The following is a 72,089-nucleotide window of genomic DNA, read 5'->3' as shown; positions in this document are numbered from 1 at the left end:
TGGGACTGGACTTGCTGGCTGGCCAACAGCCGTGCAAAGGACTTTCAGTGTATCTTTTTATCTCTTCTTCATCTCAGGATGTGGAAAGCATACCTGGAAGAATTTTAAGAAGCATAAATCATATATTACGGTGTATGTAATCATTTGTTGTCTAGCATCAAGATTACTGGCGGCTATTTCAAATATTTTTTCTTAATTTTGTCTCTGAATAGCATCTAAATATTGAAATATGAACCTATTCTCAGGTGCAGGCTTATTGGCAAAGTGATAAGTTAGTGTATTTTAGAATCCAAGGCGGTGCAAAGAGAACACTCCTTCGAGAGATCTGGCTCTAGTGTTGTCACCAGGTGGCTCCTGTGGCCCCAGATTGTTTAGATTGTAAAATTAATGCAAAACCACGTGGCCTTAGTACCACTCCTATACTTGCGCGAGAATTAAAAAACAAAACAAAACAAAACAAAAGAGTGGCTGTGAGTGCAATTTGCAAAGACAGAGCGCCAGACAGGGGAAGGGATTGTTACAAATAGCATTTCTGATGTCTTGAGTCCCTCTCAGGGTCTCCCCAAATTCACCCCTCCGCTGACTGTAGTTCCTCCAAAGCATTCTCTGTGCAACATCCTCACCAGGGTCCTTTGCATTGTCTCCATTCTATTGCTCTGCGTAGGAAACTAAAAATACATATCTCGCAGATTTGTGTTATGCTAAATGATCATTTAAATGTTCAGATCGGAACCCCTGGAATTTTCCATCTGCCTTTCGTCTGCTGGGCTGGTGCTGGAAGGGCACTGCTGAGAGTTTCCATGCGGGTTGGCTTTGCCGGTGGGTGTGATTGAAAATCTGTAGCTAACACTTGGAGAAACAGAGTATAGGGAGAGTTAATAAAGGACAAAAATAGAGATCGAAAAGATATAAACACACATCGCAGTTTGATCTCAATATCATTTTTTAAATAATACATTTGCACATTTTCAAGATCAGCCTCTCTGGGGTTTCTGGCAGGGGACAGAATATTCTTGCCAGTTGCAGGGAAGTTGATCTAGTTTTCAAGGAAAGGGTAGAGGTGGCAAATTGCCAATTAGATTGCAGGTGGTGATGGGGATGGGAGGCCGGAGATGGATGGTCTTGATGTCAAGAAATTCATGCTGATGGCAGAGAGAGGGTGAAGATGCATTTGGCGCCTGGGAAAAGGCAGGCAAGCCAAATGGAGGAGGTGAAGTTAAATCACACGCTTGCTTTTTGTTTTTGCTTGCAAAAGAGCCCCCCAAACATGGAGATCATTATACAGAATGTCCAAGGCAAATTAAGGAAAATAATTATTGTAGCTGACGAAGCAGAACTCCTATTAAAGCTAAATGCTACTTCACAGAGCTCAGCGGCGGAAGCTTCGAACTAAATGCATTTTTCAGCATCTTTAGTGCAGTATATTAAATTAAGTTTTTAACCACTTTTCTCCTCCCCTTTTATTTTCCTTCCTGCCTCCTCCTCCTTCTTCAGTCTCTCAGGCAGGTGGTATAGGGGTGGAAGTCTGGAGAAAGTGTTACAAGAAAGGACTGCTGAACAAGACATTCCTTAGCTCCCAACTCCCTTTTCTCTAAGATGAAAAGTAAGTAAAAACCTAGAGGGGCAATTACTGGTGGTGGGCTGGGGCTTCAAGAGACAAGGAGTGACCTGTCTCTGCAGAAAATGGGGCAGAAAAGAAACGATGGAGAAACAGAGGGAATTCTTCAGGTTGTCTGGCTTTTTTATCCTGTTTTTACTTAAGCAAATTCCGGCATCTTGCAAAAAAAAAAAAAAAAAAAAATTCTTTTCACTCCGTGTTCACCTCCTCTCCGAAAAAAGCAAGACTGAGATGGGGGAAATTTTCCGTTGGTTTGGGCTGTATGTGTTCCTCTTACTTCTTAGCTAAGATAGTTCTGTTTTTCGTTGTTTGTGTGTTTTAATTGACGGTGCTTGTGAGGGGCACTTTTCCATATTATACTGGAGTCTTGAAATCCATAAGTTCTCAAGTTAGACAACACGCTGTCAAGTACAGACCACTGAGTTTTTCATTCCTTTCACGTCCCATGACGCTCCAGTAATATTCACCACGTTTGGCCACATGACTGATACGTATTATAGGCAGAAAAGATCAAATTACTTTGAATTTTTTTCTCCTAGGAAAGTATCTGGCCCGTAGTTCTGCCCCATGGATGCTCTGTGACCACCCACTCTCAGATCCATGATGATCAAAGCCAGGGGTCCTCTGCACTGTTCTGGCCTCACGGTGTCCAGTCATCTATTAGTTTAAATGCAGCGTTTCTGATTACACTTCATCCGAGGAAAGACGTGGGTTGCACGAAGGTCCTCTCTCCATCCCTGCAGGACCCTCATGCTCTCTGGCACCCGCTGCCTGCGCCATCTGTTCAAACACGGAACTGTTGATAGTGGACAGGAGCCACGTTGTAACACTTCCATTTCTTCTTTCAGAGCCTTTATCAAAGCTTTCTACATGGCGGGTACTCAGTAAGTCTTTGATTATAATTTTGATGATCACAAAAGTGTTTCAGATTGGATAATCCAAAAATGATGGAACGGTGTATTTGCTAATAAGCCTCCAATCCTGTCATCACCCCAAAAAGATCTTTGCATCAACTGCAGTGAAGGTTCACCACCCAACACTTCAGGGGAATATGGGATACCTTCCCATTCGCAGACCTCAATGCCTAGTCCCTCTGCCGCTTAGCTGTGAGATCATGGGAAAATCAGAGTCCAGCTTCAATCATCACTTGGATCCGATGAGAGGAACCCTCACTCTCCTGAATTCTAACAATGTCTACGGTTGAGGTTTCCTCACTGCCAGGCACGTCCCTAAGTGCTTTACATGTAGTATGTGTTTCTTACCAGATTCCTGTGTGGTAGAAACTACGATTTGCCCATTTTCCAGATAAGATAAATGCAGTGTAGGATGTTAAATAACTTGGCCCAGATCACAAAGCTCAGAGATAAACCACTGAGCTGGAATTTACTGAGGGAGTGTGGCTCTGGTGCCCAGGATTGTAATCCACACACAGCACAGCCTCTTGCTAATTGCTTGTTGCAAGGATCAAAGCCAGGATGATATGAAAAGTTGCTGTATTACACTTTGTTTTGAAAAATAATATGCAGATTATTGAGAGTACTTTAAGAAGATGAAAGCTCTCGACCCTACTTGGCCGCTAGCTGAGAAAGATCTTCCCCTCACCATTAGCAGAAAAAGTTGGTGACAGCCACGCATGCCTCGTTCAGCCCATTACCTCCTGAGGATAGGATGTGGCTGTTTTCAGGGCTGACATATTTCTCTCTGTTCTCTGGAGCGAGCCAGGAGGACTCACTCCGGGAAGGCATTCCAAGCTCTTTGTGCAGTGGTGTTTAAAATGCAGGATCCCTGTCTGGGAGAGAAATGACTTGAAGAGCCTTAATGCAAACCCCCGTCCTGCTCTCCAAGCAGCTGTGAGGCTGGCAGACGAGGCAGGGAAGGGACTTGCATGGGCCATCATGTTACATATTCAGTAGTGAGAAGACTTGATTCTGCACCTTGCTGGTTACAGCTGCCAGATAGAGAGCGATCGATAGCGAACTCTGTTAATGATGTGAAATTCACTTCCAGCTCACTCCGCACAAACACATATGCAATCTATTATTAGCGCCTTCAACCACAGGCCTGTCCAGATGTGATTTAATTCAAAGTCTGATGATCTTTTCCTTTGTTTTACCTTTATAAATCGAACGTAGTTGATCCACTTCTGCCTTTAATAAAAATGGCAAACCACGCAGCCTTGCTCTGAAACAATGTATTTGACAGCGAACATCAGAAACTCACAAGGCAGAGGTAATGAAATGACTGGATGTTACGGTGGCCCAGAGGAAAGTAACTCACAGAGTTCGGGAGTCCACATTTTTTAAGAAACACGAAGTGTGTGGATTATCTTTGGAAATTATTGGAGAAGATGTATTTATATAGATTCCTTTCCAAAAGATGAATCCAATCATCATCGCATAGATAAATGTGGAGTCTTAATGGCAAATGTTGATTTAATATTCGAGTCGGAGTCTTGCAGTAAAAAGACTGAATTGCATTAGGAGAGCGAGGCTAGGACTGGGTAGACACGAAAACTTAATACCACAGCAAATAAATCTGGCAGCACAATTTAAAGCTGAAAAGAAATAGAAAGATAAATGATGTCATAAAAGATTCACAGGGGCGTTTTTAACTGAACTGCTAAATATTTTAAAACAGAATAGCCAAGGCCATTTCATATGAGAAACCCACGTGAGTGACTCTCTCGATTTATTAAATGCAGTTCCCTCAGTGTTTATCAGGCCTGTTCTATCTGAAAGGTACTGTACTTCTAGGCATTGGAGTATTGGAATATTACCCAAGAGATTATTTATTATATAACAATGTAATTGTTATTGTTATTATTATGTAAAGGAGATAAGGCAAGTAGCCCTGCAATCTACATAAACACAATCATAATTTTAAGAAAGGGATGTCCTGGTAAAAAAATCATATTTTCATTCCCTCAAGCCTGTTTTAAGGAATAGGTCTGGAGCTATTGCCTACTACTGAGTTCCTGTGATTTTTGTTAAATGATGTGAGTTTCCTTTCAGCAACCAGGGACAAGGCTTCAGGCAAAGACACACGCATCGGCCACCATGAAAAGGCCGGTGAGTCCTGAAGTCGCCTTTCCAGATTGGATGAGAACTGTTCCATCCTCTCAGATCATCTTTTTAGGTGGAGTGTTGAGTTCAAGAGAAAGGACGGGACCAATGGGGCAGCAACAGAGGCCCCTGTGAGGGGTGGAATCATTTCTCAGACACTGACGCCTTGCAATGGGCCAGCATCGGGATCTGGATGCGGTCGAGTCCCAGCTTACGAGCCACCCGTGAGAAAGTGCGCACTGCCTTTGGATCTAGCCGAGAGAACTTGAGAAAGGCCTGGGATGGTAATAAGCAGAGGCATTTTTAACTTTGAAGGGAATAGCAGTGGGGAAAATAGATTTCTAAAGCCCCCTACAGAATTTGCTGACTGAGGCGTTGGTTGATATGCTCAAGGCCACTGTTAATGAAAAGGGAAAAAAAGAAAAACACACACACACACACACCCCCACATGCAGAGGGCTCTTCTAATTGAACGTTTACAAACTTTTAAAAAACTGGAAGACTGTTTTAATGAAACTGGATCGAACTTTTAACAGGCAAAGTTTAAGCCAAGCAAATCACGGATGAATATGCCCACATTCCAGCCTCCACCTCCACTGGCTAATATTTTGCCCTATTTTATGGTTTTGGATGCGTGGCCACCAGTGGAGTTTGAGTCTAGTTGAAAGAAATGGCCACGGAAGTACTGGGGGTGCTCTGGGGGGGTGACAGGGATGCCCTACCTACCGAAAGCAAGCACGGCCCTGTCTTATTGCTGGAGATAGGAGTTTACGTGTCAATGGAAACATCCTTGGGAAGGAGTTTTTATTCTGTTTTGTTTCCTATTTGGTGTGGATTTTGTTATTAGATCCATTCACCCTATCGTCCAGCTAAGCACGTAAGTGGATGGGAGTGGAGGATCCTTGATGGTGGGGGAGACCAGGCTGGTGGCGGAGAGAGAGGGGCACCCCCTGGGCGAAGTGTGATTGCCTGGGAGGCTTGTGTGTCTGGAATTTCCTGGTAAGAGAAAGATGCTTGTAGACGTAGAAGGAGGTGGAACACAAGTGTCACTCATTTTTCTGATGAGGCTCAGGGCTGCCCATGCTACGGATTTTCATACATGCATACGTGAAGTAAGACACATCTCTCTCCTTAACCACGATACTCTCTTCTCCAGCCTTGCTCAGACTTTGAAAACTTGTGTCTTCATATTTCCTTTCCGATTTTGAAAGACCTGCAATCAGGAAAGAATGCTTATAAGGTACTTAATATTTAAATGTAAACTATTTATGGCTTAACCTGTGTTCCTTTGGGGGCACATTTTTAATTAAAAGGGCACAAATTCGAGGATAAAGGAGTCCTTTTCTAATCATGGAATCTTGTCAAGAGAGGGGCTTTGAAAGTGAGAATGTCTTTCTTTACCAAGTCCAAAACCATACTGCTCACCGAAAGACACGCCAATAATTTGAGAGATGAGGTGTTAGGGCAAGGGGTAGCGACTTTATCCAGAAAGCCAGCAGACAGAGAAGACGGCAGAATAATGTCTTGGAGAACCATCTTAACCCAAGACAGAACTCAGGCTCTTTTTATACTAAAAAGGGGAAGGGGTGTGGTTGGCTGTTGCAAACTTCTTAGCGCTGGAATGCTTTGTTCTTGCAGGTGTCCAGGTAGGTCAGGCCACAATGTTCCTGTAAACCTCAAACAAGACAAATGTTACTCTCTGTTCCGCAACCTTTTATCTCTATATGAATGGAAAAGTGTTACACCCTTAAAGGTCAGAGCTTGAGAAGGGGCTCTCCTGTATATTTCAGGCTACAGGCAACATCCTTTTACAAAAGGTGCAGAGCCAGCAGGACTCAGCACAGGAAACAGGGCACAGGGTTAGAGCTAAAGGGACAGATCTCACATGGAGTCAGATTTGTTCTCCCCGTTTACAGTCCCAGCAAACCTCAAATCACCCCATAAGTGCTGGGTTACTTCGAGTGTGGCCATCCTGGTCTGGTCTGAGGCAGAAACCCCTTCTCTTTCCCTCTCTTCAGGTGCCACCTTTTTGACTGTCAGAGGCAGACGGACTGGGACTGGAGAATTTGGCTTACGTCTTAATGTATTGTATGCCTAAAATCATGTGGACAAAAAACAAAAACGAAAACAAAAAACTCTAGTTCATAAGTGTATTTTGTAATAAAATCTTAACCATTTGAAACACTTGATTAAAACCACCAATTGATTACATTTATTTTTATTTTGGATTTGAATTTTGATGAATAAAGAAAAGAAAAAGTAAAAAAAATCAGAGGGATAAGGAGACGAAGTGAGGAGTGGTGACTACTGAACTCAGGCTTAAAAAGAAAAGTGATGTCTAGGCTGTGTCTCAGAATAAGGCCCCACTGAGTCACCTTTTACATATTCTTCTGAGCTTCTTGTAAAATCTGATTCAGAGTTGTGCATAGAGATCCTACAAAGTCTTATATAGGCTGAATAATAAAAGAAAAGGAAGAAGTAAAGATGGAAAGAAAGAGAGGGAAGGAGGGAGGGAAGAAGAAAAGAAAAGAGACAATAAATCATATTTACAGGACTCTCCACCTTGAAATGTGGAAGTAAATTCACACATCATAGTTGAGATTTTCAACACCAGATTCTGAAATTGAAAAAATGTGATCCTCAGTGACATAAAGAATTTAATTCATTGGATTTCCTATAATCTTATAAAAAAGCATAGATGGTTACCCTTGGATTTTCTGGGCTATATTGACAATGAAAAGGCTCAATGTCCTACAAAATATATGGTTAGTAAAGTAATCACTGTGATCTCTCCAGAGACTCTCCAGAAGCAATGATTCCCTTGGGCTGACAGCTTTCAAGTCACGTTGAAAAATCATGTATATGAATTATGAAAAATAACACTGTGATTGCAATCATTTATCGTAGATTGTCTTTTCAAAGCTGCTTAATATATGAGAGATGGTGGTTAATCTTTGTTCCATTCCTATGGTTACATTTTTGCATCTTAAAAATAATTATAAAAGATTACAAAAAAAAAATAAGAAAAATAGAGAAAATGTTAAACTACCTGCTATCCTATTATTCTACTACATTAAATTCTTCCATCAAAAAAAAAAAACCAATTAGTGGGCTGGACTTATGTTTGTCTGTTTTTCACACACAATGCTAAGAAAGTCATGCATAAACCTGTTTCTGCGCCATTAAGGAAGGTGTGGGTCATGACTGTCTCACGGACTTTGATGTCTTGAATGTGAGATAAAGGACAAAAGAGTATTTCTCTTCCTGAAGCCATGAAATGTAAGACGGTGGAAGGGCTTACACCAGTGTGATGTCCAGGTGACTAGTTCTGGAAGAACTCAGCTCACTTGACCAGAGTCAGGGACTTCTGTGTTCTCAGCCTTCAGTTGAAGCCATGGTATCTTAGTAACGGTGAGAACGCCACATTCAAATTAGGCTCTTAAGTCTGACCAGGCCAGAAGTTAATGATTCTAAGTAACTTAAAGTTTCTCTGGGTTGTGACCTCTCTCTAAATCAGAATTTGGCAAACGCCAGATGCACCGACTGTTCCTGCATCCGTCCCCAACAGAGACCGGGTCTGTGTCGGCATCATCCATGGAAAACCCAATGTGGCTCAAGGCGGTTACCCCTGAGCCACTCACCTGCCTGTTCTACTAATTAAGGTTTTCTTCTTTCTGAGATTGTCCGCCTGAAAGGCTCAGAGAATCCAGAGGCACAAAGTAGAGGTAGGAGTTGCTGTTTGTTTTTGTTTTTGTTTCTAAACTCCTCTGGGTAACCAAGGGCGTTGTCCCTAAAGCAGAAACCAAAGTGCAAGAAAAGACAGCAGGTGGTGAGGTGATTCTCCTTCCAGACTCACCCACCCTGTGCTACTTAAGTGACTCTCAAAGCGTTGGTCATGGTGCCTGTAATAACTTGCTGACCCATATTTAAGGATGATCAGGGCCACAACATCACAGAATTCCGGGAAGATCCACTCCCACTGTGATCCCAGTGGCCAATGCTGTCCGGCATGATGCAGCCCACAGATCAGATGCTGGGGCTGGATGGGTTCTCTCCCCTACATGTTTTAGGAATTTCATGTCCTCAGTAATTCACTACCAAAAGCCATCACATTTTTTTTTTTTTCTTTTTAACTTCGTAGGCTGTTATAAATGGCGCAATGTTTGGGAGCAAAAGAGGGACTATTTTTATACAAAATAAACAATTTTAAGAAAAACAAGGATGATACTGAAAAAAAATAAGATGTAATTATTTAGCATCTGAAGTCCATGGTTCATAACTAAACAGATATAATATGACAGTCTTCATCAAAACTGTCAAGAACCTTAAGGAGCAAATAAGTAACTAGAGAAAAATTATTTATCATCTAAACACAAAGATAGATGTCTTTCTCTTCCTCAGAAGGATAATTATCCTCCTCTGCAATATCCTTGATTCTCTACTCAAGAAGGTGTTACGTCCTGTAATAGCTCTACCCCCCAACCTCCTCCTGTCTACACTGAAATATTTCTTCCAAATCCACACGTGACTCCCATGGGCTCAGGTTAAAATTTTGCACAAATGAAAAGCACTTCGGTAGAATTCCAAGTATATGGAACTTTTTACCAAATATTTTCCAATTAGTGGTGTGTCCGTATTTGACCCACATCCTCCAGAGAGATAGGCTTCTGGTGGTATTTGCCAGGAATCACTGCTTTAACAAATAAAATCTGTTCACGGAGGAACACAAACAACATAAGGCTTTGATCTCAAAGGACTCTATCTTTTTCACACATTTCTTCTAACACAGAAGTTTGCGGTTTTTTCAACTTTCAGACCACAAGGGAAATACATTCTTTTTTTTTTTTTTTTTTTGCCACATAGTTTATTGGAGATCGCAGTGGACTTTGGATTAAGTGGCAGGGGGGTGGTATGTATTTGGTTTTGCATTAAAACTCTAGAATGGTTTATTTAAATGCATATAATTCCATGACAACAAAAATGTATTCCTTGACTTGCCCACCATTCTTCTCAAAATGAAAGTACCACCCAGAGTGCTTCTGAAGAACATAAACATCATTTTTTAAAAATTAAATCATAGTGTTAAGCATGCAGGTAGCTAGATATGAAGAGAGAAATGGGGACATGGGCTAAATGGCAGAGAACCACACATCCCATGAACGAGGTCCTTGGATAAATCAAGAAATGCAGCAACCTCTGGACTGATACGTACATTTGGGGATGACAACTGTCCTGAAGGCTGTCAAAGAAAGTTGGGGCAAGACAGGAATCTCTACCATCCGAATGTAACATTTCACTCATTATACCATCACCTGACTTCCTGATCAAGGCTAATAAATAAGGACAAAAAAAATCCCTCCTGCCCTCGGGAAGGTGAAGCTGGGATGAAGATCAGGAAAGACGACCCCAAACCCCCCTCCCTGCTGATGAATATTCTGCCCGTTCATTTTTACACTCATATAACGAGCTTGCCAAAGAAACGTGGGGCAGCTACCCACCTGAGTCCGCCCGCTCTCCCCTTGAGAGCATACTATCTATCACTTAATAAATCCTTGCTTTGCTTTCTTGACCTCTGTGTCTCTTTTCTGAACTCTTTCTGTGACAAGACAAGAACCTGCTCTCCAATAACAATCAGATCCAACTTGGAAAAGAGTGGAGAGAGACAGAGACAGAGGGACAGAGAGAGGGAGAAAGAGAGAGAGAGAGAGCTAAATTAACCAAAAGATATTTGGTTTGCCTATGAATATTGGGAACTACTGGGTATCTTATAAGGGATCTGAGTTTAACTGTGAATTTTCCTATTTCTTTGAAACAGGACCCCATAAGCTATGCATTGCTTTTCAAGGGTAATAGACATTTCACTAGCAAAGTCTGCATTTGTTCTGCTTTCCTCATTGTCCAGGCCATGGCACTGTGAACAATGAGCGGTTTCACGAACTTAGTAAAGTGCACCCACCCTCAGCAAGTTGGCCTTGCCTGAATCTTGGTTCAGGGAAACAGGAGCTCAGTGCACAAACCGTCCCATGACACCCCCCCCCCCGCCATGCCCACAGCCTCCCCACACACCCAGGTGGGCTTGTGGGGACGAGGGGCTGTTCCTTTCTCTATCTGTGTACACAGTTTTTGTTGTATATCTATTTCTGGGATCTTCAATGCCAAGTCCTGGTGCTCTGCAGGTCACTAGGCTGCATCCATGGATGTGGAAATGTGGTAATTCAGCTGAGTATCGGGTCACTTCCCCCAGCTGTCACTTCCGTCTTGACCAGAGGCTGAAATCTCACCAGATGGGGCCCTCACTCAGATTTGGAAGGACTTAAATTACTTGGATCCAGACAGTATGTTTTTATGCTTTGAGTAAATGCAATTCCTTAAACTAGCTTGGTCAGGTACAAACTGAGATGGTGAAAAATCTATATTTTTTTCCTTATCTTTTTTTGTTTTTTGTTTCTTTTCATCACACTGGAGGATGTAAAGGAGTAGAAGGTAGGTGTCAAAGAAAAAGGTAAAGATTTTTTGCTTAGTTTTCACATATTTTCTGGGTAAGTATTTAGCCCAGTATTTGTAATTGTCACCCAGAGGCTGCCTTCAGCTTTATGCAGAGAATACACCATTAAATGAATTCCTTCTGCCCTCCAGGCCCACGGCCTTTTATGATTATGTCGATGGGGTTTCCTGGGATGACTGTCACTTTAAGGAGTGACAAAATTTCTTCTCTCCCTGCAGGAGAAGTTTGGATATGAACATATGCTGTGGTTGTGGTTTGCTCCCCCAGAATTCCACACCATACAAAGCCAACACTGTGGCAAGCCATCATGTTATGCCGCTTTAAACATTTTCTGTCCCCAAAGTGCTCCTGTGGCAGGACATGGTGACTGTGGACAGGACCTGGGACAGCTGAAATGGAGTTTGTCTTTTAAACTAAAGCCAGACTAAGAGGAGGCGGCATGAATAAGCACAGCCAGAGGGCAGGAAAAAAGGAGAGCTGATAATCAATTGACATAAAACCTCACTCTTGCTAGATGCATAAGCTCCAGAAATGCACTGCAAACAGAGCCTAGAGTTAGCAATATTGTATTGGACATAAACAATGTGTTGAGGATAGAGTTCATATTAAGTGTCTTACCACAATTTAAAAGAAGAAAAGTCAAAGGCAAAGGCAAAGGAAAGGAAAGGAAAGGAAAGGAAAGGAGAGGAAAAGGGAAGAGAAGAGAAGAGAAGAGAAGAGAAGAGAAGAGAAGAGAAGAGAAGAGAAAGAAAAGAAAAGAAAAGGAAAGGAAAGGAAAGAAAAGAAAAGAAAAGAAAAGAAAAGAAAAGAAAAGAAAAGAAAAGAAAAAAGAAAGGAAAAGAAAAGAAAGGAAAAGAAAGGAAAAGAAAAGAAAACAAATAAATTAAAAAAGAAGAAGAACAGAAAGAAAGACATGGCATGTCAGTGTGACCGGGAATATTTTCTATCCCAAACACCTTTTTTACAAGCTGGCTAAGGACCCATGTCCTACATTTAGTGAGTCTTTCTTTTGATTTGAAGATAGTGAGTCTTTCTTTTGACTTGAAGAAGTGATACCGAAGCCACATCACTGTGAAGGAGGGCAGGAGGCAGGGAAGCCTTACACCTTTGGGGAGGTCACCCGGTCCGGGAACTAGGCACCTGCAAGCTGAGAAGGGCGCTGCTACAATGCGGGTGGGAAGCGTGGCGGGCACTGTCTTCTCTTCACTGACCTTGGCGATCACCTTCCAGTCTAGACTGTCTAGATGGTCGCAGTTGTCACCCAAAGATGAGGATGTGCCTGAAGATCATTTTATTTTCAAGTAACTCACATTTCACGATCTTTTAGGTGTCATCCCAACAGACTGGTAGGGACACTAACCATTGTCTTTTGGGACCCACTTCCCATGACCCTCACTTCCTGGGATTGAACCGGGTTTCAGTGGATCTTTGCACTGAAGAACATTTTAGGGGGATTGGTTCTTAAATATTAACCTCCAGAGGTCACGGCTGGGATGTTCCTTTTTCTTGCCTGCGTGGCCACTCCCTGTGTTTCCCAGCTCTCATTTGGGGGTGAGGAATCTCCATTGTTACTGAACCAGCCAGGGCGTGATGTGTCTGAGAGGCTATGAACACCTTTGCTACTCCAGTCGCTGCCATTCTTTGGTGTCTTTTTGTCTTCCTAGACATCTTCCCAGGAAGCCGAGAGACCTTCTCGCTGAAGCCCAACCTCACCCTTCCTTGGGCCCCTTCCCCTTGTCTTGTTGCACCGTATTTCGCATAAGGAGATCCTTCCTCAAGCCTTAGGGTGGGTGGTGCGGGCATGAAAACCCACCTTCCTTTATTTTAGCAGTTGTTGGGGAGACACATTTTTCCTCTACCCTTCTAGCTTCTTCTGGCTGGCCCTAATAAATAAATTGACGGAAGACGGATTAACAGGTGAACATCAAAATTTAATTATATATTAAAGAGCAGGGGCTCTGTAAGAATATTGAGACCCAAAGGCTTCTATGATATTCTGAGCTAAGGAGAAGAGGCAAGGGTCTGGGGCTTCAAAGAGGAGGAAGGCAAGTCGCGGAAAGATGAAAAGAGTAAATGTTTGGTAAACAAATATTGCTGGGCCCATACAGAAACAGTGGGACACAGAAAGAAATTTTAGTAGACTTTGCTGGGTTCCCCATCTGTCTACACACCTAGTTTATATTATACTGTGGTTATCTATGGTGATGCTTCCCTTTTTGGAGCAGGCCCTCTGTCTAGATTCTTTTAGATATTCAAGGGAAAGTAAAAGGAAAAACTTCCTGAGTCTTCAGTTTCTTACACACAATCAGCTTAAAATAATCCTCATGCCAAAGACACCCATTTGGGGCTGACAAATTTTACTCCCATACACAGTTCTCTGTGCTTTCTTCCCTGAATACAAAAACAGCTAACTCTTTGGATGGGGGGTGGGGGGGGAAGGAAAAGGGGAAATATTAAAAAGTCATAAAGAAGATAGAAAAATTGAAAAATATATGATTTCATCACTAGGGTCACCATGTATATTTCTATAGGTTTGGTATCTATAAACTGTCACTGGCCAAGAGGACGAATGTGGTCTAAAATCTAGCCAGACTCTCTTTGGCCCAAGCTATACTCTGCACACCAAGAAGAAGGATATTTTGTTAATTCATATGAAGTCCTTATGAGCAAGCAGCAGCCGTGCTAAGCACACTTCCGTCTGAATGATCAGGACTATTTGAAAGCTGAGAGGAACTGTCCATTCCTGGCAACTTTGTCAACACACAGCAGACTCCCTTGGTCCTTGATCCATTCTCCCCTCTAACTGAGCCTCGGGATCATGTATAAAAGATGGTAACTTTATACCTTGCCTAGTGTACGTGGTCCGGTCCTAGAATTTTTGACTTTCGGAGAGCTCCACTTGTGGAAAATGTGCTGTGATGTTTCAGGAAAAAGGAAGATCAGGAGAAAAGGCAAAGACCACATTTTCTTAAGAAATGCTTTTCTATCCAGTGAAACAGCAAACTATAAACTGGACTTGGAAGAGGAATGTACTCCAGAAATGACAATGACAGCCCGGGCTTTAATTCACTCCTCTGACTCTGACAATAAAGTGACAAATGAAATCAGTGACTGTCCTGGAATAGCTATGGCTTCAGTGGTTAAGCACGTGGCCCCGCATATGGAGAAACATGCATCACTGGAGAAGGTGGTTCTTCTTGACCAATTACTTATTTACATATTGAACTTTGTATTTAGATATGAAACACATAATCTGAGGAATCTACCAAGTGTTAACACCTCCAAGGGGTAGGTAGGTAAGACAACTGAGGCAGGAAGGAAGGGGGCAGGGCACAGCCATGAAAGGAATGACACAGCAGTTAGCACCAAGATGGCAGAAAATTCAATTCCCAGTGGACCTTGAGGCCCCAGATGGCGGGAGATTTGGCTTCCAGTAGACCTTGAGCTTCATTACACACTCATTGCAATATATTGGCATGGTAAATGGCCCTCCTATAGGCGCCATGACAGTTCTGAGGCTGACCATAAGAGGTCAGAAAGAGAGTGGTTACCCGATTCCTGGGAACCCACACCCCTTCCCCAAAGCAGTAAAATAATCCTCCCACTGTTTAGCACATGAAATAACCAAGCCCATAAACGCTAGGAACACCGCACCTCATGACTTCTTGCTCCCTCACCTTCCGAGATGGCCGGCACTCTGTCTATGGAGTGTATAAATCTACGTTTACTTTAACCACCCCCCCTTCCCACTCCTCATGGCCCCTCTGACCTTCTGGGATGGCCTAGACTCTGTCTATGGAGTGTGCCTCTCTCTGAATAAATCTGCCTTTACTCGACAGTGGCTCACTCTTGAATTCTTTCCTGCACAAAGCCAAGGACCCTCACTTGATGGGGCGCATCTCAGGGACTCGCCTGGCACCTGGGATACGGCCGTCCTCTCACACTCCACATTATCCTGTACCATAATTATTTGGTGGTTGCATGTATACAGTGGTGAGTGATAGGGATGGAGAAAAACTCAAGAGGCATGCCTCATCTAAGAGCATTTGGGTACAGTATGTTCAACATTGAGTCTGCCAATGGCAAGGGTGGTAAATTCTTGCTTGAGAGGATATTAAGATAGCATGAAAAAACACACATGACTATGCACATCTACCGTTGTCAGGACGCTTAACAATCTGTAGCTCCTTCTTATTTTTTAAGTGGGTAAATGAAGGCTCTGAGAGATTACGTAGGTTGTCTATACTCTCAGAGCAGGGCAGAACAAGGAATCAATCACAAAATAAATGTTCTCCCCATAAAAGGGCCATTTTACATCATCCTGCTACCTACCTTAAAGATATTATCTCACAAAAGAGTGGAGAGGTGTATATGTGAAAATTTGGACCAGTTGTGTGATGTTGACAGAAGACCAGAGCTGGACAAGCTACTCTAAATCGGGGTGGATAAAAGAAGTTTAACTTCTTTCAAAAGTTAGGAGGTGGTCCAGAGAACTTGTATAATTGCATAAGGAGACACTGAAGTAGACCATTTAGGTACTGTTGCTAAAAGGTTGCATTTGGGAGAAGGAGGTAAAGTGAATTAAATAGGTGTATTGGCTAAAAGGTGGAAGTAAGTACATGTGATCTTTCCTAGAAAATAAGCTTAAGAAATGATATGATTTCCAATCCATGACTAAAACCATAATTTGCTCTATCATTCCAGCTTTAAAACTCTGACTCTGTTATTCTACCTGATAATGTTGCAGGAGATAAACCATCCATAACTGTACAAAATAAAGGAGCTGTTTTCTGGTCAATATGGATACTTAATTCTAGGTAATGTCAATGGGAAAGAAGCGAAGAAACAGAAGAAAATGTAAGGGATTGTGACTGTTGGAAAGCGTTCGCCAGGGTTTCATGTAATCTTATGGAAGAAATTAATTCAAATTGGCTTGGAGATGAGCCTTGTCATATACGTCAAAGGCTCTCAGAAGAGTCCAAACCAATAATGATAAACAAGACTGTGTTTTGCCGGGAGGAGGTGGCTGTTACCGCGCCAAAGACTACATTTTCTGAAGATCAGTAATCAGTTAATTGCTCTGGTGTGTACCACGCCATGGTAATCCCTTTCAGGGTAAGACTGTGGAGGATTTCACAACTTGAAGGATTATAAGACAGGAAGAGACAATTTTTTTTGATTGTTTTAAAAAATTTTTAGGATCCCATAATACTTAACCAGCTTTGCAAATAGCCACCAGCCCACTAAAGAGACCAGGGAGTAGGTCTGACAATCATTACCTGAGGCCATAAGCTAGAGAGCTCTCCTTATAGTTGGGTTAGTTTAGACCCACTGCCCCGGCCCTAGGCAAAATTAAATAGTAAAAATTGTGAATTCCTCCAGTGTCCCTGTGCCTCTTCCTTTCCACAAAAATAGTTTCTATTTATTGAAAGCTTACAGCATCCAAGGCACTTTTTCCTGCCATTTTAACTCTTAATATCCCTATAAGGTAGATACTGTATCATCGCCATTTTCCCAATAATAAAGTGAAAGGTAGTTCCGATTTCTAAATCACTATAAGCTTCTTTTTTGCTATAAACCAAAGCAAAACAAAAACAAAAACAGAAACACCAAAACCTGGCAATGACACTAGTGCTGGCTAGAATGAGAAGACTAACACTCTCATATTTAAATCCTGATGAGATTTAAATATTACAACCGTTCTGGAAAACTGTCTGGCAGTTGCCCATAAAGTGAAACATACACTGTTTATTATGGTCGAAGCAATCCACTTGACTCTCTCCATGTGTATAATGTCTTCTCTCTCACATTAAAAAATAAAATAAAAAAAGCAACCTTCCATAAAAAAAAACTGATGAGGATTTTGAATCTGTGTATGTCTCTCATCAAATTTGGGAAATTAATTTAGCCATTATTTTTTAAAATGTGTTTTATTCTTCAGACTCGTTCATGTCCCTGCTGGGACTTCAGCGACATGAATGTTAGGGTTTTGGGTATCACCCAACCGGTCACCAGGCTCTGTTTACTTTTTTTCAATTTCTCTGTATGTTTTTAGATTAGATCCTTTTTATAGATGTATCTTCAAGTTAGTTAACTCTTTCTTCTGTCATTCCCATTATGTTATTGACCTCATGTAGGGAGTTTTCTTTGCTGTATTTTTCAGTTTTAGAATTTCAGTTTTGCTCTTTTTTGTATCATCTATTTCTTTGCCGAGACTCTTTCTGTTTATTTAAAGCATGTCTATCTTTACTTGCTGGAGCATGGTGATAAAAGCTACTTTAAAGATTTTTTTTTCCCTGATAATTCCTACATATGTGTCATAGAGCATTGTACTCACATTTTCCATGAATCCATTTGTTTTGTGTTTGCCAAAAGGTCCTTAAAGAACCTAATATAAGGGGAGAAAAGAAATATTTATAACTAGAGCTTTACTTGTGCCAACATTCAAAAATAAAATTACTAATAAGTTTCTAAATACTTGAAAGGATTCTCTTTTCAAGAGGTACCTACCTTCCCTTCACTTAAGGAATAGTATTTAACTGCATTAAAAATATATATAGTTTTATCATTAAATATTTCAATGACCGATTTCAGCCTAGTCAGTGTGTGAGTGATCACATGCTTAAAATATGTTAGGTATACAGTAATGCAGTTTCTCTGCACATCTACTGTAGGCATATTTCTATTTCTTCTTTTTAGTTTGGTTATTTTTGCTTATATCAGCTTCTAATGTCAGCATTGTTTCCAATTAAGAAACTTAAATTTACATGCAAATCATCACATAATGCTGAATGTTGAAGTTCACTATAAATTATATCCAATGCAGCACACTGTATTTAAATACACAATACAATGCATGTTATTGAAAAAAAGGAGTTTTTTAAATCTTATAATCAAATATTTTAATTTTTTCATGTGTTTTCAAACTCTCTTCTGTGTGTTTTTAGTGTCCTAAAAAGGTAGAAGATCATTGTTCACCAGATTATACAAAAAATATTTATCTGGGAATTCAGCACTTATATATTTAACTCAGATCCAAAGAAACTGCTCCCTCAAGAATGGCTGATGGTTAGAATTCTGGAAGAGTAAGAGCTGGTTAATATTTATGCTTTGTTAAAGAAGATTTAATTGTTTCATTTGCTTTAAAGATATGCCTAGGACTGAATAGGGAGGGCATACAAAAACATTTTTGGGGCATTTTGGTGTCTGGGGGTGGCAGGGATACACTATGTGTTGATGGAAGGGTCCAATTGTTTCCTCAAGCAATCTGGAAACAATCAGATGCCCTCAGTCACGGTTTGAGGACGAGAACAATGAGCCAGGAGCCGGGAGGGAGAGATGTGTGAGGCTGAAGTTCTCCTCACAGGATGAGTTTTTCACATTGACAACAAGAGGTTGCACCATCAAACCTCTGAGCTGGAAGACAGATCTCCTGAGCGCATTTTTAGAGAATGACCACTGGAGGTATTTGCTATACAATGTACAATGATTTGACATTCTTTGAAGTGGCCAACAGTAGAGAGGATCAGAAAGATACCAACTTTTAAGACATTGCTCATTCGAAGTCACTTTGAACTTTAAAGCTTCCTTTTTCAGCGATAACAGGATCTACAACTGGAGATCAAACTTGGAAACCACAGCTTGAAATGCCCATCCAGATGAAGTCATGCAGAAAATGAAACACATCTGGCAGAACAAGGCTGTGGTCCAGGATACAAGGTAACGTCAAGGAAAAGGGCCACACGTGGATAACCAGGACCCATTTCTCTTCTTCCCTCTAGCTCTTCCTTCCTCCCTCAACCCCACCTCTGGCCCCAAAGCAGGAGTCCTGAGAGTGTATCAAAATCAGGTACATGCAGCCCACACTGACATGGATTGAGGCTCCCTTGGGGGCTGTTGGGTGGCTGGGTGAGCTCTGTTCGGGGGAACACACACACAGAGGTGGAAGAGCGAGGCGACTCCGGGATAATCAAGACCTGTCTGTTGTACATCTCCCCTATCTTGGTCAACGATCTGGCAGCTTGCAGATTCCAGTCAACTAAGAATGCAAGAGGTCACGGCCATCCTGTCTGATTCAGAATATCTACATGTATCTCTTCCTTCTCACCTACATTGGCAGCCTGCCGGAAGGGGATGTGATCTCAGAGCTCTTTATATCACCCCCGGCACCTTGTACTTCTGGGCCATTCAGTGCATGAATTTTATTTAGTAGCTATTTTTTTTCAGGGGGCGTGGTCTTTGTGAGTTTTGGTGTTCACCAGCTTTTGACATCAAATGAAAACTTTTTGTTTTGTTTTGTCTAATTAACTGGTATTTGTGGAGTTCCAAGTGTCCCTTTTTCTTTGAAAACTTTCCAACTAAGGGGAAATGTCTTCATCCTGCTCTGTTTAGCTATTCTCTGGAATTAATACTTTGTTAGCAAAAGTCATTAAGAGTGATACATTTCCCAAGCTTGTTTGTTTGCTTCTGCTGTTTGTTTCTTTGTTTGTTTTTACTAACACGCTAGCGCAGCTGTCGTGGTGGTGAGTGCTCTGATGCACACTGAGTGACAGGTGACAGGCCCAGAGTCACCTAGTTGTCTGCCATTGGTTACAGCAGGATTTAAAATCCCTAAATTGTGGTCCAGCATATTCTCCAGTAATTGACAGCTGGTAGTTCTGCCCTTAAGTAAACAAGGAATATGAATGTGTCTTATGTATTGAGGGAAAAAAAAAGCAACTCCAAGAACTACGTTACTTGAGGTGGTTTTAGACTGGCATTTTATCATATTATAGACTACAATTTTAATGCATGCAGAGTATCTTAACACTTATAAGTGTGTCTTCATACACACTACCTCTTTCGTTTGTCATAATAAGCCTGTGAAATTTGTCTTTTTATTATTTGAGACTTAAACGCAACACTTCCTGTTACTATCTTTTTACCCCTTTCTCTAGAAAAGACCAGAGTCCTAGATTTCTCTGGTGAACACAGGCCTGCTCACTTTTATTCATATCCTTGGAAGTCCTATGGCAATGTTCTTTCCCCAGAGAGGTAAGGATGAGTGATCTTTGCAGCTAGACAGTGTATCCAAAATTATTTAAATTATTGAGGTAGCATCAGTGTTTTGGGGAGGGGGAGGGGACGGGGGAAGTAATTAAGTCTATTTATCTATTTTTTTTTTTAATGGAAGTACTGGGGATTGAACCCAGGACCTCATGCATGCTAAGCATGTGCTCTACCACTGAGCTATTCCCCCCTGCCTATCAGTTCTTGACTTCATTTCAAACTGTAGCTTGCCTTAACTCAGTGTTTATCTTATCCTAAATTGGTCTATGAATTTAACATTATAAGTTAAGTTGGCACAAATTGCTAGCAAATTTTTTTTTTCTTTTTTCTTCTGGTCAGAGCCAAAAACCAACCTAACTCAACAGAAAAAAAATGAGATAAAAATTAATAGGATTTTTTTTTTTTTTTTGCATTTCACACTGAGTGGCCACTCATTTAATACATTTAATGACTGTCAACTGTCTTAGCATGATAGGACTCTAACTCTGGGAGGAGCCACTCACAGTGTATTTGGGAATAATTAAATACCCATGCGTGCAAAATTAAAATACAATATGATCCGGTGAAATTTAGTTTTGAATGTTTCTAACGTTTCTCTTTTAAAGTCAGAGTTCATGTTATCAGAGAGTGCACCACTGGGGTCCCTCCGATTTGGGGACTTCGGTCTAAGCATCCTTCACACCAAGCTCTGTGAGAGGTTCCGTGGGGCCTCAGAGCAATTCCTCACAGGCCCCTCTATTCATGTTAAAAAATAAAAAAGCCGAATTGCTTCCGTTATAGAGCTGAACGTTTTTTAAGAAAACAGGAGTACAAATAGACAATCGTAGTGCATCATAGTTAATGATCTGATAGAAAGACAGAGGGAACTCTGAAGGAACTCAGTGGAGGGGGCACAGACTCCAAGCAGGGAGGACAGCTGGAGGAGGACTCCCAGGAAAGAGGACCAGGGCCAAAGTTCTGCAGGACTGCTGCTCATCCCAGCACTGGAACCGTCCTGGGCAAGGACCAAAGGAAAGAGACAGGCCCTGAAAAACAAAAGGCACTTCAGCAAAGGCCAGAGTGCAACGTGCAAGGCGGAGGGTGGGTGTCAGTCAGGCAGGACTCGACAATGGAGAGCTGCCTACATCATAGCAAACATGAAAGTTGTGCTGAAGTCTATGGTCTATCACGAGCTTCAGAAATACGTAACTGCTGAGAAATTCTTTCCTCACCAAGGTGTAGGAGCTGATTTAGAAGCAGGCACGCCTGGGAGCAAAGAGTCCCAGCTGGAGGGAATAATTCGTCATCAGAAAAAGACATGAGGATGGTCTGAACAAAACAGTGGTGGCCGAAAAGGGAGGGAAGTTAGTGGTACTGGGAGATAACGGAGAAAGCACAAGTGGGAGGACTTCCTGACTGACGGGACATCAGAGGTGCTGTCGAGGCAGGAAACTGGGGTGAGGTCGCTTCTGACTCAGGTGAAGGAGGCTTTGCCGTGCTCTCAACCAGGAGGGGAAGTAGGAGGGGCAAGGTGATCATTTCAAGGGGCAACAGAGAGAAATGGAGAGAAAGAGAAAAGAGAGAGAGAACGCAGGCTTGTGAAAGCAAGCAGTGATTGGTGTTGCTTGAGTTACTTCCCAAATCACCCCAGAAAAGCAGTGGGATGTACAGAACGTTAGAATTGAAGAGCAAGGATCAGAGTCTAAGACAACAAAATAAGAACATGGCTTCATGTCATCATGTGTCCCTAAAGACAATCGCATAGTCAAGGCTGAACTTAGACGTTAACTTCTTGCAGACCATACTAGGTTTACCACTACTTCTCATGTGTGATCATTTCTCCATAAGCATTTGTTGAATGAATAGGCAAACTTCACAACTGGCCTTGCAAGCTAGCATCCTATACTTTGCAAAATACTTTTGACTTTCTTTGGAAACTATGTCATGCACCATCTGAGGGTTGTTGAAATATTCCCAAATCATTAAAAATATTAACTTACAGAAATATAAACCTGTATGGGACCAATAAACCACCTTTCATTTGAACTGTGTTCACTGTACTTTAAAAGGAAAGTTTATTTCAAAAAAACAAAATCAAAAGAGTTGTTGAACTCCCTACAAAAAATAACAAACATTGGCTAAAACATAAAAAAAAAACAGAAGGAATTCATTTTCCTACAGGTGTGTGGATACTCTCAGAGATTTGAGACAGATAGGCAGATGAATGAGAACTAGGTGTCCCCTTAGCTATAAACCTTGTGATGTTCAAAGTCTAGCAAATATACAACATTCCTTTGTAAATTCTTCACTGAGGCTTAAACACAGGCAGTTAGATCTAAATTTTTATATCGTTTTCTCTATATGTCTCAAAGATATTCTGAATTTATTCTTCCTACCTAGATTCTGCTTCAAATCAAAAATATTCCGAGAAAACCAATGCACTGGCACTTTAAAAAAAAAAAAAAAAAGCTTCTGTGTTTCATTCATCTGTGAGCTAAACTCGAATGAATTCCAGTCTCAGGAAGGATTAGGTTAAGATATAATCTTGCAAATGCTTAATAAACAGAGAAAACTGGAACACATGACATCTAGCCAGGAATCCAACTGACTTCTACTCAAAGTGGCCCCCTAGGAGAAGCCTACAGTCTTGCTGAGGACGGATCCACAGGTTTGATGGAATCTTCCCTCTATTTCCCTAGCCACGGGGGGAGAGATTTGGCCGGCATGTCTCCATGCCAATCCAAACAATGATATGACTTACCACTTACAGCCATGGTGCACATTGCTCATCAGAAGGCTTTGTGGATGGAAGCTCATTAATCAAGCCGTCATCCCGAGAGGCAGAGGCAGAATCTGAACTTGGAAGGTGTCCGGAAATGTCCAGGTGCAGAAGCACGTGTTGACTGGCTCGTCCGTCAGTGCCTGGGTGTCAGCAGAGCTTTGTAAATAACTGCTCTGGCTAATACTCTGATTCCAGCTTCTGCATCCCTAAATATTTCACAGCCTGTGTGTATCAGCTCCAGCACAGCTTCTACCCTTTGCCCTTAGACAGACCTCTATTTGAAAGCCATCTTTAGCACATAATTACGTTAGTGGCTTTGGGCAACTTACTTAAATGTTTTGATCCTTAATTTTTCTCATCTGTAAAACTGTGATCTTTCTTATCTAGCATTGTTGAGAAATTTTTATAAAATAACATAAGCAAAAGACCTAGAAGGGTCAAATGATGGTGCATTTTATCAGTCCCTTGAGAAAAAAAAAAGGCTATTTGCTTCCCTAAAACGTGATCATTTCTCTGTTTTATTTTGGTCATAACATCATCATCATCTCTCCTTTGTTGAGTGTGATTTTGCTACACTATCTCAAGTATGTGTATGTGTGCATGTATTTCAAAAAGTATATACATGTGTGTATGTATAGTTAATCTCTTTTATGTATGTATGGTTAATGAATGTGATTCATTCATTTTAAACAAATACTATTTAGATTAATTCTATGAATAAATATTGCTCCCACTTTACAGCTGAGAAAACCAAATCTGAGAGGGATGAAGAGACAAGAGCAGTATTGTGATTGGTCAATATATCAACTGAATTCAAATCAGCCTTTTAAATTCCAGCATCTCCCTGCTGCCTCCTATATCGAAGATGTCGTTCCCAGCAGAATGTCTGCAAGGGGGTGAGACTGAGGGTCATGAGTCAATCAGATCATCTGACTCCTTCTGTGAGCAGTCCGTTTCCCTTGGAAGTTAAGAAAAAGTGGGTTCTCATTCTGCAAGCAGTGGGCTGGACAAACTTGGACATGTAACTTGATTTTTCCATGCTTAGTCACCCAATCTTTAAGACGTGGCAGTAAAGAGTTAATCTTCAAAACACTTCCAATTTTATCAAACACTGGTAATTAATCAATATATATTTGAAAATACACTAGAAACTGAATGTGCATTTAGGATAATCAATTGCACTCAGAATTTTACATGCAGGAATATTTCATTTCGTTTTGTATTTACATATATAATAATATATTCCAAAAATTATATATCTCAACGCAGTTTCTATGCAATAAAATCATTTGATGTATGCGTGTAGACCCTTGTCATGTGCAACCATCCTCTCCACCAGTGTTTCATCTGAATGTTCATAACCACTCCACAAAGAAGGCAGGCAAGTACAACACCCCTTTCGAAGATGAGAGTTTGAATGAGCTGTTTGCGAATGCATTTGTCTTCCTCAGGGCTCCATCATTATTGTAGCGGGTTGAATAGCGTCCCCATAAAAATTCACATCACTTGGAAGTTTACAATATGATCTTATTTGGATGTAGCTTTTGCAGCCGTAATTAGTTGAGTTGAGAAGAGGCCACACAGGGTGAGGGTGGGCCCCTCAATCGAATAACTACTACCTTATAAGAAGAAGAAAGGACACTCAGATGCACAGACACACGAGGAAGAAACCAGGTGACGACAGAGGCGGAGACTGGAGTTACGCAGCTACAAGCCGAGGAACATCCGGGATTTCCAGCTCCCGTGGAGGGGAGGGAAGAAAAGGCAAAAATGGATCCTTTCCTAAAAGCCTTCAGAGAGCGCATGCCCTGCCGGCGCCTTGATTTCAGACTTCTGACCTGCAGCATTGTGACAGAATGAAGTTCTGCTGGGTGAAGCCAGTCAGCCTGTGGTAATTTGTTGACAACAGCCCGAGGGAACTAATACAACCCTAAGAGGCAGAGATCTCTGCCCGTCTCTTCTGCTGATATTGACCTAGACCAACGTGAAAACACAGAGAAAGCAAGAGTGAATAGACTTGAAGAATTGATTTTTCTCTCCTCCCGCAACCTTTTGTGGAGGTAACTGACCTGACCTAATTGACATTTTTTTTAAAGACCATGAAACAACAAGAAAACAAACCTGGAAGCTACGGAGCCAGAGAGGAGACCGCATGGTTATCTAGGAGGAAGTTGATGGTGGATGGGTCCTGCTGGGTAGCGGTGGAGACGGTGAGAAGGGTGGGACTCTGGCTTTACAACATGCTGGTGATAATCTTGGGGACTAGAAAGCTGAAATAAAGGAAGTTTGGATTTAGAGAGAGGAATGCTTACAGCTGAGAACTTGGTGGGGGTGAAGTTACTGGTGGTGGTTTTGACAATGGAGTAGATGGTTGAGGTGCGATGAAAGAAAAGATCATTTGAAGAGCAGGAAGAACAAAATGAGAAGCCAAACATTTTATATGTGCTTCTAAGACCGTCCCTGAATGTGGCCGGGTGCTGTGTGTCCCCTCCCCCTCAGCCCTGTAAGGACAGACACCAGGTCCCCACCATCTTCCTGTTCCTGGTGCTTGTAGTAATCCTGGAGCTGAAGAACCCAGAAAGTGCTCGCCGCAGGGCTGAATTATTAAAATGATCAGAATACTCTCTATTTCTGATTAAAATGATTTCTAAAGGAGTTTCTACTAAAATTAGTTCATGGTGTGTCAGTGTGTTAACATTAATGATGGAACTGGAAATAGACAAGAACAACATACTCCACACACACACACACACACACACACACACACACACACATTTAGCCTGTGATTCTGCATTTGGGAAAAGCACGGTATAATGACACATAAGTGACCCCAAGTGCATGCAAGCAGGGAAGGGGGGAGTGTGGCCATCTATGACTGGGACTCTGCTGTCAGCGGGAGCTTTCGTGGCAGAAAAAAAGAGGTTGAAAGCCACTTTCTCCATAAGTAGCATGTTTATGTATTATTCACAGTAGCCAATAATTGCAAAATGTCAACATTTCATTTTCCTCTTAAGAGCTTCTTTTGATTCATGACCTAATTAACCATTAAGAAGAAAAAGGGTTTTTTAAGTGTAAATGTGGAAAGAGGGAGTGTTTCCGAGCCACAATTTGTGATCTTAAAATGTCACAGGCAGGCACACCACGGAGGTGCTACGAACCAGCACTTTTCAAAATATGACTGTGCCAGGAGCGCGTGGCGGGGATGTGTTTGGTTTTTTCTGTTGTTGTCTTTATTCTGAAACAAGCAATGCAAATATACATATGGTTGCCCGAGGGATTTCCTTCCCTTTTTGAAAACCCTTCAACATTTTCTCTGACAGCCTAGAAAAGGTTGTTTTTAATCTATTTAATTTGAGGCTGTATTCTCCACGGATAATGACACATTCTTTCACTTCATGAGTATGTGTGGGGAAAAAAAGGCAGAACTGTCACACACAGGTGCCCACGCAGCGCCTATACACTCCCCTACATATACAAGGGTACAACTAAACATATACACACAATGCACACACAAATGACACACACTTACGATGCAACGCACTTAGATCAGAATGGACCCTGCATGCAACACACATGAACATACAGAACACATACACGTAGCCAGCATCCACACAGTCATATGCTCTCATACGCATAACATATGCCTACTTCCATGGGCTCCTACAAAGAAAACACCCACCTGCATATAATCACATGGAATACAATTGATGTATGAATTTTAAAGGCATCTCCCTAAAACCTTATTCCACATGTCAAGGTGTGACACCTCCTGGGAGATCTCAGCTGGAAACATTTCTGAAACAGCCTTTCTCACAGTTGACAGTAACCTGACCTTTCATTCTGGCTGCCCACAGGGACCGGCGCCAAGCAAGATGCACAAAATGGGAAAACACAAACAAACAGCTTCCGTAACCATGTAGCTTTCTTTTAAAAGGGTCCGAGTCAGTTTTAAATATCTTCTGCCCGACTTCCACCCCATGGTGAGATAATGAAATTGTGTTATTAGAAACCAAAATGTTATAAGAACCTTTCTTCTGAGGGGTGATGATCAAAATCAAAGTCTAGAAAACACACCATATTATTCAAATGAACATAGATTAAATTGTTGTATAAATTGTATTACACTGAAAAATGCATAAAATCTTCACAATTAGTTCAGCCCCATCTAAACCTAGTCTCCCACGCATGCGTGTGCGGACACACACACACACACACACACAAACAACACAGTCTTTGTAAATAAGCCTTTCAAGCCACGGTGTTTGTTTTGTTTTGTTTTTCTTTTTCTTTTCCCTTGGAACCACCAAGCATAAATGGCGTGTGCTAATAATTTTGGTGAATAAATGTACCCGCCTCTAAGAATGAGGATTCAGACTGAATGAAAGCATTGAATAGTGGAAATTATTGCTACCCAATGACCTACCAGGTACTGTGCGAGGCCCTAGTAGGTAGCAAGGTGAGAAATCGCCTGCTTTCCAGGAGTCTCCAGACCAGGGGGAGACACACACATCGCCATGACCTGAGGTCAGCGCTCTGCTGAGGGAGCGCACAGTTCCTCCCGGAAAACAAGGGCAATATAACCAAACCCTGAGGTCAGGAACATCTTCCTCCATCCCAGCCCCCCCCCCTTACACCCTGAACAGGGCTTTATTCCTACAAACAGGCACTTGAAGACCTATGAACAGAGACAAAGACTGCCACACTGACGATGAGGAACCAGAAATACACACAGAGATGTCACTGTCCCTTTGGAGGCTAGAAGTATGCATTATAAACGCACACTCCAGGCAAATTCCCACAGGAAAGATAAACTGCTTACGAAGCTTTTCCAGATCTCAGTTTGGATATGATCGCAATCATCCCATCAAATTCTGGGAAGTCGCCTTCACTGTGTTGGAATTAATGATGCTCCTTTATTTGTATGTCCTCTGCGTGCCCTTACCTCACACATCCAGCTCTCTGTAAGGGCTCCAGATGCTGAAAGCCTTTTGCATGGCTGTCTGGATGTGTATCTGCGTAAGCTCCTGCATATACACGTGCATGTGTATGTGTGTGTGCACGCATGCATGCGTGGGTGTGAGGGCATATCCTCGTTAGCTCATGACCAGTTGGCTCTGACATGTGCCTTGAGCCTCTAAGCAGGGCTCATCCCAGAAGTCACCAGACCTGCTCTGCTTCAGACTCAGGCACTTCCAAAGATCATATAAAGTAGCTTGTGCCATGCCTTCCCTGTGAAGAATGATCTTCAGAAGGGAGAAAATGTCTCTATGAGACTGAGGACACCAGCATCCAAAGAGACCGAGGCCATGCATTCCCACTCTAAGCAGGCGGCCAGTCCCCATTCTTGGGAGAAATAAGTATTCTCTCCAGTACCCAGCAGCCGAGCGATTTTATCTAGTCCGTGCTATTCCTTTACTTTTCAGCTTAAGCTTGCATATGACCGCTCAGCCCTTGGACTCCCTAACCACGTGGGTGACAATAGTATTGTCACATATCCTACTAATGAGGTGGAGACCATGTATTTGACCACATCACTTGCTCCTACTGACAACTCCTGACTCAACTTTTGAAGAAACATCGGTAGAGAATTTGGGTGTATGTTGAGTGACGATGGCGACCAGAGGAAAGCCCCAGGTGCTGGTCCAGCCAGGCTACTTATGAGAGAAACTTCTTGCAGGCAGCATCGGTGTGCCTCCTGGACACACTCGCTTCTGACTTTTGCCCTCAAGGAGGTTTTCTCTTTCTCCGAATTTTAGGTAAGAGACAAAAGACAAGTGGGGACGCCTAGGAATTATTCTTTCCCTTAAATGTTGTGATTAGTCCTTGAGAAAGGAAATTCCAGGGGTCATTTATGCAGTCTCTCATTTCATATCTGTAAGCACATAGAAGGGTCTGGTAACCCATGATTTGAAAATGATATTGGTGCTATTGGTAGGTGAAGTGTAACATAAGATGGTAAGGATTCAGGGAAAATATGGGGAAAAAGGGAAATAAAAAGTTTGATGTACATATTAGAAATTCTCTGGGTTTTTTCTCTTAAAGGAAAAAGGAAACTTATCTTTAATCATACATAAAAGAAAAGAATGAAAAGAAACAAGATCCTTGGCCCAGTAGCGTCCTATCTCCAGCATCCACAGGGCTTTCTTAGAGGCTGTGGAGAAGATAATGTCACCGGAAAGGACCAGCAATGGGCTAATTTTTCACACATGCTTCAGAGTCCTGTAACCAGACAATGGCCAGAGCGACTGTGTGCAGAAGAAAGATTGGCAAATCACAAAAGCAGAGATTTCTCCTTTATTGCCTAAAAGCAGATTAAATTATCCTTACCTAATAAGCAGCCAGGAATTCTGCACCAATTGTCTGAGCCCTGATCAGTCTTTTCTCATGGTTGTGGTATATTTCAGTTTGATTTCAAAATCTAAATCTCTTTTGGTTACTGAGCAAAGCCAGGTGACTCTTCTAAACCCCTGCCCTGCAGCAAATGAGGGACCGTGCCCTCACTCAAGGCTCCTTTTTCATCCTATTCGCAGCAACTAAACTACCTCTTATTTGTATATTCTATCAGATCCTCCAGAATGCATGTCAATTCCTAGGTGTGTTTCTGTAAAATTCATCTCCCTAAAGATCTTCAAGTATGACTTCCAGTGACCATTAAACCCACCAATTGTTAATTTAAAATTTTTGGAAGTGAGACATTTAAAACGACAGTTCCTGTGGAGACAGATTCGCAACCCAAACTCGTTCTTGGAATGAAACACAGCATCTATCTTCCTGGAGTGATTCTATTTGTATTTTGTTGGAAGATGGAGGGAAATATGTTGATTCTTCATCACATCTTCTTATCTCCAAGAAGTTTTTCTGAGAAGTCAAAGGAGATGAAAGACTAACAAGAAATTTTTTTTCTTTAAATACATAAACCCAAGGAAAAGACACTGAATTTCATTTTGCAAGGGGTGCATTGGTTTGGGCAATGCAGTCACTGTCTTTTCTCCAGATTGGTTTACCTCTGCTGATGCTCAATTCAGTTACCATCACCTCTCAGCTGGACAGCATCCAGACCCTTCCCAATGGTCCCCTTGCTTCTGTTCTTGTCAATACCACCTTTTCTCCATAGCAGCTGTTAACGTATTCATGCCTGAACCTCACCAATAACTTCCTGTTCCCTTTAGAATGAAGTCTGACTCCATCTCTACGTGCTGGTGGCTTCCCAGGTCTCTTGGTGAGCCGCCCTCTGCCTTCTCTGTTATATTCAACTCTCTTGAGATTCGTTTGTTTTTTTTTTTCAAGTGAAACACTTTAATTCCATTCTTGTGCCTTTCACTTGCTATTCCTTCTGCCCGAGGTTAACCTTTCTGGCTTCTCAGTACCATGGAAGTTTTAGTTCAAAGGCTCTCTCTTCAGGGAAGCCTTCCTTGATTACCTACTTAAGTATTACGACCTGCGACATAATCCTGTGTACTGTGGCTGTAATCACGACCTGCAACATAATCCTGTGTACTGTGGCATTACAGCACTCAATGCTATTTGGAATTGGGAGCACAGGGAAAATGGTGACTACCCAATGGTATTATCCCTGTAGAGAGTTAATGGAATCTGATTTGAATTTCTACCATTGGATTATAACTGTATTCATTGAACTGTTAATCTTTGATACCCTGTCCACATCGAAGGTTGTTCCAATCACGTAATCCCATGGCCGAACACTGGGTTACTTGGAAAGATTTTAAGACACAATGTTTTCCCATAAAAAATTCTAGTATGCTGTCAAAGTGTATGGCTTGCACTAGGCAAAGAATAACATGATCGTGAGCCTACAATGGACCTTGCAAAATGCCATAAAAACTTGCCACTCCACTAATATGTGACCCTTATCGCTTGTAGCTTTTAAAATCAGATTCTTACCCAATGCAGCATGTCACCTTCATTAAAATAACAATTAACCCTATACACTGCCGGGTGGCGTTAGCATCTCTTACAAGAAAAGCACATGATTTCATTTCCTGCAAAATGAATTTAAAAGGTCAGGTAAATAACTTAACTATTTTCTTTCTATAGGTCACCATATGAGCTGGAAGAAAAACCGGCACAATTTAATTCACAGGAATGTAAGCCAACACCCTCATAAGGAAGATAAAGTTGGTAAAAATAGAAGCAGGGAAAATTTACCTGTAGAGCATCAGGTAAGAGGTGCAGAATTGGGTACCTACCAGAAGCCAGTTGGTGGATGTACATTCCAATCTGTCAATGGGAGAAAATTCAAACATGACCAGACTGGATGGGTTTATTCCACTGCTTTATTAAACTCAGACTTGCAGCCCTGGGTCATTTGCTTTTGCATTAATTATCTTATATTAATGCAATAACTTCATTACCACATAGAGCCATTATGATTGTCCAATTCACAAATAGGTGTTTCTGTTTTTTAATTTGATAATAAAACCATTTCAATTTGAAGATGTGATCATTAAGCTAACAGGTTCAACAATGATTAGGAACTCTTATGAATGGGATAAAAAGAAATATTTTATTGATAAACAGTTGACATAGGACTCCACTCTGTAATCTCATTTTTCTAAAAATGCATAGACAGGGAAGTGGCTCTATTTTTCAAGCTTCTACCTTCTTTGAAAACAAGTACTAGATAGCATGATTGAAAACTTGGATTCAAATGCAGAAATTGTCTTCTTTGTTGTCGTCATTGTAATATTTTATTTTATTTTATTTTATTTTATTTTATTTTATTTTATTTTATTGTTTTTATTGTTTTTTATTGAATTATAGTCAGTATGAAATTGTCTTCTTTTTGAAATGGGGAAATATGGAAATTGTCCTCCAATATAAATAGAAGTCTTCTAATGGCGAGATCCCTATGCTTCCTGCAGCAGGTGTCTGTTGTGGAAATCAGCTACACAATTTAGCATCTGACTGCAATTGTACAGAGGCATAGCATTTGTCTGAGCATAGCTTGATGAATGGAATTAAAATATTAATAAAATCATATTGTCAGGAAAAAAAAAAAAACCTTTGGGTTCATTCAGTGCAATTCCCCAGCTAGTGTGAAGTCCTTGTGTGACACAGATAAATATGGTCATTAAGTTCAGCTAGAGTATTTCCAGTGAAGTCACCATCGTCATGCCATTTTATGTAGCTCTGTGTAGTAGAAATTCTTCTGTACTGAGATTCTAATAGATTCCTTCTACTCTCCTTGAGACTACTCCCAATATATATATTCCTCTTCCACATGCACCCTCAAAATATTCTGAGACACCTTTTTTCAAGTATGCATCAATCATTCCACGTAAGACAGAGTTTTGGGGGAAGCATTTAGCTCCATGGTAAAACACGTGCCTAACACTCGTGAAGTCCTGGATTCAATCCCCAGTATCTTCATCAAAATAAATAAATGTATAAAGAAATAAATAAACCTAATTATTCCCCCTGCCTGTCCCTCACCCGCCCTCCCCCAAAAAAAGGCAGAGTTCCTAGTTGCTTACTTATTAAACTCGTTTCTAGTCCAACGTCTTGCCTGGATTCACTTTTGATGAGTTTAGTTTGTAACTAAAATGTGGTACCTAGAATTAAGTGTACTTCTTTGACCACGGTCTGTTTCTCTTCTGCTTTCAAGGCACTGTAATTCTATTAATGTGACTCAAATTTTTTTTAGTCTTTAAATAACCACATAGCTCATCGCTGGCTCATATTATCTTGCAGTCAGACTGTCTTTTATTATTTTCCCAATTATCTCATGTAAATTTTGCAAATCTCTTTGCTGGAATATGGTGATTTTTACTTGACTTAAAGTCTAAAGGAACCAAAATGTGTTTTGCTTTTCCATCCTGCCTCACAGAACTTCCTCTCATTTTTCCACACCTTACATTCATCGGCCATTTGGTTCCTTCATTGTGTTTATGTGATTTACTCTTGTTTATACACCCAAAATGTCCCTTCCAGATTCTCTGTCTTCCAGTCTTTACTGGACTTTTAAAGCTCATGTGTTTCCATCATGTCAGATTTTTTGATCAGGCGAGCCCACAGTGTTCTCACTGTCCCCCAAACTTTCACAGCAAAAACAGTCAAATTCCTTTGAGATTAATCACACGAAGTTCTATATTATAATGGAGCTTTTCACAAATACATACTCTGGCAACCCAACTAGAACATGAAGTGTTTGAAGGAAGGGATCTTATATTTTGGATTTTTCTAAACACACTCTATTACAGAATCAAGCACACAAAAACCACTCAATGTACGCCTGATAAATGGTAACAAAAATTACCAAGATTTGTCTACCACTGTGGTTAGGAGAACACTAAATTTGGCTCTTCACCTTGAAGGGGTATCGGCATAGATTTCTGAGACCTCCCTTCCTTTTGGGATAATTTAGTCTTCAGCTTCAGAGTTTGACTGCAAAGGCATCACACAGGGACACAGAGTGGCTCTACGCATTGTTTCTGGATTGTCTACTCTACTCATTTTCAAAAATGCAACGTTGTTTGTTGAGCCTTGTTTAGATTTCGTCCCTTGGTACATTTATTCCTTTTAACGTGTTTCGATGTAGGAATGTGCTTTGCATAATGTATTTCTGGGTGGGCTCTAGGCATCATCCTCTCTTTAATGAGGGCTCCAAGTCTTTACCTAATCTGGGGTGTGATCTGCTCCAAGAAGCGCGAAGATAGACCCAAATGGGAGTCTCTGGGTGTCCATGTGTATAACATTTATTCACAAAGTCATTACTGGGATTGCTTCCATTTTGTAGGTTAGGAAAGTGAATCTTAGACAAGTTAAGTGAATTCCCCCAACGTCACACAGGACTTATGGGGTGAAGTCAAAATTTTCATTCTTGTTGTATTACTCCACATTTCACCGCTCAGCTACATGGTCAAGAGTTGAAAGACAGAGAAGGGGAGAAAGTTTAAAAATGAATTGATTAATAGACATAATTAAACCCTAGTGTGTGTTTTGTAGACATACATATTAATTTCTAAGAACCTTGAAAGAATCAGATGTGATCCCAGCACGGTGCCTGTACTGGCTTAGTCATAGTCATTCAAAGTGTGGGTTTACAAACTGGGGTGTTCATGGCCAATTAATTAGATTCTTTTTGACATTACCAGTGATTATTCTGGTAACCCACAGATGCATTTGGATGGATGCAGAAAGTATAATGATGAGTCTTGTATATGTGATTCTGGGTAGGAAAATGACGGTGTGATTCTGGGCACACATTCCTAGCATTTTCCATACACCACTTCCTAATCCTTTGTTTCAAAGCAGCAACATCCTGGTCCTGGATTGGCTGTAACTTTACTTACAGTACACGTGTTGGGTGGTGGAAAGAGTGGAAATATTTTCCAGTCTCTTTTATTTTTATTTGGACCTGGGGCGATAATGTTTTATGTTGACTGATTTTGAGTTTCAGCATTTCAACTAATTAAGACCAAAAGAGTCGACCATTTTTCTTGGCTTTGCATTTGAAGGCAGTTTCTTGAAAACCTGGCTCAAATCCAAGGCAGGCTTCCCTCTCCCCAGGGGTAGGGTTTTAGCACCACAGTCTTCCACAGCAACTCCAAAGTGAACCGATAAATCTCAGCAAATTCACCAGGTTTCACATTCTATTAGCAAAGCAGAACAAAGGAACAACAGAATTAGAGAAAAATGATGTGACCGAGTGCCACGAAGAAGGTTCATTAGAAATGAAAGACACATCTCTGCAACATTTACCTGAAAAACACTTGCATCCTCATAGCAAGGTCTGTTCTGGATTCAGTGACGGATTTGTGGGGGAGTCACAATGACACGCGTGAAATGTCAGTCTTTGTTCACGGAAGCCGCCACCCAAACCACCTGAATTTTAAGTCTCTTTCTTTTTGAAATACATTTTTCTTCTCTCTTTCTCTGAACAGTCATCAAGAGGCTTAATTAATGAATTAGTGCTTGCAAAAATCTTTGATATTCCGAGATGAAAGGTTTTGCACCAGGGAAGGCGTCAGTACCGGCGGTAAAATGTCCTCTTGATGACAGAGTGCAGGAAGCGTTCGGCTGGAATACATTTGACAACTGCAGTTAAAGAAGTTTGATCCTGCTTTCCTGCTCTGTTTTTACCATGTATGTTTTTCCGGGGGATATGAGGCTAATAGGAAAGGTAAATTCTCATTGGCCAGAAATCGTTGGTATATGTACACACACACACACACACACACACACACACACACACACACATTCCCCAGTGGTTAAGGCAGGTGGAAAGTTTATGGGCAGCCTCTTTCTGGGGCAATAAAAGCTTCTTTTATTTCAAATTCTCTTTTTACACCAGTTGCTATTACTCTGAAAAGCTCCTGGCATTTGGAAGGCAATAAGCAGGGCATAAAATCCATTCTTTCTTGAACAGGTCCCATTCCTAGGACTGCTTTTAAACTGACTAGTTTACAGCAAAGAAACAGACAGCTGGTCTCCTGCAAAGGCTCTCAGGAAAAGCAGAGGACCCGAGAACTGCTAACTAGCTGAGTGATAACTTACTGACTGGATCTGCGACTCTTTCCTTACATGACTGAATTTATTTGGATCTGAAATATGATTGAATTGATAGAGGCTGTGGATAGACGAAATGACTTTGAAGTTCCCATTTTCTGCAGAATCAGAATTCTTACTTACCTTGGCCTCACACAAAGTTTTTCTTTTGAGAAAAATCCTGACTTTAGCTCCCTCTTAAGTTGGGGTATGGGTGGGAGGGAATGTAGAGTTAGGGTAGACATTTAATGGCTTCACAGGGTTATTAATTCTGTGCTCTACCTGATAATATGAAGGTCTGCCTGACATCCTTGTAGTGTCAAAACCAAACCAAAGCATATCTCACTGGGCATCCAAGTGTCTATGACAGGTACCAGGGCATGCCCACCTTGCACCTGCCTCTCCCTTCTCCCTTGCTTAGAGGAAATGACAATCCTTATCTCTAAGGGAGGCTGGACCAGTGAAGCTGACCTTACTGATCTGAGCCTGACATGGAGTAAAATTCTGGCCCAGGAGATATGTATAGAAGCCAACTCTGGGGATTCTGAAGAGGATATTATGGATGTTAATTACAAGCTGATAACAGATCCAGGTGTTGTATTCACAAGAGCAATTTCAGAACCACAGTGAAAAATATCTAAGAATAGAAGGAACTCCTGGGTCTGAGATCATTTGGAAAGTGGGTGTGAATTTGGATTGATTGCCTAGTTGTACCTTAAATCCGGCCCTGTTCGCACCTTTTGAATCATAACAGTACAAAACTACCTGTGGAACGTTGTGGCAGAGTTACCGTCAATTGATCGGTGGAAGGTGTGATGTTAGTAAATACCTAAAAGAAAATTATATTAAATTTGTGGAGCAACTGCTCCAGGAGGCAGGAGTCTATCCCTTGCATTCTTCCGCGGGCTTTTGCGCAAGAGTAATAAAATTTACCTGCCATTACTCAGTTTGCAAACATACCAAGGCAGCCTCTGACTCCATTCTTCTGGGCAGAGGAATTGAGAAACGTGGTATCCAGACGGTTAGAGGCAAATCTGCTATGGAAGTTCAGGGGAGGGGATTGAGGGCAAAGGGTATTTGCCTTTTCGAGAGGGATTTAAGTTACATTTCAACAGATCATCAGTGAAGGAATTGCCAGGAAATTAACCAATAGAGCTGCCTGCACAGGGCACAGGATATGTGGCTAAAAGGACATGGCTGAGGTATCTTGGATCTGGGGAGAGAAAGGCTCCTTGTTCTCACTCTAGAGTTGGTGATTGGCCCAAGACCATGGTTTCTTGGTGCTTTCTGTCGCCATCTGTAATCTGAAAATGTAACGTGGGCTGGTTATCTTTCTGTTAACTTAAATTGCTTCCTGCAGTATTACTCCCGATGATTGCACGTCTGGCTCTGCTGCAGGTAATTTCTGCGCTAACGGATCGGCAGTTTGCTAGCTTTAAAATATGTGTCCAATCCCTCAAAAGCTTTTTATAAACCCACAAAACAAAAGGGCTGGTTATGGACAAAGTCATATGGAGACAATTTCATTATGAACATTCAATAGACACTCTATCTATGGCTGTATGGTCCACGGCTTACGTTGTTTAACTCAAGAGATTTTAATTTTGGACTGTACCTCAAGGTAGAGAATTATCTAGGCAGGCTTGGAGTTAATCCTCTACAGTTGTTAACTGGAGGTAGAGAAGGGCCAGATTCCCTAAGTCAATGTCCTGTTGATGGGACAGATTCTTGGAAAATTCCGAAGTCTTACATTTGGAAGGATGTCAACCTTTTGGGCTTCCACATTCCCTTTTCACTAGAAATGGAACTGTCCATCCATGAAAGCTAAACTGTGGCTTGTTTCAAAGTCCTTGGGTGCATGGTTGGTTTGAGTGGAGGGAGGAATTGGTTCAGGAAATAGATGGTACCTGCCTCCTACAGCACGGTCACAATGTCATCTGTCCAGACAGCAATAAGCCAAGGAAGGTTTGCTATTTCTAAGGTCAAATGTAGGGCAAAATGGTAGTTCCCCCAGTTTATTATGCTTAGCAATCTGTTAGAATTTGAAGTACGATATTTATGTATTTTAAACCAAGCCTCTGGTCACGGGCATTAGCCCTCAACTAGTTTATCAACACATCACAATTCTGAAGTTGGCAAAGTTGTCGTTCCATTCCAGTCACCAAGGTGTGTCCTTTTTTAACTCACAGCTCTTTCCTGTTTCAGTAGTTGTGTGACATTTTACTCTCTCCAGCCCATTCCCTCCCTTTGCCGTATTTCCCCCCATTTCTTTATTTACACTCAATTTTCTGGGGCTGATAAAAGATCAAGCAGCACGTCTGTCCTGGGGAGCCCACATGTTAAAGGAGGGGATGCTCAGGCCTCGAGAAGAGGAGAGGAGTTTACGAGAGAGAGTCTCAGTGTCCCTGAAATCACATTTCAGAGGAGTTCATAAACTTGGTACAAAATTTGCTTCTTCAGTTCAGGGTGTGTTTACCTGCTTTGGGTTCATAACTTTTATCTCCTGTCTCATTATCAATGCGTTCTGATCCTCCTCAGCCAAGAAAGTAAATTTATCTCGCAGTATGAAGATGGGGAAACACGTGCCCTCAAGATGATTGTTGCAAAAACGAGCCGCCTCCTGCCAATTTCCTCAAGACCTAGACCAAGTGTTTAATTTGAAATTTTATGAGGATCTGTGTATTTGGGGTCCAGATCATAGAGAGAAGCTGGAGATTCTATCTCACTGTAGTCTGTGTTCACAACGAAGTCACCTACTTTTTTCTCCTCTTAGACATGCACAGTTAACTCAACCATCAGCTTTTGTTTTTTTCCAAGTACAATAATTATTAACTCACTACTTTTTCTATTCCTTGCTAAATTTCAGATTTCCTGTTAGAGGCCTACACAGTCTCCTAGCAAAATCGGTGCTTCAAAGATGAGTGATTATCGAAGGTTTCAGATATTATCCTTATAATAATTAAATAAGTAAACTTTCAAAGAACCACAATGGACTTTATGAAACTACTTTGGCTTATAAATTTTGCAGTCTACAATGTTACCTAAGATACCTTGCATTTGAAATACAATTTTTTTTTTTTGTATTTTTTGTATTTGAAAGACAATGTATTTGAAATACAATGTTACCTAAGGAACTAATAAACCCGGAGTCATGATGAGAAAAAAAAAAAAAAAAAAAGGAACATTGTATTTGAAAACCAGATTTTCATTATTTCTGAATGCCTTTCTCTCTCTCTCTCTCTCTCTCTCTCACACACACACACACAGTTACTCACAGCCACAAACACCTTTTATGAAAGTAATATACAAATTCTTACTAAATTTAAGTAATTAACATAAACTTACTTTTATTTGCTTTTTATCTTTCAGAAGTCACTCTTCACTTAAAACGTGACTTTAAGTCGGCACAGTAAACCTGAATGAACAAGGCTTCTGACAATACCCATCAAATAAAGTCAATTGAATTTTAATTTCCTCAACAGACCTCGAGTTTTGAGCTTGGAATTTCTTGACTTGAAGCTAAGATTAGTTCTGGTTTTAACAGAATTAGTCTCCTTATAACTATTCCAATGAAGATATTTTGGACAAATCTTAGGACAGGCCATCAGTCAGAATGAAAGTTTAAATGTATTGCTTGAAAGACATATCTCAGTATCAGTAATTGGCGTATAATCTGGAATAAGAGCGATGACTTGTGGATGCATGTAAACAGGTGTATCTTTTATCTTATTACCCCTATTTTACTTAGGACCTTAGGGGAACTAGAAATAACTGATATTTCCTCGCAATATTTATAACAACTACCATCATATCTATAGAACAAATCATCTTCAAAACAGTCTGTGATGAACGTACTCCCGCCGCATTGCGGTGAACAATGAGCCACGGTATAGTTTCTGTAAAACACACAGTAACGTTTCAGGTTGTGTTAGTTAAACGTGGATATTGGGCGACTTATTCATTCAAGGTCACTGCAGAATGTTGAGGACTTCACGCACTGTCAGACCAGTCAGGTCCAAGGAAGCAGACCGGTTACTGCAGCTCATTCCTTTGTGTTAGGTTAGTATTTTGAATTTATCTCCAATGGAGGCATGTTTTCACTATGTGGAGACCCAGAGACAGAGGAGCTAGAGATAGGGGTCTGAAAATGGGCAGAGAACAAATCATGGGGGACCCAGCTTGTCATGTAAAGTAGTGGGAGGTTCATTTTGATGGCAGTGGTGACGGCTTGACCAGTTGCAAGGAAAGGGTTCCATGGTGAGTCACTGGGAAGTGATGAGCTTGGATGCAAGAAATGAAATGGTACTGGGTTAGAAAAGGGTTTGTGAGGATGGAGAGGAAGAGGAGGGCCCTAGAGGTGATTAAGAGGAGCTTAGGGATTAATAGGAGAGTCTGGGTAACATATAATTTAATGTCCAAACCAAGACACTTTTGAGGATGCATGGAGTCTGCACCACTAATAACCATGGCAGACTGATAGGTATAAACCAGGACTGCCCTGGGCCACCAAGAGTATATGCTCACCTTGAGGACAGTATAGAGGTCACACCTAGAGGTCCCTGCCAGCCCCCAAAACCAGGAAACTAGGAGAAAGCAGTCTTGACAATGCTGTTCAGGAAGACGAGAAGGCTGAGGACAACACGATGCATTGATATTCACTGGAGGTTTTGCATTTTAAAAGACTCTATTTGAAGAACTATAATGCTTTAACTCCAAATAATCACTTTCTAATGTTTGCCTGGGCCTCAACCCAGATTCATTAAATCACAGCTCTTAGGTGAGGAGCCTGTATATTAATATTTTAAAAACTTTTCCCAGATGTTTCTGACACGGAGCGAGTGTTAGGAACCACTGGATGAGCATACAGCCTTCTTGGGAGAATCGCTCATTTCCTAAATTTCTTTGTACCCCTGTAAGTTCTTAATGCATCACCTTATATTTAGTAGATGCTCAGTATTTATTGCCATTTTTTTGGTAAGCCAGGGACTGAGTCCCTTTGAATGAATAAGTAAGACTCATTTGTAATTGGCATATTAATCATGTGTATGCAAATGCACGGTGCTAGGATATTTGAAAAAAAATTTCTTTTAAGTGGCTAAACAGAACTTTATATAATTTATTTACACGTTTAATTTATTTTGCAAACTCTTTTTCACTGATAGTACAAAGGCAGACTTCAGCCCCACCACCATCTGAATTATCACCGTGTACATATTGGTGGGAGTTCAAATTAATGAGTTTCGCAGAACAGATTGTTGAGCTGTCAAGACTGAAACACTGATAGTGGTAAAGCAGGGCTTTTTAATCTCAGGGAACAAATGAAATTTTCTTAGATGGTAGCTGATCTACAAGACATTTGTATTTCATACTGCTAATAAATGTTCATTAAAACATGTTTCATTATTAATTATGCAGACTAGCATTCAGAGCGCCAGTAAATTGTATTCCTATTATAATAAACATACTTAATTACCTAAGTTAGATAGTAAAGCTTATTTTTGTAAAGCCGTTTGATCAGGTGTGTCAGATGGTTTAAGAAAACCGCAGAAGCAGACCTCATAATGCATGAAGATTGTTTAAACTGCTAGAGTGTAGATCACTATTGCATGATAACTAATCTCAAATTTGCAATTATCACTTTTTTTATTTCCCTTTATCTAGCCTTCGTCTTAAAGCATGGTTACACTGGCCACTGGTATTAAATAAAAGATAGACATCATTCATTTTGTGTCGTGCCAATGCATCAGCTGGTTATCTGTGGTTAGATCTTGGCCACACGTTATTAAACCCTGGTAAATCATCTCTGCCCAGAATGGGAATGACATCAGGGCATGGGACGCGACCTCTTTTGAGAAACAGACTCTTGAGGTGGAAACAGCTGTAGAGCTAATAAACTTGAGGTTTACTATCTACATCACAGTTTTGTGCAGGGGGTGTCTCATCAGTTCTGAGCTAGAGGAAAATGAATCTCCATGAGGTCAATTGAGTGGCCCCAAATTACTCTGCAAAATTAGGCAAATCGATGGGGACAAAATCAGCAGAGGGAGGCAGCATGATGTTCTGTGCTTGGGAGATTCAGGAAGACAAGGAATTAACCTCACCTCTGCCACCTACAATCCGTGACAATGGCCAAATGACTCCACCTCGGGGACTCAGTTTTCTTATCCATCAAATGGGCACTTCCTACCTGCCTCCCTGTCTTGTGGTCAGCAAAAGACCCATTACAGCGTCTGGCACCCAAGAAGCCTCAAAATGTGTTAATTCCCTCACTTTCCCCTAAAAACTACATTTTGCAGCTTGTGATCCTGTCTGCTTCCCCCTGGATCTCAGCTGCCACTCCTTGAGTTCACTGAGGTCATGTTCTAGGTTTATTCGTTCCTGAATGGCAGTCCAAAGAGTGAGTTCTACTGGCCATGTTTTGGAATATTGAAAACAGCTGCCTAGTGAGACAGGATATCGCCTGCCTCAGAGGGGGTTCTCAGGATGACCTCACCCACTTCTGAGAATATCAGAACAGAGGCTCATACATAAGTGGAAACTTTGAACTAGATGGGTTCCAACTCCCCTTCAAAACTGAGATTCCATGATAACGTTTCCTTGACATCCAGAGTAAGAAGAGAATGCTGATAAAATTCTGCTCCGCTCAACGACATCTCCTTGAGGACCAGAAGGATGTCTTAACTCACCTGGCATTTCCCGTGGCTATAATCAAGCCAGACACACCCACTCTGAGATGGAGCAAAATGTTTTTTAACTTTTACAACTGAGGAGACTCTGAGCCCCGAAGAGGTGGAGCGACTTGTTGCTACAAACTTGCCGGCAGAACATGGAATCCTGACTTCATGCTCGTAAAACCCAAGAGCAATGTTGGGTTACCTGTGCTCTGGGGGAGCATGTCAGTATTTAAGTTGCTGTCTCTTTGAGCCTGGTTTTATCTGGTCCTCAGTGCTTCATTCCTTGCATCTGTTAGAGGAAGTTGACAGAGTGCTCGTGTACGAGAGGGTCTTGAACGGCTCGGTTGACCTTCCTGAGAAGTGACACGTAGGTATCTTCCTTTGTTTTAACTTATTTATGTATTTTAGGTCAAACTTATTTTCCGCACTTCATTGTGGTTTGCTGAGACATCGAATGATGGTTTCTCTCTCTCTTGAAATGATATAAATAAGGTGACATAAAAATAAGCAAGGAAAGTATCTTCTTTTAATAAAGCTACATGACCTTTACCAAAATGCTATGTTGAGTTTCTGTACCATAAACAAAAGTATGTTTGGCCATGGACTTTGAGATGTCTTTTTTTTTTTTTTTTTTTCCTATTTTTCTGGTTTTGCTCCAGGGAGGAGGCACTCCCATCCTTAAGCCTGGGCTGTGAGTGGCTTGCTTCAGATGCAGTAGAAATAATTAGCAGGGATAAGTATTCAACAAGAGAATTAGGCACTCATATGAGTAAGAATGACACCGGCAGTGACATGATAAAAATGATACAGACCATTAAATCGTGGACATCAGGGCATAAACTGACCACCAGCTGAGGTCAGAAAGAAATCTCCCCTCCTGGTATAATACTGTACAATGAAGCAAATTTAGAGGCTTTATGCCTGATTTTAGAACATTTGTTATCATCTATCCTCAAAAAACAAACTCCTGATTCTTAACTGTTCTTCTCAGCATTTCCAATGACCTTAATCATTCAAGGTTGGCACTGAAATCCACATTGTCCTCGTATCCAGGGACAACCTCAAACTCGCCCCAGGGGTTTCCTGTCTTGGTCACTCCAGCGAGAGGCTGTGTGGAGCTTTCCACACCTGCTATGGTCAGTAAAACTCACTGAGGCTGTGGGCGGCCAAAGCCTGATGTGCAAGCTTGTGGTAAGGATTGGTGTCAGTTTCAAAAGTGAACTCAAATTTGCCTTTATTTCTTCCTTTGTTCATAAGGCCTACAATATAGTTACTAAAACATTAATGTGTTAATTATATAATAATGACCTATTGTGTGACATACATTGTTCTAGGTGTTACAAATATAGCAGTGAATAGCATAAATGCACCATTTTCCTGACAGAGAAGACAGACGAAAGGTAATCCAAACCGTCCAAACAAAAACTGGCAGAAATGAATGGAGAAACGGACAATTTGATAGTAATGGCTTTCCATAATGGATAGGATAAGTAGGCAGAAAGTCAAAGAAATAGAAGGTTTGAGCCACCCGGTAGCTGACCAGACCTCACAGACGTCTCCGAGCACTGCCCACGACAGCAGAGTATCCTTAAGGGCACCTGACACGTCCACCAGGTTAGACCACGTGCTGAGCCACAGGGTAGACCTGAATATATTTTCGAGGATGGAAATAAGTATGTTCTCTGACCACAAAGGAATACAATTAGAAACCAACAACAGAAAGAAATATGGGAAACTCAAAAAGATGTGAAAAATTAAACTACACATTCCTAAGCAACTTGTGGTCAAAGGAAAAAAAAATGCATTAGGTAAGATTTTTAAATGAATGAAAATGAAGACACAAAACCCCAGCTAAAGCAGCACACCCAAGGAAATATCTAGCTGTAAATGCCAGGAGCAAAAAAGAAGAAAGAGTCAAATAAATAACCTATCTTTCTACCTTATGACCTGAAAAACAGAGCAAAATAAAACAAAATAAACAAACAAAACCAAAATGAGCCTGAAGGAAGAAGATTGAAGGAAACAGTAACACTTAGAATGGATATTAATAAGACAGAACAGAAAAACAACAGAAAAAAAGAACGAATGGAACGAAGTGTGGGTTCTTTGAAAAGATCAACAAAATTGACAAACCTTTAGCTTGATTGATTGAAGAAAAAACAGAAAAAGATTCAAATTACTAGAACTGGAAACGAAAAAGGACATATTACTACTAAGTTTACAGAAAATTAAAAAGTCCTATTTATAAAGTGATATACACTATTTTATGCTAATAAATTAGACAACACAGTTGAAATACACAAATTCTTAGAAAAACACAAACTCCTGAGATGGACTCAAGAAGAAACAGGCAGCTCAATAATATGTAAAGAAATGAATTAGACTATCCAGAGAGGAATGCCCACACCCAGGTACTTCGCAGATAAATTCTACCCAACATTTAAGAAGAATTAATAATAATTCTTCAAGACTTCTTTCAAAAAATAAGAGTAGAGAAAACATTTCCCGATTGATTCTATGAAGCCGGTTTAATCATGATAGGAAACCAGACAGACATCACAAAAAAATGAAACTCCAGTCTGATATTTCTTTTTTCTTCTGACTTCTTTTTTTTAAATTAATTTTTATTTTTATACAATTTTAAAAGGTTACTTTTCATTTCAGTCCGATATTTCTTAAGAGTAAGGACTCCGAAGTCTTTAACGAAATATTACCAAACTGAGACCAGTAACACTGTGAAAGAATTATACACCATGTCCACATGAAATTTATCACAGGAATGCAGAGTTGATTCAACATCAGAAAATACACTAATGTAATATATCACATCCCAAAAAAATGTTTTAACATGATTGCATCAACAGATGTGGAAAAAGCATCGACAAAGTCCAACAAACTTTTACAATAAGAACATGCAACAAAGTAGAAATAGAAGGAAACTTCCTCAAACTGATAAAGGAGATTTAAAAAAAAATCCAGAAAGAAAAGCACAGAGAATTTTCCTTTTTTCTTTCCAATCTGGATGACTTTATTCATATTTCTTATGCAATTGCCATAGCTAGAACTTCTGGCATGATGTTGAATTGATGTGATGAGAACAAAGAAAGTTGTACATTCCTGATCTTAGGGAGAAAGCATTCAGACTTTCATCATTGAGTATAATGTGATCTGGATTTTTTTAATCTCCTTGACTTTGTCAATGCTTTTTCCACATCTGCTGATACAATCATAATCCACTCTTTAGAACTCCAAAACATGGTTGAAAGAATGTAAAAAATGCAAGAAAATCCCATACGCATAGGTCAGAAGACTTAATGTTGTTAAGGTAGCAATACTCCTGAAATTAATGTACAGATTCAATGTAACTCCTATCAGAAATCCCACCTGGCTTCTTTGTAGAAATTGACAAGCTGATTTTAAAATTCATGTGGAATTGCAGTGGTCCCAGAATGGCCAAAAATACTCTTGAAAAAGAACAGGACTGGAGAATTCACACTTCTTGATTTTAAAACTTACTACAAAACAACGGTAATCAAGACAGTGTGGAACAGCATAAAAATGGACACATAGATCAATGGAATATAACTGAGTTCAGATATAAACCCATGTCTATGGTCAACCGATTTTCAACAGGGATACCAAGATCGTTCAATGGGGGAATAAATAGTCTTGTCTACAAATGGTTCTGGATTAAATAAATAGCCCCATGTGAAAGAATCAAGTTGAAACCCTCACACCATATGCAAAAATTAACTCAAAATGGATCGAAGACTGAAGTGTTAAGTACTGAACTGTAAAATTCTCAGAAGATAACATATGTTGAAAATAGGCAATTCTATCTAGACGAAGTAGGTTAGTGGTTGCTTAGGGCTGGAAAGGGGAGACTGGGGAAACATAAGGGTGATAGCTGAAGGGTACAGGTGTTCTTCTGAAGATGCAGAAAATGTTACAAAATTGATTTTGGTAATGGTTTTGCATACTGTGAATACACAAAGAACCATCAAATTGCACATTTTAAATGGATTAATTGTATGGTACGTGAATTGATCCTCAATGAAGCAGCGTTGCTTTTAAAGCCAACACATAAACAAAGAGCATGTCAGATAGGGCTGAGATTTAGGGAGAGACGGTGATGGAGAGAGACTGCTACTCCAGACACGGGGCACGGGGACGACTTGCTCTTATGAGGTTCCATCGAATGAGGCCCTATGTTTAATTTATGTTGGCGCCGCACTCTCATAACATTCAATACGGGAAGATCTCTTCTCATTCTTTGTGACAAGTGTGGTAATCGGCTCCACTGAGAAATTCATAGAAGTGAGAGAAAAGGAGAGTTAAGAGTTCTCTTCCAATAATTAAAGATTATCCATAATGCTCATTATAATAAAAGCATAATTCTGATTTATACTGTCAGCCCATCTCCTCCACTTCCTGCTTTCCCTCATTTTTCCCCCTTTTTCCTTTTGCTTCTCCCTTCCTCCTTTATAAACTCCTTCCCACTCTCTTTCTCTTTGTCTGCTTCTCCCCTGTGACCTCTTGTCCCTTTCTTCTCTTCTGTTTCACTTTATTTTCGGCATCAAAGAGAAGTGAAAAGGATACACATTCAGTACCAGAAGCCAAAAGTACTTAGTTAATTTAATTATATGTTTTTGTTTTTGTTTTATGGAAAAACAAAAAGGTAATTTGGTGACTCAAATGATCTAGACCATGTCTTGTCTGCTTGCTCACTATTTAAAATACATTCTTAGTTATCCAGAGTCACAATCCAGGGTTGCTGAGCCTCAGAGCTCGTGACATTTTATGCTGGATGACTTCACGTTGAAAGGAGCTGCCCTGTACCTCCTAGGACGTTAAACCACATTCCTGACCTCTGTGCGCAGGATGCCGGGGCCACGCCCACTCTCAGCCTCAACAGTCAATGTCTGGATATTGACAAATATCTCCTGAAGGCAAAATCAGCCCTTGTTGAGAACCACTGTAAACCAGGCTTGCAAGAAAAGCCCTTTCCTTGATTGGTTTACATTGCTTCTTTGTTATGTCCTTTCTCTGTCCTAAAAAGTAGGTTTTGGAAAACACTAAGCTGCAGAGAGAGCCAGGAAGGTGGCGTATTGCTCACTTAATCCCCGTGACAGGGATCCAGTGACCTTCTGAACAGGAGTGGAAATTGTCATTTCAACATTTGACCATATTCCATATGTGATGATTATGTTCTATTATCTTTGGCTTTCTTCCTGAAAATTCAACAGGATACTTTTTTTTTTTTTTTTGGCCATTGCTTCTCAGCAACCAACATATTTTTAACACATTAAGTAGCTTCTTGTTTGATTATAGAAGGAGCTGAGATTCAACATTTGAAGGAACTGACACAATTCTGGGCAGAATCTAGCAAGAGTCAATTTTGCTTAGATTTGTTGACTATAAAAGCAGCAATGGTTTACCTAAAGATGATTTACAGAGGAGCTCATTGCCCTCTCCAGGACTTTATCCTTTTTCTGGTTGTCAATGGTATTGGCTTTTCCACCCACGGTACTCCAATCATCAGGTCAATAAACACTTATCGTGTGCCTACTGTGTACAAAGCACGACATTAAGCACCAACATTTTCCAAAAAAAAAAAAAAAAAGAAAGAAAGAAAAGAAAGACAGATTCAGAACAAACACAAGACAGTAGGAAGAGTCGAGGTCACACGCCCCACCTGCCCTGGTCCAAAGATTGGAAGAGATCTCATTTGTCAGCTATCCCTCACAATTCATCACACTCTATTTGAGTCAAGTCTTTAAAACAGTCCCTAAGCATCCAGTTTATCAAAGAAAACACTACCCCGAGGAAAGTATTGTCACCAAGGTATCCCATTTCACCCTTCAGATCGTTTTAACTGTTAGAAAGCTCTTTCTCGTATGAGTTCTGCCTGGGAAATGTTCAACCTTTATTCATACTGGACCTCATAGCATAAGTCAGATCTTCATATAAATAAGTTTAAACATACTGGAACACAATTGTAGTAACCCCACTCCAAACTTATTTATAGGTTAAAATCTTGCCTAACCCCAGCTGTTTGTCAATGACATGCCTTAGCTACTGACATGTCAGCTCTCATTCAAAGATCACGGTAAGTCTCTGAATGCTGAGTGTTTAAATTCGAATGCAAGACTACATTTATTATTTGACAGCAAATGACTCTGTGTTCCTTGACACAACAAGGTAACAAAGCATCTTGCTGGGGGGGGGGACTCACTTTCGTAAAGTTAGCACAGGAAATTCCTCACCCACAAAAAGAATATAAATCAGAACTTACAGAGAGGCAAATCACAGGGTTTTCTGGGAGCCCCACAGCTCTTCAATAAGACTAAATCATCCCTGAGACAGGGGCGAAGTCCAGCCCCTGCCATCGGCAGGCACTTCTGCCAGGGCTGGCTATCCCTGAGTGCAGCTGTCGAGCTGGGGAAGCAAAATCTGCCCTTTGGGTTTGGAGTCGGGAAAGATCAAATGAGGATATTTCCAACATTTTTTTTTCTTTTGAATTAAAATGCACGGTTTCAGCCATATTTCAATTATCAGCTTGACATTACTCTTTAAGCAAAGGACTAGAGTTAACAAGAGAGCTACTACATTTCGAATACATTGATTTTCTGCTTGGTGTAAACTCTAAATAGCCGATTAGAAAGCTGTGAATCAGACGGACTCAGTGTACCTAACACATCCAGCGATATATTACAAACTGGAAACATTCGGATCTTTGAAGGTGAAGTGAATTAAAAGCCCATGATTGTTACAACTTCAATATATAAATAGGAACGACATACTAGCTCTTATCTGGCAATTTAAAAAATAGTCCACATTTTGTTATGCACGTCAACCTAATGCATAAAACTACTGGGCTTAAAGGTATAAAGAAATACAGATTTATTTTTCAAAAATGACTGTGAAATGAAATGAATTCTTAATTGAACAGTTTCCAGGTACAGAATGTACTGAGGTTGCCTTCCATTATTTTCCTAAGCTGCGGGATATTTCTGCCGCTGTATCTCTCACTTCTATCTTGGTGTGACACTCGGGTTGTCCGCGTTTAGCCTGGGACCCCATTTTATTGATCACAGGAATAGCTCATCAGCTTAAATAGTATTCTTTGAATTCAGGATTCGTTGTCTTTGCTTAGCTCTACTCCCGGCACTGACAGAGTGACCTTGGGGAAATGACTTCCCCCCTCAGCATCCAGAGTTTCTCTATGAAATTATATTAATGAAATGATAGCGCGTCCCATGCCATTGAGAAGGGTAAAAGGTGATTATGACAGCACAGGCTTGTTGTTGCAATTATAATGTCAGGAAAAGAACCCTTGTAATGTTTCTCAGGCGCCCCCTCCTTACCCATCACTCAAAAGTATATATTTCACTATATTTGGGTTCTGAAATTCCAACGTTATAATAGAACTGAGAAAGTGGAAGGAGACTTTATCTATTCGATGTGATTATTTAGCATATAAATTGCATTTATTGAGGCAAAGCACCTCCCAGTCATTTTTCCAAGCTGTTTTCCTCACACAAATCCAGGTATCGGATGGTCCTTGATCTAAGAAAACTTCAAGCATGGGCATTTTTAAGCCTAGCATGGTGAATAGCCGGATGCAAAGATGGAGGCAAGTCTACAAGGAATATTTGCACCTTCAGCTGGCTCAGAGGGAAAGGTGATGTCAGCTGTGGGTGGACTCTGCCTTTATCCTTCCCTTTCCTGCGTCTTACCCAACTCTTGGAACACCTTCCACGGCTGGTCTGACTTATAGCTTTGCACCACCATCTCATTTCCAAAAGAGCCAAAGGAGTGCTGTCTCCCAACCAGTTCTCCCAGGCAGGGCCAGGAGCTTCTAATGTACTATGTTCTCTCCATTCTGCAATACAACTCAGGACTTTGGCCCTAGGAATCCAAAATCATGTTGAGGGTTTAATAGTTAACACAAAACAAAACAGTGATACACTGTCCTTCTCATGGGGCACTTGCAAAAGATATATTTGAAATAGATCAACAACTTCTAAATCCAATTTCAAAATCTGGGGGCAAGAATGGAGCACCGGCTAATTTCTGTTCATTTAAAATCATTCTCCATGTGCTGTCCTGAGTTGAGCCTCGTGTGTGAGATCAGCTATCGTATTGTATCATTGGAAAAGTTAGATGGATGCTCAGTCAAGTTCACTTGGCTCGGCTTCACTTCAGGAATTGGCCGTGCGTGGCTCAGTTGCGTTGTTCAAATTGTCTTTTGTTTCAAAGACATTTAGAGAGAGTTTAGAGAACATAACAATGACCAAATGAAGAGAAATATTTTGGGGGGGGGCATCATAGAATCATGCTCTTCAGTCTGTAAAAACCAAAGCTGGATCGACTCAAAGTCTACAAGTCTATAAAATTGAAAAGAATACAGAGAGGATTGATATGGACTTCTTCATCAAATTCCAGAACAAAGGGCCCCCTTTGAAGCTTGGAAAAGATGGATTTAGGATAAATGGAGAGAACTATTTTTTAACACAGTGGGGGATAAACTTATGGAACTCATTATCCCAACTTTTGCTATTCATTAAAAATATAAATGGATCCAGACAAAGATTCATTTCTGAAAGAAGATCAGTGATGGGTTACTAAGGAAGGTTCAGGTTGAGTTTAATGGTTGGGTGCCTTTGCATACTTGATTTTAAATTCCAGCACAGCCCTTGCTGGATGACTTACCTTTCAGAACCCCAGTTTGCACTGTGTCGTAGAGATAATAATAGTGCTTACACTGTAGGGGTTTTGGAATGGTTAAATGAGATGATCGTGATGATGATGATGATCAAGCAGATGAAGGGGTTGAAGGAGACGAAGATGAAGACAAGAAGGAAAAGGAAGACAAAGAAGATGATGACAACGATGAAGAAGAAGAAAAAGAAGAAGAAGGATGAAGTCTTTCCAGTTTACCATTTCAGCTGAATCTTAAACAGGATACTTCTGACATTTGCAGGGCAGTCTACTCAACAATGAATTACACTCTTCTGAATGCAAATGGGGCCCCATTTGAGAAAGACTGATTTAGACCATAGATCTGATTGAAGAAAACTATTCTATACACAATCCTTTTAATTGTAGGTTACTGGGATCTATTGGAATACATAAAAAAACAAATGCTTGCACATATGCACAGACACACGTGGACACACACACACACACACACACACACACACACACACACACTTCAACTCTTGGTCCACTGACTCTCAATTTAGTAAGAAATTACGTGTATAGATTGGTAAGTTGATTTGGCTAGGATACTCAGCTGAACTGATTAATTTTGTTAATAAATACAGGCTATCTTTCAGCATATACCAAAATCAGAGATATTTTCCTCTTTGGATTGTGTTTTTACCCTCCTCCTGAAAAGCCAGAAAGCAATGAGTGGAAATAAGGCAATTCCATATCAAACCCTGGAAAACCCAGCTATGTGTACACCCAGTTTACCTCTGTGCTCTCATGTGCACTGCAGCATTATTCTCAGTAGCCATAATATGGAAACAAGATAGGTATCTGTCAGTGGTGAATGGATACAGAAGATGTGAGGGATAAAATAAGCAGCTCTGAGAAAGAAGGAGTTCTGGCCATTTACAACAGCTTGGATGGGACTTGAGGGCATTATGCTAAGTGAAATAAGTCAGACACAGGAAAAAAAAATACTGCGTGATATCATTATATAGAACCTATAAAGGCTAAAATCAGGGGGATAATGGAATGATAGTTACCAGAGAATGTGGGATGGGGGAGATGGAGACCTATTGGTCAAACGATACATCTTGTTAGTTGTAAGGTTTGAGATTTGCAGATATTAATATATATGAAATAGATAAACAGCAAGTGTATACTATATAGCACAGGAAACTATATTCAATATCTTGTAATAACTTATGGTAAAAAAGAATATGAAAATGAATATATGTATGTTCCTATATGACTGAAGCATTGTGCTGTACACCAGAAATTGACCCAACATTGTAAACTGACTGTACTTCAATAAAAATGTATTAAAAAAATGAACAAAAAAATAAAAGCTAATCAGAGAGATCTTAAAATAAATTTCACCTGCTTAAAAAACAAAAGTTATGGGGATCGAATTGACGACATGATGATCTTAGCTGATAATACTGTCATATACATGAATGTTACTAAGGTAATAGTTCTTAAATGTTCTCACCACAGAAAAATAAATGGTAATTTGCGGATGCAATGGAAGTGTTAGCCATGGTGGTAATCACTTTGCAATATATAAATGTATCAAATCAAGACATTGTACAGCTTAAACTCACACGATGCTATATATCAGTTACATCTTAATGAAGTTGGAACAAAAAGGATTTTTGGCCAAGCATTTTTCTTCAGCCTCTTCAGCCCGTCTTAAGAATAGTCTGAAGTGAAATATACTATCTGTGAAGATTCATAGATGATCATGTGTTGCTAGCCATGCTTGAAACAGCTTTTCTTTTTCTCTTTTTTGATTTTATAGATTCTTATTGTTATTTCCTCTTCACCAAATTGCTTTTTCTTCTTCTAAAATTATATTTCTTTTCTCTTTTACCCATGGTAAAATCAACGATACCTCCACAATTCTTTCCTAACATTCATTAAAAAGGACTTGCCATGGAAGGACCACTGCTACACACACACACACACACACACACACACACACAATTTCTCTGTCCTCCTCCTTAACACACATCTGACCCATATTGTGGCACCTTCACACTTCTGGCAGAGGTCCTGACACTCCATCTGCCTAGCTCTTATCTGCCCTACACAGGTGGAGGCAAAGGGATCTGGGGGCAGCAGAGAGAATATCTGTTGCTGTTCAAAGCAAGCTGTCTTTTTTTTTTTTTCTTTCTCCCTCTCTTTTTTTCTCCTTCCAAGATAAATAGAAGTAGAAAGGACAAGCAGTTTTGATTAGCATTTAAAATGTTGTCAATTTTTAATGAAAGCGTAACCTCCAACCATCAACTTCGCACAAACTGGAGACAAGGTTGCAAAACGAATGCTAATATATTTGGCACAGTTTCTCACACTTGTCCTTCCGTGAACTTTTCTTGTTGCTAATTTGTTATGTCAGCCCATATTAGTAGGTTTCAAAAGTCCAAACTGGCAAGTGTGGTGACCCAAAGAGAACCAGTCTTCAAAAGATCTTTAAATCGAAGCTCAGGAGTCGGCTGGTTTATTAGCCGTGTACCTGTAGTCCTGTCCATGTGCCCACACTCCTTTGGAGGTCTTGCCAAATCTCAGGCGTCAACTACAGAGTCTTTCAAAATTTGTTTCTGAATGTGACATTTTGATTCAGGAAATCAATGCTTGCCAGTCAGTCAGCACCATTCACTGCATGCAAATGATGTATCTGTTTTGCCCTCTGTTGATAAAGCCCAAAATAACAGAAGGAAGGCAAGATACAATGATTTCCCTCAAGGAACTTACATTTTTAATAGCCAAACAAGAGAAAAAATATGTGAAAAGGACATAAAAACCCTGAGAAAAATGTTTAAATAAGAATGAAAATTCAAGAGTAAACTGCTCAGGAGGATTAATAAAGGGTCCACATATGACTGAGCAGACTGGAGTGTGTCTCCGAACCACAGCTGCTCCACAAGCGAGGGCAGACCTATACTACCCATTTACTTGGAGGAAACCTGGTGATGAAGCAGCCATAGCAGTTTATCTCTGAGAGCAGCGCAAAACGGAGGGAAAACAATGAGCCGTATTACACGAAAATCACTAGACACTGGACCTGAGGGAGCTTTGCTTGGATCTTACTTAAAAGCTGAGAAGGCAGCCAAACTAGTTTGCACTTGGGGTGTATTAAAAAATGATTTCTCATTAAGGTCAACTCAGGTTTTCTATTCTCTCTCTCTCTGTCTCTCTCTTTTTAATTCACTGACACTTTCTACAAACTAACGTGCAGTTGCAGGGCTCACTGGCAGCGGGCAGCGTGTGAGTTCTGTGGAATTTGGTAGAGTAGTAGACCTCGGAGAGGTCTTCAAACACAAGATGTTACTTACTCCAGTGTGTTTCCTGGGGTCGTTCACATTTCCCAGTTTCCCCGGGGAATGGGGCTTGGGGAATATAGTTTCCTCAGGTGCGTGGCTTGATACCGCCTCTTGCTGGTTCTAAGTGAACCCATGAATATTAGTTTATCAGAAGTTATCTGTGGTTATGTGCTTCACGTTTATGAATTTTAACAGGGATTTACGGTGCTTTTTGGGCAAATATGCATATATTCATTCCCCTAGGCTCTATTCTTTTCAAATTCTTCCACCATCTCCTAGACACTCGTTTTTTACTCTGTCGGAAGTTCTTTCATTATTGTAAAGGGAGAGTTTTCTATCAGGACTAATGTTAAAAAGAAAACATCTTGTCAAAAATAGAACTTAATGGGCTCTGCATTTTATTCTAAATTGAAATATGCAAATCAGTAGAAAGAAAACCAAAGATGGAGGCTCTTAACATTATAACGTGCCCAGAGCACCCTTTAAAAATAATAGTCTCTTAAAAGTATACGGTCATGAAAGTAATACAGATAAGCTTACAATAAAAATAAGCATATTTATATTTTCATTCCCCGGCTTTTGTGTTTAATGCTGAAATGTTAACATTGTATTATGTGTCTGGGTTAATTTAGGCAGAAACACACACAGGTACGCACATGCACGCACGCACACACATACATCTTTATTAAAAATAGGAATTGCACAAGATGATACGATGGAAGAATTAAAACTAAAGGTCATGAAATTTGATCATCTCCATATTTAAGGTTACTCTAAGTACTCTGCAAATAACAAGGTGCTTTAATGCCATGCCTGCACTTTTGTCTCATTTAATATGAAACCCGTGAAAGATTGTTCCTGAAGTCATTATCTTCAACTGTTGAGAGCATAGATCATGACTAAGTGACTGAAGTGTCGTGGGAACTCTCAGTGGGAATCCTGCCCAGGATCTGATATATGTCTCTTGGTATCCATCAAACTCAAATGATGTGCAAAAGGAAAGAAAGACAGAACTTTAAATTTTTTTTTTTTTGGAAGTTTCTGTCCTGCTTCTGAAATGTAGGATGTAGGTAAGTTGGGAAACGGATAAAAATATAATTTTAAAAAGTCATGCAAGAGAATTTGTAAATATTCCTGTAAGAAAATTATACCTGTCTTCTTCAAAAAGACAGACACTGTACTCTTTTCAAATAGTAAAGCTTTTGTGAGTCATACCTTATGTGTTTTCTCTCTCTGTGCAAAGTTGGGTAATCTATATAACACGTATGTTCTGAGTACCTAATATTCACACAAATGGACATAGAGAGTGTGTCATAAAATAATTTGACTTTAAGAAAGAGGTAACTGATTTGAGTGATCAAGGATGGCATCACGGATCAGGAAGCCTTTGAGGTGGACTCGAAAAGAAGGGGGCTTGAGAGGGCATTTCAAGGTGAAAGAATGACATCAGTAAATGCACAAAGGGGAGAGTAGGAGGCTTGATCCTAATATGTAGAGACTATCCTTAGGACAAAACCTATGTGCATCTGAAAACTGCTTGGGTCCACGTTAGCTGAATGAAGATGGAACAGCTTAGACTCGGGGCACCAAGGAGCCCACTGAATGTTTGGAGGAAGAGAATGACACTAATCAGAGTCGTTTGGAAAAATGACTCTTGGAAGCAAGGTGCATTGATAAACTGAGTGGGGAGAGACGGGGGGCAGGACAACTCACCAAAAGATTGTTAAAATAATATAAGGCATAGTGCAACCGAGCTTTCAACTGTGGCAGACACTGAAAGGACAAGAGAGAGAAAAGAAAATTCCATAAGAGGAAGACTAGACTATAAGAGAGAGAGGAGTTACGTGGGGAGAAAAGAAAGATCTAAGTCAAGACTATTCCAAGTTCAAATATGGTTAATACGACAACAATAGATATTTACGTGGAGAAGAGAGGAAGAGGCCTTTGAGTTAAATTTTAGGTGTTTTCTGTTTGCTTTAAGCACACCATCCGGATGGAGGTCTACAACAGCTATTTGGAAAGCCAAGTTTGGATGTTAGTTAAATCAAAACTCTCCACCAGAGATTTAGAATAGAAGTCCCCTAAATAAAGAAGGCAATCAGGGAGAGCAAATGCTACCACAAGAGGGTAAAAAACAAAACAAAAAAAAGCAGAGGCAATTCAATAAACAATAAAAAATATATATTTTTTTAAAAGGAGAGAAAGCCAGGTATGGGAGGCTGAGTAACAATCCCCAATGATATCCACATTCTAATCCTTGGAACCCATGAATGTCACCTTCTATGGCAAAGGACCTTTGCAGATTTGATTACGTTAAAGCTCTTGCAAAACGGAGGATTGTCCTGGTGTGCTGTGAATATAATGACAACTGTTCTTCTCAGAGACAAGCAGAAGAAAATCTGACAACAGAGGGAGGGGGGGCTACATAACAACGAAAGCAAAGGTTGGAGTGAAGCAGCCACAAGCCAGGGAACTACCCGTGGCCTCCAGAACATGGAAGAATCAGAGAATACTCTCCCAGAGCCTCTGGAAAGAGCCAGCCCTGCCGACCCCGTGAAGACTGATTGCCAAGCTCTGGCCTTCAGAACTGTAAGAGAGTAAGTGCCTGTTGTTTTAACCCACTGAGTTTGTGCTAAACGTTTAGAGCAGCAGGAGGAACCCAGGGCGCAGAGCATGTAAAACAGTATGGTGGACAGAGAAGAAAGAAGAGATGGAGAAGAAGTAAGACGAATCAGAAGGGTCCAACAAGTCACAGAAATTAATGGAGGGAGAATTTCAAAAGAATGTCCAGTATAGAAAAGCAGGCAGAAATTCTGTGTCTCTCAGAATGCAATTTCAAGATGCAGAAGGGTGAGGGGGTCAATTACAAGGATTTTCGAAACTTACTCAGATTTCCTTACAAGATCTAAAGAGAAGTTTGAGTTTTCATTATATAGTGCCAAGGTCAGCTCTCTTCTGTTCTCTGATGTTTAAGAGAAAATATTTTTCTCTGTGCCTTACTGGGCCTTGAGCTTTTTATATGCATATTTGAAGGCATCATGCAACACTGTGGTGCTCTCACTGGACGGTTTCCACATTGGCTCCAGGAAGCTGGTAAGCTAGCAGGCTGAATTACTCTGGTAACCTGTTTGTTTCTCGGTCTGTCTGTTTGAACTCTCAAGAAGTTAGAATACAAGCAACTTTATACCGAATGGAACAATTCCTTTCCAAGCCTTGATACTTCATACAATGACGGTTTTGATGTATGTTTGTCTGTGTGCGTGCGTGAGTGCATGCACGGTGTTCAGTGATGATATGACGACAAATGAACTGACGTAGAGTCAGCTTCATAGATCTGTGTATGAAGTTGTCCTGGCTCCCTACCTGATCTGACCTTGGGACTAAAGAATGTTTACGTCGGTGATGGGACTGTCAGTTCTTGATGAATCACAAAGCTCGCTATGTTTAATCATTGCTGATAGTAACAGCTGACAGCAAAACCTGCAGAGAGAAAGGGGAAAAAAAAAAACCTAAAACACTTGAATTCTATTTAACAGAAGAAAGGAAAAAAAAACTTTTTTAAAACAAATGACCATTTTTGCATATGGATGGAGTGAGCTGAAGGTTATTCTGTATATTTTTATTTAGTATATGAAATTAGAGTATGCATTTATTTCCTTTTGAAACTAAACCCTGAAAATGTGACCTCATAAGCCCTTTAATTTAAGATACCAGAATGCATGATCTTTTGATTTTTTTTTTTTTTAGCATGAGCATTGCTTGTCCTATTATCCCCAAGGAGTGAGAGATTCTCCCGCATAGGTCAAAAAATGATTTTGATTGGGTAGAAGGTAAGGGAAAGAGGGTAGGATGTCATTAATGGTCTTAAACTTCGGAGTGGACGGGAACAGGCAGATTTGGTTTAGGTAGCATCTTATTCCCTCAGCAAACCATCCAAAGGGGCACATGCAGAGCTCGGCTGGACAAAGGCTTGGATTTTATAATAAAAGAAACCTTCCATTTCTATGGAAGGAAGTGATTTTCTTTGCCAAAACAAAGCGAAGCAACACTTCATCACCAGCTTGAACACACAAGCGTTTTTTTGGCCATAAATGTCTTTAAGGTGCCGTAGATTCCTCTGCAGACCAGTGTGATGGGTTGCAGCTGAAGCTGTTCTCAAAGGCACGTGACTGTGTGGATGCACTGGCTTCCGTGTCACCATGGCAACAACAAGCTTCTTCTCCAGTGTCTTAATTTGGGAGAGGGCAGGGAAAATAGCACGGGACCTGCTAGGAACTCCTGTTTCCAGCTGGGAAGGGAAGGGGGAGCCATGGCTGTGGCATGTAATCCGTCCTGTTCAGAGCACACGTTGCGCGGTGGACCTTGGGCAGCTTCTGCGTTTTTCCGTCCTTGTCTTTGTCGTCCGTGGGCACGCTTTACCACGGATTCAGTTCTGAGTAGTGTTTAAAAAGAATTCTAAGTTCTGTTTGAATGTCCTACCCACTTCGCTTCTACACTGACTTAAGTCTGTTGGAACTTGGAATGACACCCACAGGAACAAAAGGCAAGTTTGCTGGTCTCAGCTCCCTGCTCCTTCACTCGCCCCATCTCTGTAATGTCCCTCTCTCCCCCAGCAAACATATCCCAGTTCCTCTTTGTGACAATCACACTCAGGTCCTGATTCCATGGGAACCCTGAGCACTTGTAAATCACCTCCGTCCTCAACCCCTCCCTCAATTTTGTCCTCAGCTCTAGGTTGGCGTTAGCTCTATTCGATAATCTCCTAGCCCACCCCAGTTTCTCAAACTACCCCTTCCGACTGGGAACTGAGTATGACCCTCTGTTGCACTGGAGGAGTCTCCACCTCCACGGCGATATGCCTGGTAAGGTATAAACGCGGCTAGAGGATGACAATCCCTTGTTTCCCGAATATTGGCTGTCGCATGGCTTCGCTGCGCGTAGGGTGTTTGGAAGCAGGGTCTGAGAGTGCGACTTTCCATGGGTCCTGTGGGTGTGGCTGTCCTTGCCTGGAAGCCAAGTCAGGCCAGTGGCCTGGTGAGTGGGCTTTCCGAGGACTTCAGCCCCCTCCTCTTTCTTCACATCATCATGGCTGAGACACCATAATACATCTGCCCTAAGAGAGCACGAAAAGTAAAACAAAGCTCAAAATTGCTTTTGGTTAGTTTTGTGTAAATGCATGAACTGTTTGCCCTGAGATGTCGGTCTGTGGTCTGTCCATCCACAGTGTTCCTCCTCCAGCTCGACAGGACGTCCCCTCTGTGACATGTGCCTGGGGATGCAAGGAAGGATGACGGCTGTCTTAGGTCAGGGAGGTCCCAGGAGGAAGGGAGAGGCTGCTCCCGACTTTTACCTGAATCACAATAACCTTTTCAAGGAGGGTTCACTTGGGATGATGAAGGGAGAAGCTAGAAATAGCGTGAGTCTTGGGAAGCAGGGCTAAAATCGGTGCCGGCCTGGCAGTGGATGGCGAGGACGGGGGCAATTTCCACCCCAGCAAAGTGGGTCCTCCTGTAAGGGCTGGGATAAGTGGCTTCTGGGGGCTCATCCCTAAGTGCTCTTGATCCATATGTAGTCTGGGATATTTCTGCATCACACCAGTGTTCTCCCGGTAGCCATGCCATCTAAAATGGACCATTTCCAAGAGCTGATTACAAGTGTGTGAAAGAAGTCTGCGTTGCTATTTTTTCAAACTTCAATCAATCCACAGGGGTGATTATATTCAACTACTGAGGGAAGGGGGTGACGTAATCTATCCAAAGCTGTTTCTGAGTCATGGCTGAAAACGTTTATATCCACGGAATGATTCTCGCCTTGTTGTTTCTTTCCCTCTTAATTAGCAGTCTTCTTCTCTTGTGTGTGTGTGTGTGTGTGTGTGTGTGTGTGTGTGTGTGTTTTCTTTTCCATCCACTTAAGGTTTATATCTCAGAAAAAACTCCTACAAACAGTAACCACTATTTGAATGGTTTAATCAACAGCACAGCAAATGTGGTTCTTAATGAGGTGAGACCTGTTGCCTCTTCAGACTCAGACTCTTAAGAGATAGTTGTGCACAGAGATATTTTAATTTTATTTTTGTGGGTTTTTTTTTGGGGGGGGTGGGAGAAAGATTATTAGGTTTATTCAGTTATTTTAATGGAGGTACTGAAGATTGAACCCAGGACTTTGTGCATGCTAAGCACGCACTCTACCACTGAGCTCTACCCTCCCCCAGAGATATTTTTAAACGTTAGGAAAGATTGTGTGAAGAAAGCATATTGACTCCACCTTTCACAGATTGGAAAGATTCTTATGATTCTGTCTCAATATATTATTTTTTGAAAGAATCGTTTTTATATCCATATTCCCTCCTATTACTTAGTTTCTTCCTGCTCCTTTATTTAGACTCTTTGCCATGCAAATATCATTTAAGCCTTACTCAGCTTATGCGGTGATTTTAAAATGTTTTAATGTTCCATTTGACATTCCCGCTGGTCCCATTTCCTGTGCTGAAAATGTATTAATTCCCATCTCAATATATATGTATATACATTCTTGCCAGTCAGGGGTATAAAAAGATATTTCTTGTGCATATATTAGAGAAGTTATTATAAGTGGAAGATAGAAGGTGAGAGGGAAAGGAGCGAGATAAAAAGAGCAAAGGAGAAAATGAGACGTCTGTAAAGTAAAAAGAGACGGAAGCGAAGGAGAGTGCAAAATACGGGAAGAAGAAAGATGGGAGACACTCTCAACTGGAAGGGGGCAAAAGAGTGAAACACACTCTGCCAGGGAAAAATAAACAGCAAAATCCAATTATAACCAACTAGATTATTAGAGAAAAGAGGGCAAGAAGCAGATGAGGGAATGAGACAAATCACAAATGAAAAAAGCCCAGAAAGTAAGTAAGCTGTTGGTAATGGGTCATTTCAATGGAACTGAAATGCTCTGATTTCCTGGACTATCAGGCACTTTTTTTTTCCCCCTAATTTCATCAAAAAAAAAAAAAGTTATCCCCCAAGTATTATTCTTATTAATGTTCTCTTCATTTCTGCAGGAGGCATAAAAATAACTGATGAATGTGGGAACATAAGCTGTGTGGTAAGTGAGGCAGGGGTGGTAATTAGAACACACAGTACTATGCAGTAAACAAAGCCATTATGAACGGGAGACTTCTTTATAGAGCGTTTAAAAAGAGGATGGAAATAATAGACTTTCCCTTGACTGGCTTAAAAACTCAGCTGGTTTCTTCCCTGAAAAAAAAAAAAAAAAAATAGAGTTAATTAGCCAGTGGATTTGGAATCTAGTTAAATGCAGTCACCAATATTATTATGAATAGATGCATTAGTTCATATTAATTTTTGGCTTTTTTGTTTGTTTGGGGAGAAAGTCATTAGGTTTGTTTATCTATTTATTTTTAATGGAGGTATTGGTGCTCGAACCCAGGACCTCGTTCATGCTTAACATGTGCTCTACCACTGACCTATACCCTCCCTCCTGTTCATATTAATTTTTTTTCTTACATGATCCCTTTCCTATCCAAAACTCCAAGTTTTTGAGCTAAATCTCAAAAATGTCATGAAGCTAAGTTACTGAATGAAAAAATCTCGGTGATTTTTGAACCCATGTTTTGAGAGTTTTTTGTTTTGGTTATTTTTTACTAATTGTTAATAATTCTGATATAGAATTCTCAACATCTGAAATACTATTTGTAACCTCTGATTTACTTTGGACCCCACTTTTCACTCTCCCATATTTCTCTGTCAAATAATTATCTGATTCAGGAACTATTCTCCACTAAATCCTCTATGACTACATGACTGTATTTGGAAGGAAAATTTTCAAAGCTATGTCAAATCTATGAAATATTTTACAATGGGTTTCCTCTCTTCATACGCCCCAAGAAACCTTCGTTCTACTAAGAAGCTCACATTAGATTCTTGCCTTCTCATCTAGGTAGGTTGACCATGCTTTCTGATTTTTTTCCATAACATAAATTCCTCTAGTTACTGTAAAACACTGTGAAATCATTTGACTTCCCCTCCTAAGAAGAGAGGAATTCTTTATTAAACTAAAGAACTCTAATGATCTGATATTGTACATCACATTCAATTTCTCAAATTCCTTTCCTTGGTGAACATTGCTTAATCGCTAATTTGGGTTAGTCACAACGGCCGGGGTGGGGATAAAGCAATGCGTATATGTGCTTTCTATGGCCACAAACTCTGAAATAGAACAGTGAAAACCTTTTGATTACTGAAACAAGAAACTGTAAGCAAAATGGAGACATGCTTCACAGGTAACACTGGTAAAAGTATGGATGGTCTCATAAGAAAAGGTATGCTTTACCTGTATGTGGAAATGGGGGCCAGAACTCAGACCTCAAAGTGACTTTTTTTTTTAATTGAAGTATAGATAGTTTATAATGTTGTGTTAATTTATGGTGTACAGCATAGTGATTCAGCTATACATATATATTCCTTTTCATATTCTTTTTCATTATGGGCTGTTACATGATATGGAATATAGTTCCCTGTGCTATATATACACTTAGGAGCATGTTTATTTATTTTATATGTAGTAGTTAGTATCTGCAAATCCCAAACTCCCAATTTATCCCTCCATCCAAAAGTGACTTTTTCAGATAATGACGTGAACATGATTGCTTTTAAATGCAGACCTTTAATACCTGACACTTGTGAGGAGTAGAGAAATTCTGCCTGACTTCATTTGTGTCCAGGTGCCCAACACTGGACCTGGTTGTAGGGACAGGAAGAAAAGCAATTTATGGTCATTGTCTCTGCAGAGCTGCTGGTCTATCAGGAGTGGTGGAAATGGGCTTGTAAGCAACGAAGTCCACTGAAAATTGCTGGAGCTGTATGTCCAAGGATGTACAGAGGGACAAGGGCCCAGAGCATGGGCAATAGATCCCAAAGGACAAGTGGTCTGAGGGGTACTCACCCTTGGCGGCGGTCTCTGTTCCTGCCTCCTGGCTTGCCCTTACAGTCTATTCTCCAGAGCCATCCCTTTGAAAACTGCAGGTTAATAATACCATCCATTGCTCCAGATCCTGCAGCGGCTTCCATCCCACTTTGAACACAACCCACAGGCCTTACCTCCTATCCATACGCCTGCGATCAGGCCTCTGACAACTGTCCAGCCTTGGCTCCATCTTCTTCCTCTTTCATCGAGGGCCTTTCTGCTCCTCGTGCATCTCGCCCGGCTCATTCACGCCCTTGGACCCTGCCCTCCATTCCTGCTGCACTCGGTACCCACTCTCCTCTCACTTTCTTTTCACTTTCTTTAGGGGCCTCTTCAACCATCTCCTGCTCGGAGAGAACTTCCCCAACCAGACTACCACAAACAGCTTCTCTCTTTCCCCTCTTCTTTCTCTAATCTAAAATTGTTTTTTAATATAATTTATTACCTCCTGATGCTCTATTATTTATTAATTTACTCGCTTAATGCCTGTTCATTTTCACCAAAGAATGTAAGCTCAGTGAGGGCAAGGACTTTGTCAGTCTTACTCCTTGAAATATCCCCACTGTTTAGAACAGTGCCTGTCAAAAAAAAAAAAAAAAAAAAAGACCTTCAATTTATATATATATATATATATATACATATATATATATATATATATGTAAAAGAACAGGGAGAAGTTCAATGGAAAAGTGTAACTATTGACTAAAACCAATCAGAAACCAAAATTTTCATTCAATTTGAATCACTTTCTAAAAATTAAAGCTTCCCAAGGGGAGGGTATAACTCAGTGGTAGAGTGTGTGCTTAGCATGCATGAGATGCTGGGATCAATCCCCAGCACCTACGTTAAAAAATTAAAATAAATACAAGCATAGAAAACAAACTATGGTTACCAAGGGGGAATGGGCAGGGGAGGGATAAATTAAGAGTCTGGAACTAACAGATACACATTACTATATATAAAATAGAGGAACAACAAGGACTTAATGTATAGCACAGAGAACTATATTCAATTTCTTGTAATAACATATAATGGAAAAGAATCTGAAAAAAAATGTATATATATGCATAACTGAATTGCTTTGCTGTACGCCTGAAACTAGCATTATAAATCAACTACACTTCAGTAAAAAACAAAATTAAAAATAAATTAATGTATGTAAATAAACTTAAATAAATACATAAAAATAACTAAAACTAACTACCGCCCCCCCCAAAAATCAAAAATATAGTTAGCATTTTTCTTTCATTAGTCTTTCTGACCTCATAAGGTAGGGTTTCTATAGATATTCAGGCAAAACTTTAGTGCTCATTTGTTAAGAGAAATTCCTCTTGTAGAAAAAAACCATGTATTAGACACCGGGTTGGATTAAATGAGCTCACATTCTTCTAGCACTAATGGTTCATGATTCTACAGACAAGAGTAATCATAGGAGGCATATGGTTGAACACAGGGCTTTTTAAACTATTTCAAAAAGTAATAGTTTCTTGGGATCTGAATCTTTGTGATAAATAAAAAAGTTGTGATTCAAATACACTTGAGAAACTTGAATTAAACAAACTGAAATAAGATTCTGGATAGAATGAACTTAACTATGTGAGTGGGTATTGTTAATCTTCAAGGCAGGAATATTGTTTGCAGCATTAACCAGATTTATTAGAATGTGAATACCTTTGGTTTACAGCAACTTACATACTCGAGGAAACACTTTTTTTTTTTTCCAACAAGTAAGTTGGTAGGACCTAGCAAATGTGCAAAGTGCTTGAACTTTACATTCTCGGTCCCACACCTCTCTTTTCTGAGTCCCTGTCCACTGTTGAGTGCCTTTCCATCTACAGTAACTCAGACATGCAAGCTTCTCTGAGCCTCACATAACATGGAAAGCAATCAGGGAAATGTTTTTCAAAGTTTTCATTTAGAAAAGAGTCTAAAATACATTGTAGAGATTATTACATGTCATAACGGTGCTTTTTAAAAGAGTTTCAATGGTAAGAAAAATAATTCATTTGTCTGTAACTTTTTATTTATTTATTTAACATTTTTTATTGATTTATAATCATTTTACAATGTTGTGTCAAATTCTAGTGCAGAGCACAATTTTTCAGTTATACATGAACATATATATATATTCATTGTCACATTTTTTCCTCTGTGAGCTACCATAAGATCTTGTATGTATTTCCTTGTGTTATACAGTATAATCTTGTTTATCTATTCTACAATTTTGAAATCCCAGTCTATTGTCTGTAACTTTTTAAAGTAAAATTCTAACTGATTTCATCTTTAACCTTAGAGATAAACAGTGCAGTCATGATAATCTTTCCAGGGGAGAAAATTAAGACTCAAGAGAGAGGAAATAGCTTGTTCTGATCCCGGAACTTCTAACCGTGGAACTAGGATCTAGATGTAAATATCCTGACCCTTAGGTTCAAGGCCGTGGACTCCATACAAGGCAGCATCAAGCACTGTGGCATCAGTGTACGGGGTGCACGGACTGCCCCAGGGCACCTGACTTAAGAGCACAACACAATACATTTTTTAACAGCAAGTAGGACTGAACCCCCAGCCCCGCATCCCACAAGATTATCTGTGTAGGAGAGTGGGAAGGTGGGCTCAGCTCGAGGACAGAGCGTAGCTCCAGTCAAAGGGGAGAGATCACATGTCCACTTATTTTTGCTCCCCGGCACTGAGTCTGACTTCTCCATTACCGTCAGCAACGTCTGAAATAGAATTGTTTTAGTGGTGAAGACACGATGAAACTTGAATTCGGGAGGTTTGCCAAACCTCTCCTCTTTCTGTGACTCTGCTGAGTTTTTTTCTTTTTCTTTTTCTTTTTTTTTTTTTGCTACCAGCCATAGAGAAGGTCAGAAGAGAAAGACATGATGATAAACTCACTTGTAAAATTGTTCTAACAAAGCGTCTGTGAGCTACTGCTTGATCAAAATGACAGACATCAATCAGAATAATAACTTCAAATATGAGATTTTCAATTAGTGAGTGAACATAAATAAACGTGTCTGGAAAATTAGCATAAGGGATTTTAGACAGAGACAGCTCATACATAACAAGAGAGAGGCGGGCAGCAGGGAAAAGGTATTCTTCTCAGCAAATGCAAAACAGACCCCAGAACCCAGGGTCAATGAAGACCTAGAGAAATCAGCTTGCCAGTAAACAAAGACCAGTGCGCAGTTATCCTTGAATAATATGCCTGAGCTCATATATTCCTTGTTAGAAATTTGCAAAGAGGAGTAGCTTCCGTTTTGTAAGGGGACAGCATAAACTTCCCTCTGAGGCTTAACACGGCTTCCCAGGTCTCCCTAAACAAATATAGTGGATTAGAAAAATGATCAAAATAGGAAATCTAGCCCTCTTGAGGGGACACCCTTTAGGGATGGAGAAAGGGGAAAAGGGAATGTTATGAAGGTCAGGGAATTTTCCAAAATGTTGAGTTTGGCTTTTTAGCTAACTAATCCGGAGTTTGGTCCATGGCGTCTGACAGCGGAGTGAAGCGTGATTAATACAACCAAGACAGGCTTACTTTTCAAGCATAATCAAGGAAGGAGAAAGGAGATGCTTGGCTGTCTGTATGCCTCGCAGACCACACAACTATTGTAATTACAACAACAGCAAGAACAAGATGAAACCTTCCAAACTCCATGTATATTCCACCTTTCATTAGAAAGCCACCAAGGTCTTCTCAGACAATAACTCATTAGTCTTTACAACACCCTTGTGCGAGAGTTGAGGATGTATTTGTTATTAGTATTTTGCATTTCCATTGTACTTTTTCCCTCCAAGGGGACAGAGGTGGGGTGGCTTGAGATTGTAAAGCAGAAAGCACTTCCATTGGTAGATGGTTTAGGAGGAGGGCTTTGTCATGGCTGTGAACGTGCTTTTTCACCGGGAAAAAAAATTATATATTGTGGAATGGGAAGAGGGAGAAGGGATATGAATAGGTGACTGCCTGGATGGTCCTTTGATGACTTTGTTTTCTCCTATCTCTGTACCCACAGCTCTGAGTTCAGCCACTGAACACGTGGCCACATGGAGAGGAGGCTCAGTCCCCAGTCTCCCCATCTTCGAGAAACAGAAACCTGACCTTTCAGTTGTCTCGTCCCATAGCTAGTCCAGGGCTGCTCTGTGTTTCTCTAGTTTCTGGTAGTAGGTGCCCTAATGCAGTTCCGCAATCTCCTGCCATCGCCTACCTGACCCTGGTGCCCAGACTCCACGGCTGGCATTCTTAGCTGGTAAGTCAGGCACGGACCTGGAAGAGTTTAATCACACCCACCTTGAACTTTCTTCTTTCAGTCCAATGAAGATACGTTTCATTAAACAAGAGGCTGAATTAAACAGCCATTTCCAACATGCTGCTTCCCCAGGGAGTGCCTTAGGTTTTTCTCCTGATCTCAGCTCCTTAACAAAAGACGGATTGAAGACTGTTCCAAACAACACAGGTAGACCCTCAATTCCGGCTGTACCTGAGAAGTGGTGATGAGACAGGAACGGGGCAGGGCACAGCCATTCAAGGAAAGCTAAAGCAATTAACATCAAAGTGGTGGAAGATTCAGCCCCCAGGAGGCCCTGAGGCTCAGGATGGTGGGAGATTTGACTTCTAGCAGACCTTGAGCTTCATTATACGCCCACTTGTAATGTACTAGCATGGTGAATAACACACCCGCAGGCGCCACGGCAGTCCCAAGGCGAGCCACAACAGGTCAGAGAGTGGGAAACGGCCAACTTCCTCGGAACCCCAGCCCCTTCCCCAGGCTACTTAGACTGGTCCTTCCACTTATCAGCATATGAAGCCACTGAGCCCAAAAAACTGGTAACACCGTGCCTCTCTCTCTCTCTCCCCCAGCCCTGTTCAGAGAAGGCCCACACTATGTCTATGGCGTGTGTACCAACTTTTACTCTGAGCACCCAATCCCCACACCTCGTGGCCTTTCTCTTGCCTTTCAATGTATCTCTCTGAATAAATCCACCTTTACTCAACAGTGGCTCTCTCTTGAATTCTTTCCTGTGCGAAGCCAAGGACCCACACTTGGCGGGGCACGTCCCAGGGGCTTGACCAAAGCCTGGGAACACAGCCTTTCTCACGCCCCACATCTGTTTTTTTCCTGCATCAGTAAGAACTCTTTAAACTTTATGATTTGGGAATGAGATGAAAAATACATAAAAGAGTGGCCGCAGCAGGGCAGGATTATCATATGTAATCAATCATCAATAATCAATGGTCTAAGATAATATCCCAGACTAATAGGAAAAAGAGTTCTTGGAACATGCTAGCAAATGTCCACGCCTCCTGGGAGAGTCTTTTCTTTTTGTGTTGCTGTTTCAGACCTGAGAAGTCGGGTCATTCTTTTACACTCTACAGATTTATGATTTCTTTTTTTTTATTACGTATCATGAAAATTTTAAAACATGAAGAACTATGTTCTATTATCCAGGTTTATCAAAAGTGAAATTGTTTTGAGGACTATAATGTTGCAAATTCAATTGAAGCGACCTTTACTGTCCCCTAACCCATGTCACTGTTTCTCCGCCTCAGGGCAATCAATATTCTTTAATCTGATGAGTTTCTTTGTGTTTATATTATTATACTTTTATTACATATGCGTATTTCCACATGCAGCAGATAGAATCATGCTGTATTTAAAACCTTTACACAGCAGGACTTATACCATACAGATGAGTTTTTAATCTAGGTTTCTTAGTCAATATTATTTTTAAAGATGATTTTGATTGTTTATTGGGTTTTATTATTTATAAGAGTTTGAATTGAGCAATATTTCAACCAAATGGAAATATGGCCAAAATTAATACAACCTGCATCCCTGAATGAACAACTGGTATTAACCCACTGAGATATTTTGCTGTATTTGTTTCAGATTTGTCACTCTGTCTTTAGTGCAAGAAAACATGACCGGAAGAACTAAATCCTCCCCTTCCAGTCCCTTCCCTTCCTCCTTGCCTAGATATAATCATTATTCTAAATTTTGTGTGTCATTTCCATGTGTTTTTATTTTTTATAATTTTATTATTTGCCTCATGCTCCACAGAAGTAATTTTGGAGTATTTTTAAGTAATTCATAAAATTTCCCAAGTTCAGCTCTTTACATATAGACTCTTTTCTACCTAAAACTGATTTTTCTACTTCATTACTTAGAAATCTATATTTATATATCTTCCCTGTGGACAGTTACTATTCAAACAGTATTTGTAACACTGTCTTCCTTTGCTTTTTAGTATCTCTTTCATCACCCATCCGGCTTTCTCACGTAAGTGGATCTAATTTGGGTTTTTCATTATGTTTCATCGGTGTAATATAGTACAGCTCCAGCTTTACAGAGCTGTAATGAGACAAATCCTTACCCAACCTCCCCGTTTCCTTTTCTTCTAGAGTATTCCTTGCCCTTTAACCTCCAAGTGTTCTGTGGCTCAAGTTCTTTGTAACTGTATCAAATTTATGTAAAATTTTAGTTAAATCAACATACATTTATGCAATTTTCATATGTCTCTAGTAATATAAATCTTATTTTATCTTCTTCAAAATTATTTGCAACTTTCCCCTAAATTTCTATCACTTACCACATCTCTTTTGTTAGATTTACCACTAAGTACCTGAGGTTTGTTGCCATTTTTAATGGTATCATTTGTTATTACTTTTCAGATTCATTATCGATGATGTACAAGACTGTAAAGAAATGGCAGATTTTTAAGATAAATCCTGTATCCATAAGAAAACAATATAGCTGTTTACTCACTCTTCAATAATTCTGGGTATAAAATTCTAGACTGATGAGTTGTTTACCCATTAACTTGACAACATTATCTGCATTCTTTAGCGACATCTCTCAAGGTGGTGATGTCTGTTTTCAGTTCAATTGCCCTCTCTTTGTTTGTAATATAATTTTCCCATAATTGTCTAAACTTTGATATTTGTCATTTTTACTATTATCTGTATAGAGGTGGATTTTTTTTTTTTTGTATATCCTATGTATAAGACTTGAAGAATAATAGAATAGGTATGTGGGGAGGGGGAAATTGGTCCAGAAAATACTCTTTTAAGCACATTAAAAATGTCAACCTATTTAATATCACAAGAGTCCTATTATTTAGGTGCTAATGTTATGTCCATACTGCAGATGAGGAAATGGAGACAGCACCCCTCTCAAAAAAGGTTACTTAAAACCCAGATTTTAGACCTGAATTTGAAATTCTCCAATTTGAAAAAAAAAAAAAAATGATCAACCACTGTGTTTTGAACATTGGGGTTCTCATTCTCTTTAATCTTACCTCTGAGAATTCTTAGAAGTAACTACGTTCTAAGACCATTTTCTGTAATAAACACATGGCAGTGGTATGTGTTGTATTAAAGGGAGACAAATCAAGTCATGATGGACTCACTCACCACGTGGACTGGAGTCTGTTTCTCTCTCTAGCACTGTTTCTCTCATCTGTTGGTTAGTGCAGCAAGCTTTACGTGGAATGTGACCCTCATCGCGAGTTCGTCTATTACCAATCTCCGTACCCAGGATTATGTACTTGAGAAACATGCACGTGCTGGTTTTAATTCTGATTCCTTCATCTGATGCGCTGGAACGCTCTGATCTGCAACAAGATCCAGCAACAAATTGTTGCGATGAGCAGCCCCCAGTGAACTCACCTGCCTGCGTCTGTTTCCATGTTTCCATATACGACAGGGATGGAACATTAGTACCTACCTCATTAGACCCACTGGTATTATATAGGTTAATGTTTTCACTGTTCTTTAAAAGTGTTTCCATTCTTCCCCACACACCTCCATCTATTCACTATCCGGGTCCTATTAACCCTACTTTCTAAATATTTCAAATCACCCCCTGCTGTCTGCCATGCAGCTGCCTTAGCTCAGACTCTGGTTACTGCTCAGCTGGACAATGGAAATAATTTTCTAAATGGCCTGTGTACCCTCAGCATCATTGTACTCTAACCCTTCCTCTAAACTGCCACTCCACTCACATCGCTACAATTCAGCGTCTTCTAGTGGCTTCCAATTACCTGCACGTACCTTAGCATGAACTCCTTCAGCTTCTGGCTCCAGCTTGACTCTCCACACTTCTCTCAGTCCATGATGTTCTACTTGGTTCTCTTGGTCTGTGTTCAGTTCCCTAACGGTTTGTGTGCTTCCACATCTCTGTGCTTGTGTCCATGGCGTGGCCATTTAGAAGAATCTGCCCAACGCTGTCCACTGGGCTGGTTTTGACTCATCTCCCAACACCAGCAGGGACCACCAGCATCTCCTCCTCCTAGAGGTGTTTCTTAATCGCAATCCCCAGGCTGAGCTCAGGGCTCCTTGTCCATGTTGGGGAATCCAGATCCTTGAGCTCTTACTGTGATTCTTTATTTTGCTGTCCCTTTCATTGATGCCAAAGAGAACTCCTTGAAGATAGGAACCATGTGTTGCTGATCACTGTATCAAAAAAATAACCATGTGGTATATAATGAAAAGCCTATATACATATATATACACACACACACATATATACAATGAACTTAAAAACGAGTGATTCATTTATTGAATTTCAATAAATCATTCACATGGAGGTTTGTGGAATAAAAATGGTTACCATTAATGAATAAAGGCCCATGAAACTTATTTTCAATGGCATCATTTAATTTAAAAAGTAAAGAGTGCCTACCAGGTAGGCAACAATTTCTTACCAACTATGGGCATATAAAGGACATAATTTTGGTCCACATCGTGCTCACAAAGATATTAAAAGAGCAGTTAAAATTTCATTTAGTAAGACACAGAGGGTTATTTGGGGCTTTCACATCAACAGTTTTGTGAAGTCTTGATTCTAGGACTCCAACAGACATTTCAATCTATCTACTCCTGTGAAGTAAATGCCTAATAAAGCTATCAGTGTCCCTACCTC

At 40.5% G+C, this 72,089-nt stretch overlaps 2 long non-coding RNA genes across 2 annotated transcripts; one reads left to right on the top strand and one right to left on the bottom strand.

The window, feature by feature from the left end:
• The first annotated feature begins 5,360 nt into the window (after positions 1-5,360).
• Positions 5,361-6,891, top strand: LOC116659595. The gene is made up of 2 exons (XR_004314944.1): positions 5,361-5,557; positions 6,699-6,891. It is a non-coding gene; the product is annotated as an uncharacterized LOC116659595 (long non-coding RNA).
• A 26,157-nt stretch (positions 6,892-33,048) lies between these two features.
• On the bottom strand, positions 33,049-48,506 carry LOC116659594. Its single transcript, XR_004314943.1, has 3 exons — positions 48,471-48,506; positions 34,716-35,033; positions 33,049-34,606 (listed from the first exon to the last, which is right to left on the bottom strand). It is a non-coding gene; the product is annotated as an uncharacterized LOC116659594 (long non-coding RNA).
• Between the last annotated feature and the right edge of the window lie 23,583 nt (positions 48,507-72,089).

The sequence above is a fragment of the Camelus ferus genome, chromosome 24 (genome assembly GCF_009834535.1).
Source record: "Camelus ferus isolate YT-003-E chromosome 24, BCGSAC_Cfer_1.0, whole genome shotgun sequence".
In the NCBI taxonomy this organism is placed as follows: domain Eukaryota; kingdom Metazoa; phylum Chordata; class Mammalia; order Artiodactyla; family Camelidae; genus Camelus; species Camelus ferus.
This window is presented reverse-complemented; position numbering and strand designations above follow the sequence as displayed.